This window comes from Lissotriton vulgaris, chromosome 8 (assembly GCF_964263255.1).
Source record: "Lissotriton vulgaris chromosome 8, aLisVul1.2, whole genome shotgun sequence".
NCBI lineage: Eukaryota > Metazoa > Chordata > Amphibia > Caudata > Salamandridae > Lissotriton > Lissotriton vulgaris.
In genome coordinates, this window is record NC_141696.1 from 1570243695 (window position 1) to 1570315783 (window position 72089).

The 72089-nt window shown below is 47.3% G+C and overlaps 1 protein-coding gene across 3 annotated transcripts; it reads left to right on the forward strand.

The window, feature by feature from the left end:
* The first annotated feature begins 5250 nt into the window (after positions 1–5250).
* Positions 5251–50478, forward strand: COX17 (cytochrome c oxidase copper chaperone COX17). Of its 3 annotated transcripts, none has more exons than XM_086935850.1 (4): positions 5251–5352; positions 21450–21591; positions 42901–43017; positions 49914–50478. In XM_086935850.1, exons 2-3 carry the CDS (start codon positions 21473–21475, stop codon positions 42983–42985), a joined length of 204 nt encoding a protein of 67 aa, XP_086791976.1. In that variant the 5' UTR covers positions 5251–5352; positions 21450–21472; the 3' UTR covers positions 42986–43017; positions 49914–50478. The 3 variants fall into 3 exon arrangements, with proteins under 3 accessions (XP_086791976.1, XP_086791977.1, XP_086791978.1); XM_086935851.1 differs by having other exon boundaries at positions 5283–5341; XM_086935852.1 differs by lacking the exon at positions 5251–5352 and adding an exon at positions 5531–5667.
* Positions 50479–72089: the final 21611 nt, after the last annotated feature.

Here is a 72089-nt window from a genome sequence, read left to right on the forward strand (position 1 = left end):
GTGGCAATTATCTTTTCAAACTTTGGTATTACTTCTGAGGCTGCTGTTGACGACACGATCTCGACTTCCGGGTAGCGAGAGAAATCGTCCACCACGACGAGCATGTACTTGCCCCCAGGGAGACTGGCAAAGTCTGCACTCACTCGCACCCACGGGGAAGTGGGACCTTCTTCAGTTACCACTGGCGCCGGAGGGTTTGGGAGGCTTGTCGCGAGACACACTGGGCACCTCTGGATCACCTCTTCAACTGCTCTGTCGAGCCCAGGGAACCACACCTTGCTCCGGAGCCTGTTTTTGGATTTGACGATCCCCTGGTGTGACCAGTGTGCTAGTAAGGCAGCTTGTTGGGTTAGGCTGCTGGGTAGCACCAGGCGGGGGCCTCTCAGGAGGCAGCCTTCGGTTGAGACTGACAGTTCGTGCCGGACTTGGTACAGTATTTACAACAAGGGGTGGTGAGGGACAGAGTCTCTGAATTAAACAGAATACTCTCACCCAGTCAAGAGATCAGGGCTAGATCCAACACCGTTTTTTAGCTCACTGCACCATCCCAGTTTCAGAACCTGGCTGTATGCAAATTAGTCTGTTCCTGTCCCAGTGCATGATGGGAACAGGGCAAACCAAACTACAAAAGCCAATTCTTACACTGGGAAGGAAACAAGCTACCGGGGACCGGTTTCTGGCATTTCACTTGGTACAGGGCTTTCAGGGTGGCTTGGGAGTCTGAGGTGCGAAAGGATGCTGGGCTCTGGAGTGCCTTCCAGTCTCCGGACTCTATGGCATGGATTGCGATTTGGAGGCAGTCATCGTCCTTAGTGGCCCATGATACTTCTTCCAGAGACATGGGACGTGGTTTTGACCGTTCGACGATAAGTCGGACGTACTCTTCTGTGGCAGCTGCTTCGGCTGCTTCCGCGTCGGTGACTGGACGGGCGTGTCTTGACAGATAGTCTGCAGGATTACGTGTGCCGGGGCGGTATTCCACTGTGAATTGGAACTCTTGCAGCTGCAGCACCCATTTTTCAATCCTCGGGGCGGGCGAGAGGAGGAGCCTTGGAAGAGTGGTATGAGGGGCTTATGATCGGTTATTACTGAAAAAGGGTGTCCATAGAGGTAAATGTGGAAGTGGCGGCACCCCCACAGAATAGCGATGGCCTCCCGCTCAATTTGGGAGTAGCGTTGTTCGGTGGGTGTGAGAGTGCGGCTGGCGTACGCCACGGATGCCCATTCCCCGCATGGTTGTCTTTGAGACAGGACGGCTCCCAGGCCAGTGGGACTGGCATCGACCAGTAGCTGTGACTCGTTTGGTGGGTTGAAGTATGCCAGTGTAGTGTCAGCTGACAGGGCTGCTTTCGTGTTCACGAAGGACTCCTGTTGCTCCGGGCCCCACACCCAGGTGGCATTTGACTTTGTGAGGTCGCGAAGTGGTCCAGTTAAGTCTGACAGATCTTTTATGAAACGCCCGCAGTATGTCACCATGCCCAAGAAACTGCGGACTGCTGTTATAGAGGTGGGTGCTGGCCCGTTGTGGATGTCTTTCACCTTTTCAGGGTCTGGGCCTACTCCTTGATCGGAGAACCTGTATCCGAAGAAGCTTATATCTTTGCGCAGAAACTCGCACTTGTCCTTGTGGAGAGTTAGCCCTTTCTCCTTTAGGCGGGTGAATACTGCTTGGAGGCGCTTGATGTGTTCTTCCAGAGTCGGGGCATGCACTAGGATATCATCGCTCACGTTTAGTACTCCGTCGAGGCCTTGGAGGACGTTGTGGATGATATTTTGAAACACCTCGGCGGCGCTTGAGATGCCGAAGTTGAGCCTCGTGTATCTCCACAGGCCGGCGTGTGTGGAGAAGGTCGTGATCGGACGTGAGTCTGGGTGAAGCGGGATCTGATGGTATCCTGATCTCAGGTCCATTTTGGAGAACCACTTGGACCCTGCGAGTTCCCCGATGATGTCGTCGATGGTTGGCGTCAGATGACGTTCTCTTTTAATGGCCAGGTTGGGGAGACGCATATCCACACATATTCTCACTGCTTCGGGTTGCTTCGGCTTCTTGGCCACGATAATGGGGGATACCCACGGGGTGGGTCCAGTCACCCGTTCGATGATTCCGGCTTGTTCTAACATCCTCAGCTCGGTTTCCACTTTGGGCCGGAGGTGAAATGCAATCCGCCTGTGCCGGAGGGCTACCGGGGCCACTGAACGGTCAATGTGGAGTCGGACGGGGGGCCCTCGTAGGCATCCGATCCCTTCGAACAGCGAGGAGTGTTCTGCGACCAGATGATCTAGGCCTTGAGCTTGCACAGTCAGGGCAAAGTGGATGAGTCCGAGTTCTCGTGCGGTCTTGCAACCTAGGAGGAACCCTGAACCTTCTTGAGAGACGTAGATCTTAGTCTGCAGCTGTGTGGAATTGTGAGACACAGTTGTTCGGAAAACTCCGCACAGGCGCAAAGGGCGTTGGGTCCCGTAAGCGAACACTTGCACTCTGGTAGGGTGAAGCGTGGGAGCGTCTTCCAGGCACTGGTACACGCTGGCGACCATGAGATTTATCGTCGCACCAGTGTCGATGAGGGCTCTGGCGGTTTGGCCAAGGACGGTGCACATGGGTTCGTTTGACGACGTGGCAGCTAAGGTGTTGAGCATGCGCACCACGTGGACTGACGCGGTGTCTTCCTCGTCGTCGTCCATGTCGCTGCTGTTTGACGTGTTCGGCAGTGGCGCCACTTGTCGCGCCTTCCTGGGTGGGCCGCTTTGTTTCTTCCGCTGCGATGATAAACAGACGCTCGCAAAGGGGTTGGCCTTCCCGCACGCGCTGCAGATTTTACCTTGTGCTGGGCAGGCGCCTTTGTGTGGGGTGGCACCTCCGCACCAAATGCAGGTCCGATCGCGGGCGGGCTAGGGCTGATGCAGCTGGTCTTTCCTCTGAGGTCTCGTCCGGTCGTCTGGACGTCGTGACTTGACCGCGCACACCGGCTCGGTCTTGACCTTGACTGCTGGATTTGGCTCCATGTGGGCTGCCCGAGCCCTGGAGAGTTCTTTAGAGCGTCCTAAAGCGAGGATGTCGCGCATGGGCATGGCATCCGTTTCTAGCACCCTCTCTCGCAGCTTCAGGGAGGCACACCCCTGAAAGAATTGGGCGCGAATTTCGTCCTCCGCGTCCGTGTGCGTGCACGTGCTGGCCAGCTTCTTGAGACGTGCGTAGAACACATCCACCGACTCTTCGGGGAGCTGACGAGCCTGTCGGAGTAGGAAACGCTCGTAATCCGCGCAAGTGAAGGGCTCGAAGTACCTGGTGATGGCGTCTCGCAGGGTGGCGTATGTGTGTGGCGGGTCGCCTTCTGTGATGTCCTTGGAGATGTTGTGGATAGCCTCTCCTCCCAGGTGCAAAAGCATTGCACGGCGGCGCGCCACCGCGATGTCCGCCGCAATGAAGTAGTTTTCAAGCTGTTCCACCCACTTCCTCCATCGAGTAGCCTGCGAGGGCGGTGTGCCCGTGATGGAAAAAGGCTCCAGGGGCGGCACGTTTGCCATGGAGACAGAAGCAAACCCAGGCGGGACACTTGCGACGTGCTGGCAGGCAGAGGTGGGTCTTCTGAGCTCCCCCACGCACAGTGGGGCGATGCAGGCACTTCTGAGGCCCAGGCAGGCTCTGTCCCGCTGGAAGCGTGGTGATCGGCAGCGCTAGCGGGCTGGGGACACGCGAGATGCGTGAGGGAAGGCCGCCGGGTGCCCACTGCGCATGCGCGTCACTGCCGGTGCGTCACGCGGGCCTGGCGGCGACCGGAGGGGCGGACGCGGGAACGAGGCACAGGTAGGGCACAGGGACAGCAGGATGGAGCGGGCGGGCAGCGGCCCATACTTGCAGCAGGCTCACCAGACTCCGCAGGCGCGGCGGCAGCTGGGCGGGTCGATGGTCCGATGGAGGCCGCGTGGAAGCGCCGGAAGGTAGCGTGGGCAGCTACCGGCAAGCAGGTCTTCGCCTGGACCGAGGTGGAGCAGGACTTCGTGTCGCTGGGACGGAGGCGGGCCAGGTGAGGTTCGGCGGCGCCGAAGAGGCGGCAGGCAGCTCCGGAAGGCGGGGAAGCGTACCACGAGCAGGGTGGCACGGCGCAGGGCTGCGGGGCAGCCGTGAGTGACCGGCAGGGTCACAGTGCAGCAGGGCACACGGTGGGCAGGCAAATAGACCACCGTCGTCGCCAATGTAGTGTCCTGGTCTAGGCCTACAAGATAGGGACACGGGACACATGCGTTACTGTTGGTGGCTAGTAGCTTACTGACCACGCCCAGGGCCCTGGGCTCTTTATTAACATTGTAGCGTGTCCACGCTTGCGTCTGGGCTCTACCACAGCCCTTTCACGCTTGAGGGGGAAACAATCAAAAACAGTGGGAGGGGGCGTGTGCTGCAGTGGTACACCCCACCGGCAGCAACACTACAGAGGTGGTATTGCTTTTGGCACCTGTTGAGGAGATGAGGCCTGCCCTTCCATTTCTGGTACCTTGCAGCAGTTTTAAGATAATCTTACATTTTCTCGTTATTCAAATGGGTGTCATTTCTGAAATGGAAATATTTCCCTTATCCCTGTCGCTTGATATTTGTTTGCAAGAAAGTGCCACTCATAATCGTTGAATGTCACTCATAATAACATTCAAATTCTGAAAATGTCACACATAGCAACCTAAAAGCTTGGCAGCTATGTATCCTCCTATTTTATTATTCAAAACCTGAGCCTTTTCAGTTGTTGGAATGTCTGGTCAGTGCCTCTTGTTGGTGCTTAATGTATTTTTCCCGGCTTATAGGGGTGAACTCAGCCCAAAGGGGGTGGAACGCTTTATAAGGGGCAATTCATGCTATATTCAATATTGTAGGACGGGGAGATGAAGTGATTTGCCCAGAATCACAGGACGCTTGAGCCGACGCCGAGACTCGAACCTGGATCCCAAGTTTCAAGGTGGACAGTTCTGGCCGCCATGACAGCTCCTCTCCCTTAGTCTCAACAACGTTGTCTTTTCCCAGGTAACACGCCCTCGGTGGTTTGTAGCTATAGATTACAGATGATGAGTTAGTAGTATATATTTTTGGCCTCGAACATATGTTTCCTTCTTTACACATCCGTGTTCCCCTTCCCTCGGGGACGGGTTCGCACCGCTCCAAGATGGCCGCCGCCTCTCCCAGGCTCTCCCGTTCTGACGTTAGAACGTGTAGGGTTGTTGTCCTAAACAGACTACAGTTCCCGACATGCTCTGCCACCTAAAGGCAGCATTGCGCATGCGCGCGGTGTTTTCTGGCCAGGAGTTGCACAAGGGCACACGTGAGAGGTCAGCGGAAGAGGAGCCGGGATCGGAGGTCTGTGACAGGTAGGGGCAGAGAGGGCGTTCTTGGCGGCAGAGAGTGGTGCTGGGAATGCGGTGGGGGCACCGGGCACCAGACAGGGGCTGTCATCATCCAGGGGCCGACGGGAGGGCCGATAAGAGCGGTTACGAGGGATCGAAGGCTTTAAATACTCGGGAGAGCCCCCCCCCCCAACCCTCCGCTCCCCCCCCCCCCCCCAGATCACCTGTGAGCGGTGCTGTGGGGGGATTATCTCCGGCGCAGGGCAGTCCCAGTGCCCTCATGTGCATGGCAGCCCGGGGGCATTAATGGCCGATAGTGGCCCGGGCAGCTTGTGACAGGTAAAGGGGTCCCAGAGCCGTCCGGGGGTGTACGCGCGTCACTGCCTGGTCATTAATGGGCACCCTGTATCTTAGATTCCATGTGCATGGCAGATTGAGGGCATCCCATGACTGGTGGTATTGGCACATCTGTGCTATAGCATCTCTGCAGCTGGCATTGCAAGGGGCATGGCCTCACCGAAGGTCACCCATGCCATTCGTTGTAAATACCAACATTGAAAAGGACATTCATGACTGATAGAAAATGTATGTTTTACCTTAGACTGTGTATAATAGCCAGTGTGGGGTATTTAATGGCAGGACCCCAGAGCCATCTACAGCACGTTCCAACACTGTCAAACGACCTGTAGGAATGCCTGGTAATAATAGAACCAGCCAGGGCTTTCAGTGGGATGAAAAAGCTGGGAGGGTCTCTCAAAGGGGTGTTGCCAATGTAATTAAGGGCGTGGCTTAAATACTTATAAACAAAAATTCTGTGCTTAGCATAGTGTGCCGCTCGACTTGTATTTTGCTGTTTCTGTCATTGCATCCAGAAATAATACAACACGTAACATCATACCTACAACAAATCAGGACTATTGGCTTAGTCAATGGTTGTTAGTTGCATAAGAGAAATAAGCAGCAACTATGGTTGTATATAACATTGAAAAAGCTTCCACTTAAAGCCCTGGTGATACCAGAACAATGTTGCTGCTCCTGAGGTTCAAAAAGAGAAGGAAAATCCAGAGAGAAAATGACTCTTTAAAGGATTTCCCTTCCCCTTCAACGCTCACCTGGCATGACGTCATGCCGTAACTTCTCCACTAGTGAGCAGTGTGAGCACACACATGGATGTGCCTGCTGTCACTGCAGTCTGGAACAAAATGGACCGCCTGTGGCAGGGCACGAAACAGAGCCCGATAGAGACCCGTTTTGAATCGCCCTTTAAAAACTGCCGGTGCTCAGCACCGGTGAGTCCTGGCCCACTTTGAGCCGGGGAACCAGTATATCATAGATGACTTACTACAAATGTTGACATGTTTAATGCCAAATAGCAGGAGGATCACTGTGCCAATGACTGTGTGCCAGGCAGCTATTCGACCTAATGGTAATTAATGCACTGGAGTTATAATCTGGTCTCTAATTGTGTGAACATTGGCAAATATTATACTTTACAGACGCAACTTCATATTTTCAAATATGAGAGCACCTTCAAATATGTGAGTTCAGCATGTCTGCTGTGCAGAACGCTCTTTTGTTTGTTCTATCAGACAACACGTTTGTTCCATGTATGATAATAATCTAGCCCACACACAGGGTACATATGACCCCTGACTTGCCTCTTTGTAACCTAATAACATTGGCATGGGTACCAGGGGGGTGGGTAGGGATGTTTCTCCATTAGTTTAAAAACTCCCTTTTAATATATTACTAAAGCATGATATGGTAGTTCACTGCCATTAACAGACAACACATGTTCTATTGAGATGGGCACAGACTTTCCCACTAACATGCAGTTTTACTGATATAACCATACAGCGTACAAACAATAATGTGGAGATTGGGTTGCTGCTAAAATATAATTCGCACTTCACGAAGTAAAGTGTTCAGCACACCTTCTCTTTGCCAAGTACCCAGACTGAGCCAGTAGCGCCTAGAAACATCTCTCCCTAGTGCAATATGACTTGCCCTATGGAGTGGGCGAGTGGATTTCTCGAGGCCTGCCCAGCCGAAGCATGGAAGAGAACGAGCCTAGCCGGTTCCATGCTTAAGGAGTGCAAACTTAGTCCTGGCCTCAAGTCTAGCAGGGAGCTTTTGAAAGGTGTGCCAAACATCAGAAGCAGTACTGTACGTTCCCCAAGAAAACATGAGATGGGAGAGGGCACACAGCAGGGAGCTCAGAAGGGAGACCATACAACACACCAGGGGAAAAAGAGGGGCACTCACCAGTCTATCGTTGTAGATCTAGTACTGCACGCACTGCAGCTCCAAGCCCAGGAGCGGATGGCCCACACCCTAACCACCACTGTATCCGTGCAGAGTTGTGTGGCATTGCCAGGCAAAGCAATCACAACACAGGCCCCACACGTTTGGTCGCCACTGACCAGTAGACCAAATACAAACATAGCACTGCACAGCCCTGAACAAGCTGAGCAGGCAGACTGGATGGCGCTTTTGCCAGTAAGGGGCGATAGGATGGAGAACATTTCATAAACCTCAAACCCAACAGGTAGAAGCGTGGGAAACCCAACCCCAGCCCACACTCCTGGAATGAACAAGCATTAGCAAAGCAAGTAGGTCTCGTCAATACCCAGTGCTATTGGCGTTGTGAAAGTCAATGTCTTTTAGCCAGTTTGAATACCATCACTGCTGCTGTTCAGCATGGCTGAAAGTCATACGAAAAAAAGCGCTCTGGTGCCACCAGCATTGGCTGCGTCATCACAGTACTATTCCATAGCGCTACTTTTTAAATGGAGAGTAGTTGTAAAGCGTAGAATAACTACCTGTGCATAAACTGCTAAGTCACAAACCAGTCTGGGGCAAAACAAAGATAGCACAAGCAACTGGGTGGTCATGAATGTCGAAGAATGAGCTAATGTACCTTTGAGAGAGAAGTTACAGCTGGCACTCTGGGGAAAAACAGGTGGGAAATAGTGTTTTGTTTCTGTAGGTAAATGAGAAGTAATTCAGCCGGTCACATCTCTTGCAGACAGAACAGGTACAACCCCTGCGGGAGCAGTGCACCTCTCATACCCTTTGTACTATCCATTTATAAAAATGCAGTCCCTGTAAGGAAATTCCGTACGCTCTTTGTCGTTGAGATGCAGTCCAGCAGAGAATACATGATACTGTCCAGTATAAAGCACTGCAGCCCTGCAGAGACTGGTTAGTGCTACAATGGCCATTGAACTATGGTTAGGAAAGATGGCACACTACTGTCTCATTTATTGAATTATATCTCGAAACAGGAATTGATATGGCTTAAGACAAATGGCTACAAACCTGCAGAGAGGTTCTTTTGCTGTGTGTATAAAAAAAAAGATAACTCAGTTTCTGCTTAATAGGGTACTTTTCTACTTAGAAGCATCAGCATGTCAGATTTTACTTTTGCACTTTTGTTTTGTTTAATACTTTGCTTTTTGTTTAGCGGATGGAGAGGTGTGCTTGTTGCATTTCTCTACCAATTGTTTTTTTTTTTAGGTCTTGCCTGGTGAAAGCAGCGCATGCGCTGCCCTCGCCATGGAGAGGACCTTTTGGAATCAATTCTCCCCAACGCTTGCATGCACACGTCTGCATAGACAAAGATGGCTGCTCTCGCCATCTGTCCAATGCAGACAGCATGCACGTGTCCGTAGGGACTGGTGACAGTCCGATGCCATCTTGTCTAATAAGCGCGTTCACCACGCTGTCCCGCTCACTTCCCCCCGCCCCTCGCACGTTCACCACGCTGCCACGCTCACTCCCCCGCCTCCACCCACCCACTCCCACCGCGACGATCTTCGCCTTCCACAACAGGGAAGTTTAATTAGTGTGTTCAGTGTTTGGGGGGAGGAAGGTGTAGATGGTGTGCGGGGGGAGGAGGGTGTAGATGGTGTGCTAATTTGGAAGGGCTCCAACAACTTTTTTTTTTTTTTTTTTTTTTTTAATCTCACTGTGCCGCCATTGCCAAAGCCCCTGTCCCGGCTGCGCATGTTGTCCTGCTTGTTTAATTAATGCTGTCTCCATCCATTCTGCGAAAGCTGTCTTCGGGGGCTGTCGCGCCCCTCTCTCCTCCCCTTTGCAGGCTGATCCTATGAGTGCAGTAAAGCCTGGGGCTAAGGCTGCCACTCATCTCGCCCGAGCTGTGGGGAACCTGACTGGAGCGGGGCTGACATTTTTAGAGTCCCCGCCTCCTCCTTATCCATAATTGTGGGTACGTGGACAGGTCTTCCCAGCGCACTGGCAGGCTCAGTGCAGCCACTATTCCTCTCCACACCAGGCTAAGGACGCTGCTGGCCACCATGGGCCCCATGCTCCTCGTCTTGCTGTTGGCCGGTGAGAGCGGCGCTCAGTACGAGCGCTACACTTTCAGGAGCTTCCCGCGGGATGAGCTGATGCCGGTGGACTTGCTGCGCAAAGGGAGGGCGCGGCCTCTTGGGGCTTCAAATCTTCATTTTGCCAACTCTTTCAAGTGCGGTTATAATCCAGCACAAGGAATACCCTTTACATGGGCACATAGTGCCTTGTTCTGCGCTGCCCTTGCTCACTTTGCCACTGGATTCAAGCAAGCCGGGCTGAAGACGGCTGGAATGCCAGAAACCGGTCCTCGGAAGCTTGTTTCCGGTCCAGGGAAGGCATGGCTTGGCAGTTCGGGCTGGACTGTTCCCATGAGGCACAGGGTCAGACTGATTTGCATATAGCCATGTCTGAACTGGGGTGGTTGAGTGGGCTAAAGAACGGTGATGGATTAAACCCAGATCTTTTGACTGGGTGTGAGTGTTTGATTGGTTCAGATGCTCCGTCCATTACCACCCCCTTTTGTACCGTTGTTCTGCACTGCAGCGCTTTACACAGAGGGACGCCAGTTGGGTGAGTCTTGGGTGCAGCTCTGCAGACACCAGCGGTTTATGAGCAAAGACCCCAGACCGGACTTTGAGACAAAAGCTAGCGCCTCCCTGATGCAGGCGCTAACACGGAGGGCGTTTTATTTATGTAAACCTTCCACACGGGGCACACGCGCTGCCCTGCACTGCCCACATACAACGTGTGACGTTTCAAGAGTGGTCTAGACAAATGGTTTTGTAACGTAAGGGATGTTTCCAGAATAGTTCCTATGTCCATGGTGCAAAGGTGCTGCGAGGCACGAGGCCAGCCCTATAGTGCACCAGCACAAGGGTTGGAGGACGGGGCTATGCTGCCAGCGGCCTCAGAAATAATAAATACACATGAGCGTTTGTGCGCGGAGGCGTTTGTGGAGATCAAGAGGACTGAGGCACTGAGAGCACACAGGGTGACCTCTCACCAGACGTCCCGGACAGTACCGCTTTCAGAGGACTGTTCTTTATTCTTATATTTCCCCTGTTCAAGAAGTAACGCCTGTAAAGCAGACCATATCGCCAATATACATTGTACGTTTGCAGTCGCTCATGCATACTACAGGTGGTCGAGCCGCTGAAAGCTAGAGTCAGGCTGAATCCTGGCTCTGGTTCAGCTCGAGGTCCCGTTGGAACCTTGAGCCCATAACGAGCAAAGAGTTCATCTGCTTTCTGCGTGCCATCCTCTGCCCTCGTACACAAGAGATAAAAGCAAAGCATCAACAGTTGAGGTGAAAAGGAGAGAACTGGATACCTACTTAATGGATGATTTGTGCCAAGTGAAATCAGAAAACATGGATTATTTGCGGCTTCCCCGTTTAACCAAATAGTGTGAATGTAGACAAATATTATATTTTACTGATCCTCCTTTTTCTTCACTATCGCATATGAAAGCACCTTCAAACACTTGAGTTCAGAATTCCAAGTGTACAAAAAACTATTGTTTGATTTAATAGGCTATAATGTTGTTTTGTCTATAACATACTGGGCCTCATACAGGGTTCACATGACTACTTTCTTGTTTATTTAAGTAACAGCACCGCAGCTCTTTGCATGGTAACAGCACCGCAGCAATTTGCATGGTAGCACTGTCTTCAATTAGCGTTTGGGTGTAAACTGATGGTATATCATGGTTGAAAAACACGGCGTAAATTACTTCACAACAGAAGTGTATCCAATATACGACTTTTTTTTTTTCAAAACCAAATCTATGTGCCAGCAAGTAGAACAGGTCTTTGGGGTAAACCATTAAAATGTAATAGGTCCCGCCTTTCATTAAGTTAAAGCCATTTGCTTTGCTATACAATACCATTAGCAAAGCAAATGGCTTTAACTTAAAGACAAGACCTATTGCATTTTCAATGCTTGTTTTTTTTTGCTGGGCATATTTCAGTACTGTCCTGAAGCCCAATTTATTTGCATGTGTCTGCTGCCACCAGATGGCAGTGCAGCTCTTTACTGTAAATGACTTGTACTGAAAGTGTATTGACTGCTGCAAATCTTTCCACAGAGAGCCCTCAGCTGGTAAAGACCGGGAGAATTCTGGCTTCTCAGCTGCTGAGATGACTTTTTAGGTCGAGCCTAGAGTCAGCGCGCATGTGCTGCTCTGCGAGACTTGACGTACTGGAGTATGGATTAGAAGCCCTGTCCATATTTGTCATTGGCTTGTGCCGTTGTCCTTCGTAAATACAGTCTTCTGATTGGTTAATAGGCTTGTTAATTCCACCTTCGTACCGCCTTTGGCATTTCGGGCTGGACTGTTCCCATGAGGCACAGGGTCAGACTGATTTGTATAAGTCTGAACTGGGGTGGCGGAGTGAGCTAAAGAATGGTGATGGAATAAACCAAGATCATTTGACTGGGGGTGAGTGTTTGATTTGCTCAAACGCTCTGTCCATCATCCCCTTTTGTATTGCTTTGTTCGCCCTAAGTTGGCAGGGTATGCTCAGACGTGAGTCCCTTGTTCACTTTGCCACTGGATTCAAGCAAGCCGGGCTGAGGACGACTGCAATGCCAGAAACCGGTCCCAGGATGCTTGTTTCCGGTCCAGGGAAGACATTTATTTATTTATTTATTATTTATTTATTTATTTAGGCGATTTGTTAAGCGCTCAACTACCCGTGGGTGTCTCGGCGCTGAGTGAGAGAACTAGCTCATGAGGAGTTTATTGCTTGAACAGCCAGGTTTTTATCTGTCTGCGAAAGGAGAGCAGAGAAGTGGAGGTTTTGATGTAGGATGGTAGACTATTCCAAAGTTTAGTGGTGGTCACTAGGAAGGATCTGTCTCCCCAGGAAACTTTCTTAGTCCTCTGGACTTGAAGTAGTCCAGCGGTTGATGATCGTAGGGATCTGGTGGGTTCGTAAGGACAAAAGGAGTCTTTCAAATACGCTGGTCCTTGATCATGAATTGCCTTATATGCAATGCAGAGAGCCTTGAACTTGGCTCTTTTCTTCACTGGCAACCAGTGGAGCTCCCGGAGTGTTCCGGAGATAGAGGCGTACTTGGGACATCCAGTAATCAATCTGGCCGCCGCATTCTGCACCAATTGCAATTTCTTTAAGACACCTTCTTGAGCATTGACTAGCAGGCCATTGCAGTAGTCAATGCGGGCCATGATAAGTGCGCTGATCAGAGTTTTTCTTAAATTCATTGGAAGGTAAGGTAGAAGTTTTTTTGTCATTCTCAGAGTGTAGAATGAGGAAGATACTACCGTGTTGACGTGAGACATGAAGGTGAGTTTGGTGTCCAGTATAACTCCCAGATTCCTGGCCTTGGTTACAGGGGGGTGGGAGGTCCCAAGGCGACAGGCCACCATGTGGGAGACCAGGCAGGGGAAAGATTTCCGAACAACATTACCTCCGTTTTATCGGAATTCAATTTCAAGCAGTTTTGTGTCATCCAGTTACTTATTGCCAGCATTCCCAGATTGAAGTTGGAGGCCACTTCGTCTCCGTTTTTGTTTATGGCTAGGACAATCTGGGTGACGTCGGCATAGGATGTAACCGCCAGGTGATGGATTTTTATGGTCCTCGCCAAGTCCGACACGGCTTTGGCAGTTCGGGCTGGACTGTTCCCATGAGGCACAGGGTCAGACGGATTTGCATATGGTCATGTCTGAACTGGGGTGGTGGAGTGAGCTAAAGAACGGTGATGGATTAAACCCAGATCATTTGACTGGGGGTGAGTGTTTGATTTGCTCAAACGCTCCATCCATCATCCCCTTTTGTATCGCATATTTGTCATTGGCTTGTGCCGTTGTCCTTTGTAAATACAATCTTCTGATTGGTTAATAGGCTTGTTAATTCCACCTTCGTACTGCCTTGTCTTAATTTGGAACCTCCCTGTGCAACTGGCCTCTTTACTTCAGTTGTTATACAGTATGTTTTATTTAGTCTTCTAAGCACTATTTTCATTATTGAGTTTCTCCTACTTTGGCCACGATGACGTGCTTTGCTTACATTCAGTGCGCCATGTGCGCTTTTCACTTTTGAAGCAGCCGGGACAATGGCGGCCGCTTGTTTGCAGTGCCATAGTTCTTGCATTTAAATGCGAGACCTATGGCATTGCAAATATTTTTTGCAAACTCTGCTGGTGTATTGTCAGGAATATTCTCTGTTGGATGCGGCTTTTCGTAATAGCGCGATGATAGATGCCGGGGGAAAAGCCCTTGGCGTGTGTGGCGTTCAGCACCCTGTTGCTGGAGTCCAAGGTGTGTGAATGTCTTTGAAACAGTAACCTTGGCTGAAAGACGGTCAAATTAATCTCGTGATTCCCTGTTGTACCGCTGCTTAGCTCTCTTGCTCAAGTTACCCGTGGGGTCATATCATGTAGAGTTGAGTGTTCTGGCATGGCACTGCTGTGTGCCTGCATGTTTGGAACTGCCCTTTCTAAAGCGCTTACAGTTAACTTGGAGTTGTTCCGAGTAAAACGTCTGACCTGCCAACTCGGAGATAAATCTCAATGTTTGAGAGGAGCTGGGGCACAAAAGACCAGGTCTGGAAAGGGCAGCACCCTGAGTCCATTACATTTACATGGGGTGGGTCCATGGGGGGTAGGTCTCAGTGCTGAGCATTCAGCCCTCACCCCCACCCCCCCAAACAAAGATTTTGAGTCAGCCACTAATATACCATTACTCTGGGGACAGCCATTCTTTGGTTGTTTCTGTCTAGCATCATCAATAAGCATTTCAAACCCCAAATGCTAGCGAACCTCTTTAAAAGGAAAAAAAGATCTGGCTTTGCCAGTGCTTGTTTCTCCAATATCTGTTGCACACAGTCAAATCCTCTGATTCTAACACTATCCAAACTAGTCGAACGACCCTCCAGATTTAGCAAGGCTCCAGATGAAGCTTGACGAGACTCTTGTAGGAAAGTACCATGGCCAATAGGTCAGAAGAGTGGGATAGCAGCCAGACTGAGCTGTCTGGAAACCCCTCCTTTAGAAAAGTCAAATGCATTTATTCTATTGGGTTTATGGTTCCACATGTATTGATTTTGTATGGGCCTGCATATTGTGTCAAGTTATAATCTAGAGCACAGTAACAGACATCATTCTTTCTTGCACCAACACATATAGACTGCAGTCTAGCCATAGGCTGCCTCGTCGAGAGCGGAGAGCCAGATTTCATCTCTGTCTCGATGAACTGCCCTCGAATATGATCAGGTTCTTACGTATTTCGTTCTGAGAGGCGGGTGTAAGCCTATTACCTGCAGCCGCCTGTCATATGGCATCACACCGCGTCTCTGAAGCTCACACTGTACATTGCCGCTTATTACCACATCCCAGGGGCCAGGCTGCAGAAATGCAACATACGAAAGCCTTCCTTCTGAGCGTTTTCTGACGCAATGTTCCGATCTCTCTGAAATATTTCCATAATACATCCAGGGTATTATTCTGCACTATATTAAAACTTATGAAAGCCTGTCTGATGACAACATTCTGCCCTTTGACTTTCACAGATACAGTTATTCCTCTGGGATCCTGGATGTTGATAAAATGAATTGACGAATAATTTATTTGCGCACGGCTAATGTTCAGGCAAGTTGTAGTGAAATTTTCAATATTGTGGGTACCCCTGGGGTGGCGCCTTCCATCCACGGCGTCGGTCAATATGATAATAGCACCTCTTACAAAGGGTGTGTGTCCCTGCCCAGGGGGACACACCCTTTGTAGGAGGTGCTATTCTCATAAAAATGAATTGAGCCAGTGAGAGACAATGGCCTTTGGAGAGTCGTGCACACAGTGTTATCATTGTATCAGTCTCTGATAGAAAGGCATCCTTTTGACGGGTGCTGCGTGAAGGGCCGGAGTGAGGACCCGAAAGAAGTCCAGGCAAAAATGCCCAAACCGGCCCTATTCCTTTATATCTTTGCACAATCTCGCTTTGCTTCTATCCATTTTCTCTCTTCTTCTCTTCATTCTCTCTATTTTCCCACTGTGATTGCTTTCTCTCCACCAACTCCTCCCTCTTCCATTCTGTCTCGCTCTCTCTCCCTGGGCTTTCAAAGCCGGCTTCCAGGAAATTCCCGCCCACCGAGGAAACGTCAGGTGGAATAAAAGGCTTGCTGGCCTGGTTGTGTGCCACAACATTCACACTGAGTACCAGCATTCACACCGGTATTGGGTTGAGACCAGAGTTGGTGCAAATAGTTGAAGGCATCATTTGAAGTTTGATGGATCGACAGCATCGCAGGAAATCGGCCACGTATCCCCCTCACAAAACATGGCTGTTCACCCAACCCTGATCCGTAACATAGCCTTGTTAGACCTCCTTAGTACCGCCTTATCTTTATTTGTATCCCCCCATGAGGACTGGCCCTTTTACTTGGCTGGTTACACGGTGTGCGTTATAAGTAGGTGAGCACTATGTTATTTATTTCTAACTAATGGAGACTATGTTGGCTGCTTTTTGTTGTATTTGGTGCCACATTTGTAAAAAATTACTTTTAATAAGAATGCGCCATCTGCTTCAGGGACACCGCACTTTCTTATACCTTTTTAAAAAAATATAAACTCTGCGTGCTGAGCGCAGCGCCCGCTTTAGGGACACGGCTGAAGCTTATAATTGGTAAGCTATGGGCTAATAATTGCAAACAGCATGTCTCAAAGAGACCGCGCATGCGCTGTCTAGCCGAGACCTACAAAGATGAAAGCAGGAGGACACACAGGGGGCCCACATCCATCCTGCAACCTTGTGGTGGGAGGGGACATTGACAGCCATCAAGGAAGGATTATGCCAGCATCCATAGAATCGGCCACAACCCCAGGCCCAGTCCCAGCTGGGGGGCATGTAAGGGAAGGAACACTACTGAAGCCATCCTTAAACAGCCACAAACAAGCAGGAGGGAGGCCCAGGAGTAAAGCAGGCCAGCGCTAACCTGGCCACAAGCCCAGCAGAGGCGCAGGAAGCCAGCGACAACTGGGAACACATTCTACAATAAAAGGAAATGGCGTGTAGAGAAAGCCCAAAGGATCCCACAATGCAGGCAGGATGTGCCATCCAGAAACAGGATGACACGCGGACAGCTTCCCAAAGAAACAAACAGAGCAGTGGGATTCAGGTTTGAGGTGGTTCTTTATAGGCACCCTTGCAGGGGGGGAGTTTGGCACTTTTAGCCATAGGTAGGCAGCAGAATACCGGTCTCCAAGGTATGGACACACCATATGATGTAAGACCTGGAACCAGGAAGTGGTGAGGTCATGACTGCCAGTGCAAGGGCGCGGCTTCAAACAGGGCTTCATTTCATGCTGTCGATTTCTTTAAATGTCTTCCCTGAACCCTGGTTCTTATACCATGTCTTGTCTGTTCTAGGTTTCTGCTTTGCAAGGTTTTTTGCCACTCTTTGCAAATGTTGGAAACTTTGAATAGTTTGCAAAGTTTTTCGCTTGGGGGCATCTGTGTGAAAGTTGTGACTTCAGCCCCAGTTTGAGTTGCACTACTCATTCCCTATTATAACGGATATTTTTGCATAAAACAGTAGATGTACATGGCTCTTATAAAACAAAAATCCCACAAAAGTGAAGGTGCATAAGCAAAGCTCTAAAGCAACACTGAGAGAACTTCACGAAGGACACAAATCTTGGAAGTTGTCGCCTTTGACCACGTGGTTAAAAAAATAACCTGCTACAATTTGAAACAGTAAGGTGCAAGAAACCAGTCCAGCCATGGATGACAGGGATGCATGTCTAATATTGTGAGTAGACCATAGGATGTTAAGTGTGTATCCTCGTGCGTCACCGAAGGCGTGCAAACCTACCATTCCCCCCCTATCATGGAGCCAGGCCTGCTGGGACTGCCCCCTTCTCTGGGGCATCAGCAGACACATGTCACAGGCCCTTGAACCTGCCGCAGAATCCCAAATACAGGCCTGGTAATGGCCCGTGACGTGTGAGCTGCTGCAGGGTGAGCTGTCCTTCCCTTTTAGGGGTGCAGAGGGTTTCAGACCCTTGACGTGCAGTGGCTTCACCCGGAGGTGTCGAGGGACCGACTGCCCAGTGTGGGGGGAGTGAGAGATAAGGGGGAGGGGGGTGGGGGGGAGCAGGGTTGTGCTCATGGAATCCCTAAGAGAGCCCAGTGGCGATGCTGCTGCCCCCCCCCTCCCCCAGATAAAATAGCAAACAGGAGTTTGCAAAGCCAGTGGGTCTGGCCCTAAAGTGCTAATGCGAGAAACTGCATGTGTGCATGCACGTGTCTTCATGTAGGGTCACATTAAAGACAGATATGTTGTTTTTCTAAGGAGCTCGATTTTGTGACTGTGTGTATGTAAACGTATGTGTGTACATGATGTTTGGCTTCCACATGATCCCTGATTTTAAACATTAAAATCTGCTCCAGTGAACAGAAAAACAAACAAGCAAGCATTGGTACACCCAACGGTTCTGGCTGTAATTTTCAACACTCTTAACACAAGCAATCACCAATGCTGTTTACATGTGTTGCATGCACAAATGCTGTTTATCACATTAAATCCTACTCCATTGTCTTTGCCAGCGCCGAGGTGATAAAAAAAAAAAAAAAAAATGATTGATTTCAATAGGAAATGTGCCTACGAGCCGCAGAAGTGAATGTGGCACAGTGTGATGATAGTCTTTACTTAAAAAATTTAAGATACACCGTCACGACTTCCAGTGGAAGTACTTACTGGAAGGCGGAGTGGTATACAAACAGCCGGTAGCATGAAGTGAGTTGTTAATACTCAGCTGGGCGGACCCCCGCCCACTCCATTTATATTTGGGTGGCTTTATAATAATACTTCTTGTAGACAGCTGCGTTCTCAAGGAAGACCTAAAAAGGATTGTATTCTGTGTACACAAAGTTTGTATAACCTAAACCTTTACTGTGTGGTGGTTGAGTGTATTTATGGCATTTATAATGCTCCCTCCTGCTTTGCAATGCAGCACTCCATAGGAGGTGGAATGATAAACCAGCCAGCAGCATGAGGCGAGAGAGTAAGGCTACTCTGCCTGGTGCTTATTGCCTTTGCTAGTGCTTGTTTGTAATCATGTATATGAACCTGTTGCTCTAACCTGGAGGGTATCTTCCTGTTATCGGGGCAGTTCTAAATGTAGCCTTCAAGGCGGCCTGACAGGCCTTGAGAATGAGGAATGGCCCTCGTGGCTATGAATAGCCCCATGGCCTTCCTTGCCATGACTCCTGGTGGGCACGCGGGCGGTGGTCGGACGGATCCAGTTAGAGGTGGTGGACTCGCTCTACACTTGCAGGAAACACCCTCAAGGTTTCGCAAGCAAGCCTCGAACGCTTCGCAAGTGGCGCATGGATACTGCAGCTGCTGCTCCATACATTGAAATACATCTATGTGATCCATACAACACATTTGTCTCCTCCACCTTAAGAATCACTTAAATGAATAAAGACTTTTGAGTGTCTGAAACATTGTTGAATTTGATATGTTTTTCATACTTTCTGTTCTAAACCTATTTAACTCCCCTTTAACTAATTTTTCTTAACACACATTCACCTCCCTCCAGCCCCCCAAGTGGGACCGGTTTGACAAAGCTGGGAGAAACTATTGAAAACCAAAAATAAAATGATGCTTTCTGACAACCCGAAAGCAATACGCTGCCTTTACAGGGGGTACAGGTGGGAGAGCGTGCCCCATACCTTACACTGCCTTAGGCTATGGGGCAGGAAGACTCCCCGAGCAGCATTCTTGCTGTTAAGCATATTGGGCAGAGGATCTACCCTTATGTTGTGGCCAAAAAATGTGGACAGAGGCGGTGGGCACAGCCACAGCCACGGCCAGCAAGTATCATGGTGATGGATTCTGGGTGCGCAGCGTGCCTGAAGGCTATGTCCTGTATCCCTTTCCACCCGTCATTAAGGTTTATAGACGTTATATGTGAATTCATAAAAAACAATTTCATGGAATACCATTACTGAGAAACCATTTCAGCTAAACTGTTCAATGGAAATTTTCAAAATGAATGGCATTTACCATTTCAAAGAAACCAATCAATAGAATGTCTTTTTTGGGTCGAAATTGCTTTTACATGCTGGTTGTTAAGGTGTTAATACAATGGTTGCAGCTCTTGCTTCGAGAAACCGTGTTTGTCAGAGGTATTTATTTCAATGCTTTACTTCAGGGGACATAATTCAAATGTATATATTTTGCATGGTCAAGCAATTTCTTTGGATGCTTGTATTTTTCTGACTTGTCAGCACCTCTAAACATAGTCCACCTCTTTGCCCTCCCCACCCCTAAACATCAGTCCCGGCCTTTTAAAAACCTCTCACCACACCGAAACTGCACCCTTTTCTAAACACTAAAATTCCTTTACACCCCCAAACACCACCCTTCCCAGAAACCTCACTCCACCTAAATTACATCCATCACTGAGCCTTGAAAGCCTTTTCTACCCCTACACTCCACCCACTCCTGAACCGTAAAATCTGTCACTACTCCCAAACTCCACCCATTCCTGAACCCCACACTCCTTTCTATGCCTAAACTCCATCAATCGCAACCCCTTAGCCTTTTCGGTGCTCATGGGCGCAGTGCTCCGGTGCTCATGACGAGCTGAGCTCATCATGACCGTTAGAACGCTCGCACGATGAGATATTCCCCTGCTGTGCTGAGCGTTCCATGGGAACGGGTGTGGCCGTGACGAGCTGAACTCCTCATGAGCACCTGAGCGCCGTGCCTCATGACGATCTGAGCTCGTCATGGGCATGGGGGCGCTGTGCATGCCCCCCTACACAGCGGGGGGGAATTACCCCCACTGCGAAGGGGTTTAAATGCCTCCCCATACCATACCCACACTCCATCCATCCCTGAACCCTCAAAGACCACACATCCATAACCTCTAAAAAACCCTCACCTCCCATAAACTCTAACCATCCCCCAAACCTAAAAAAATATTTTCTACTTCTAAACTCCACAAATCCCTGAATCCTTACAACCATTCACCACCCTGAACTCCACCCACTCATGAACCCTGAAAACGTATCACCCATAACCTCTACCCATCACCGAAATCTAAAAACTCTTACTAAACCCTAGACTCTGGTCATCCCTGAACCCTAAAAACCCCTCCTCACCTCAACAATCCACCCATTCCTGAACCTTAAAAATATCTCACCTCCCCTAAATTTCTCTCAGCCGTAAACACTAAAAGGCCCTCACCACTCCAAACGTCCACCCATTTCAGATAACTAAAATACCCTTTTTATGCCATAACTCTTATGCCGTAACTCCACCCATTTTTAACCCCTAATGCCCCTGACCACCCCTAAACATAATTACCCATCCCTGAACCCAAAAACCCCTCATTTTTCCTAAAATCCACCAAAGTGTAATGTACTTTTGTTCTTTTCCGGACAATTCTTTCCTTTAAAATGTTTCCATTCATTTTCGATGTATTTTGTATTCCCTTGAAAGAGTCTCTCCGCAAAAGTTGGTTTTCCATTATTTAGTTTCCTCCAATCTGTTTTCGCGGTTTTTATTTCTCCATTAGTTCACATATATCATAATGAACACAGGGCCTCGTCCTACACTCCTTACCTTGTGTACACAGCCGCAGCCAATGTCATGAATGTTTTGGAAGCTGGGCTACTCCTCACAGGATCTGGGGTAAAAATAGGCAATAAACAATAAATAAATAATTATACGTTGTCAAAGCTGCGATGCCTGTTCAGTACCGTCTCCGTGTAATAATGAGTCGCGATTCTTCTGACTGCCACATGCTCATCCGCCTCCTTTACCTCTACAGCTCATCCTTTGTAGCGCCTGAAGATGTCTGCAATGGCTGCAGCGAGCTGTGACTCTACAGCAGCGACCCCCGAGACAGCCGAGAAGAAGCCCCTGAAGGCCTGCTGCGCCTGTCCGGAGACCAAGAAAGTCCGGGACGCCTGGTAGGTGTACCTGCATCCGCTCAGAGCCCCTACGTTTGAACAAAGTGTCACAACTGCATAGTTGGGGCCAGAAAACTGAGGCCACTGGATTTTCCAAAATATGTCTCATTCTAGACAGAAACTACTACTTTAGTTCTTATGCAACTACTGCTCGGGAATCACCCAACAGTACATAATGAAAGAACAAGTGAAAAGGTTAGCACATTGTAACTAAATCAACAAGCATTTGCAATGCAATAGGTCTCGCATGTATGTGAGTTTGAGCTATTGGCATTGTAAATGACAATGGTTTTTAGGTCGAGCTGATGTGGCATTCATGCGAAGCATGAATGCATCAGCTCGACAACTTATGTTGCCCGTATTTAGGAAAGTGGACAACTACCAGACGCGCGCTTTGACGAGGTCGGATTTCACCTCGGGAGCGAGCGTCTGATAGCTGCGCATGCGCGGTGCAAAGCCCTTGCTCACACACAGACACAGGCATCCCCCACCCCTCTGCATGCACGCACGCACGTACACACACACACTGGTGCGCGCATGCACACGCAGGCATACGGCACACATACAGGCACACATACAGGCACACTATCCCCTACCTCGAATTCTCTCTCAATCACACACAGTCACGCATGCGCACACACATTCCCTCGCGCACACACGCACACACGCGCGCACACACTCCCCCCCCCCCCCGGCATACACACAGGCACGCATGCACTTCACATCAGCCCTGGGCCCCACTCACCGACTGCGCTCTTCCGGCGGGGCTACTCACGGCGCGGCGCGTCTCCTCCTCTAAATCGGGGCTCCCTCAGGTCAGAGGAGCCCCGCAACAGGCGCCACACTCTTCCTTCTCCCCGGCCCCCTCCTGGGGACCCGGGCTACCCCGGACGGCAGGGCGCTCCATGCGCCGGCAGCTCGCGGACATCGGGAGGCGGGACTTCCGGTCGGCCCCGAGCGGATTGGCCGGCCGGGCAAGAGCTTCCGGGTCGCCGCGGGCAGCGCGGCGGCCCCTATAATATTTTTGTTTTGTTGCTGGCTTGTTTCTGTCTGTCTGTTGCACTGGCCTGCTAAAGACAGATTTGTTTTATTTACTTATTCTCATGTTTTGTCTGGTGATAAACAATTGTGACAACATTCGTGATCCATGTTCTGTATAAACGCTTGTTTAAAGCCTGCCGTGTTTGCCTCTGCTGGTCGCTGGAGCCGTGCGTGTGTGGGCTGGTCTGATGGAAACTGAGAGTGTGGGAGAGGCGGAGGCAGAGGTGGGCTCGAGTGAAGTTTTGCAAGATCAGCTTTCAGCGGCGCCGGCACACGGAGCTCGCTTCTCCAGGCTCGGACTGCCCCTGTGACTTGGATTTTGCCCACCAGGACCGTCCGAGGGAAGGCGGTGAGGACTCGCACAGCACGGCCGAAGCCGGGGGCATGGGGGCAACACGGGGCTGGCTGATCCCCGCTCTAGACACGCTGTGGCTGGCGGGGGCCACTCAGGAGCTGCCCTCACGCCTCAGCTTCCAGTACGGTAAGCTGGCTGCTCTCTGCCAGTGTTTGTATTAATGAGCGGGTTGAGGGAAGGTTAGGGGTAGCACTATGAGAAGTAGTGACGTCCGAAGCCGGGGTGCTATCCCACGAGGCCTTTCATGCACTTACCTTCTGTACACACCGTTTTCCCTCCTGTTCCTCGTCCGAATCCATTATTAGCCTGTCCGTTGTGTACAGTTGTCTGTGTTCGGCACTGTATAGTTGGTTTTACTACTACTGATTTGAGGGAATAGTTCTACTGGGTAATGTACCAGGTGCGTCACTGGGAGACCTGCTCTCATCCTGGCATCCCCCAGTGAATGCTGTGTTAGTTTTTCCCAGCTCCTAGTGTGCCATGAGGATGGCCTCGCAGCGCTGTTGGGAGTGTTCCGGTGCATCACACCCTGGTCTGGAGGGTGCGATCACAGCTAAAGTCTGATTCCGGGTTGTGTAACTTGAAGCATCAGTGATGGAGGCGTGGTCCACGTGCAGTGTCCTGTCTTCATGAATCGGTCACGCGTGTGCTGTAGCAGGCAGCAGCATTTCATGTGTGTGATCCAGGCGCTAGTTGAAGCGTGGTGTCCTGTTGAGGATGTACGCTAGCTATTCACCATGCTAACTCCCGGGTGTATTATGGCTGTTGACCTTTAGTGTATTATTGTGATATTGGGGTGTGTTATTCTGTTGTGGTATGCTGATTACTTCATCTGCCTGCCTCTCGGCTCTTCCATGCACGTAATCAGGGGCTCTGAGTTCTGTAGCTACCATGAATTCAATATTTGCATAATAATAACTACGTATGGGATCTGAAAGTCCCTCTTTTACTGTAGGCTGCTTATTTATCTGTTTTCCCTTTCACATGAGTACTCTGGTGTATACTTTCTGCCCTTGTGCCCCCCTGCCTTCTCTCACTGCCGCTTACTCGACGGTCTCTAGGGGAGGGACTGCCTGAATGAACTCTGCCTTCCTGGTAAACACTCGCTGCATTTTAAACGCCGTCCTTGCCAGCCCGGAGGCTTCTGTATGCTCACAGCCCCAGGGGAGGCGGCCCCCGCTTCTAGTCACTCCCACATCTAAGGGGAAATATTTGGCCACAGGCGCTGTTACCGTGCCAGGCGGAGGGCTGCAGCGAGCCCTTTAACCATGGGATTCAATGCGTAACTAAACTAGGCCCTGCCACTATCCAAGGCGAGCACCCATGGTTTGTGACTAGAAGAAAAACGTACTTAGATGGACACTCTAAGCACATGCCCTCACGCGATCACCTAACAAATACAGACGGACACCAGCTAACTCCATGCCACCTGGACAACTCTTGGGGTTTCCACCTACAAACAATTGTAATGTCGAACTTCGGTGCAGTTTGATTAATTGAAGTGGATTCGGACTACAACTCCCAGAAGGCACTTTGTTGTTGATGCAAGATCTGCTCTGTGGTATCTGTGAGATGGATGGAGCAAATGTAAATGTAGAATACCATAGAACTAACTTAACTCCATTTCTGTGCCAGTCTTAGAGACACATACACCCCCTGCCGGCCACCCATTGCAAAACCCAGCTGAATGCACAGCAGCAAACCTTAGATCCTGGGACAGCTTGATGCCTGCATAAGATCCTTCCTCCAACTTCTTGTCAAATCTCGGTCCCACACTTGCTGAACAAATGCATAGCTAACCAGGTGCCAAATCACCTAACCATTGCAACCTCACCTCTGTGGCACCCAATATGTTGGTATCTCCTCCCTCAAGGAGTGAAAGGATTGGGTGTAGGTGACCAGCAGATGTGGCATGTCCCGCTACTACACCTAGAAATCCATTGAACGTTAATGGTAGAGCTGGATAATGTTTAATACCTCTTCAAAAGTGTCTGCCGGGTGGCAGCCTCTACTAGGAAGAAAGTGCATCCCTTGTGAGGGTGGCTCTGTGTGTGTGTGTGGTATGTGTGTGTGTGTGCGTGTCTGTGTGTGTGTGTCTGTGTGTGTGTGTGGCTCTGTGTGTGTGTGGGTGCAAATGCAATAGGTCTTGTTTATTGTGTTGTAGGCTAATTTGTAGCTCTTTACTACACGTACTCCCGTTCACCCCTAACTCACTTCCTCCCTTCCCTGGCCTGGCCCTTCCACTCTACGTTGTGCGCTGGTGCTATTCACAGCCAAGCGTCGCTGTACACAAACGCTCTGCGGGTTTCAAGCCCCTGCCAACCAATAAATTACTTTATATAGCGCGCGTTCTGTTACTGCACAAGCACCCACCATAAGCCTAGCCACAGTGCTAACATGATAATCTTCTATCACAACATTACCGCACTAGGTAGCATCCTACAATTTTTAATAGGCTTTTACGCTTTTAATTTTGCCGTTAGCAAAATACTTTTACCCTACTTACTTTCCACGGTCCGCACACATGCCTCCCAGCACTTGTTTTTTTTTTGTTTTTTTTTTAAACCTTTATTTATAGAAGCACATTACACAGCGTCTGCCTACAACCCCGCAGGGCCGGCCGCTATGACATATACGGGAGGATAAAGAAGAAGTTAGGAGACAGTACGCCGTTAAAGCAATCAATTGAGCATACATTGCCATGTGGAACATAACACCATTTCTAATAGGATAAAAAAGGTTTAATTTTATGATTTTGTCGAGAAAAACAACAACACACAAACACATGGTATCATACTGGCAAGGGTCGTAGGAGGGGGGGAAAGGGGGGCTGAAACAGATAAATAAAGGAACGAATCTGGAGAGGGGGGGCGAGCATGAAGGGGAAAAAACAAAAGGTAATCCAGGGAAACAGGAAACGGAACGTCAACATGGGGAAGAGGGGAGAGGATCCTCATAGTCAAGTGGAGGGGAGCAAATATCTCCGCGGTACGAATTCCACTGAGCCCAGATCCTGGACCATTTCCTGGGACGCCCACGTGCCTCGTATACAGTTTTTTCTCGGAACATGCACCAGTCCATGTTCTCCTTCCAGGCACTTAGCGATGGTGTTCTAGGGGAGCCCCAGAGCTGAGCTATATCTCTCTTCGCGACCATATTGCCCAAAGTGACCCAAAGCGTCTGAGCCGCATTGCAATCAGAAGGCTCCCACACATTAAGTAGGCAACGTCGCGCTTCGGGAAGGAGGGAGATTCCGGTGACACGACCCATAACATCATGTACTCTGGACCAAAAGGCCGAGACCAACGGGCATTCCCACAAAACATGGAGGAAGGTACCATCCATACCACACCCACGCCTGCACCGTCCATCCGTAACTAAACCCATTCGTACCAGACGCATTCCGGTCACATACACACGGTGGAGGATCTTCAGCTGGACAAAACGAAGCCGAGCCGGGATAGCCACCTCCTTAGGGGAAGACACAGCGGACTGCCAGTCCTCGTCGTCGAGTTCGAGCCCGTCGGCCGTCCAAGAAGCACGAAGCTTCTCCAGTTGGTCAGCCCTGTTGTTAATGAGCTTTTTATATATCAAGGAAATCGTGCTATCGGGGACATGGCCGTCCAAGACACGGTCCTCCAGGGGGGAGGACTGCGGAATATCGGTACCAGGGGGAAAGACGGAGGACAAGGCATGCCGAACCTGCAGATATCGAAAGTGCTCCCTGTCATCTAGCCGGTATTCCAATTTCAAAAGAGCGAAGGATTTAATCATGACTTTACATCTCACACACCTAAAATACCTCATCACAAATGACAGTATTACCAGATACTCTTTTCACAGAGTTACCATCGACCAAATAGCACTTGGGGAAATTGCAATTACTTTTATTTAAGTATTAATTATTTAAAAAAATTAAAAGCCATTGTTATTTGTAATATCACTACATCTAAGTCACGTAAATACCACACATATTGCATTACAAATGCTATAGGTGTCACATTTGCGAAAGTTAAAACTATTGGCATTGTAAATGACAAAGCTATTAATTTCACTATTTCCAAAACCAACACATAAATAAAAAATGTGTCATTTACAATACCAATAGTTTTAACTTTCCTAATGCGAGACCTATTGCATTGTAAATGCTTGTTATTTATGTTTTAAAAACCAAAACACCAATAAGTCCTTGTCAATTACAATGCCAATAGCTCAAACCTGCGTAAATGTGAGACCTATTACATTGCAAATGTTTGTTTAAATGGTACAAAAAGACATAAGAAAAATACTTACATTTCTACTGGACATGCCATACGCGCTAACCAAAACCTTTAGATGTCCACTCTTCTGCAAAAGAGAATACACAGTGCTTCCTGACTGTTACCTTTGCTTTTAGTTTTCCTCTCATTTGTTGAGGTATGTCTCTATCACATACCAAGCAAGGCCTGCCTTTCCCTTCCTTTTTATGCATTGGAAAAGAAAATGCGCCGACATCTCTTGCGGGACAATTGTCTGCGCTGTATAAAACCCCTCGAATATATAGATAAATAAGAGGTTTCTGAATCAGATGGGTTGTCTCCATTCTCATAAGATAGGGTGACCAGGCGTCCCGGATTTGACGGTCCATGTTTTTCTAAACAACAACAAATGTCACTGGTCTATAAGTGGGCATGGGTATAAAGACAGTAAACTCAGTGATTACCCAGGCTGTGTTTGCAAAGAAAAGAAATGAAATTAATCTTATCAGCCCACCCAATGGCAGAGCTTCATCATCTGGGATTACTGAAGAGATGGTCCAGATTTTGGGCCACACACCTGATGGTATTGTGTTGCTCCAATCCAAAGGAACCACCAGTGATGGATCATGCCATAAAATATGAGTGTTTCTGTGGCGTGGATAGAACTTGCAGTGTTGAAAGATTGTGTAGGAGTGATCAAAAGGTGCAATATATGAGTTTCAGGAAGAGAATGGAAATCCAGAAAGAAAATGACTCTTTAAAGGATTTCCCTTCCCCCACAACGCTCACCTGGCATGACGTCATGCCGCAACTTCACCATTTGTGAGAAGTGAGCAGCGCACATCGATATGCTTGTTGTCTCGAAACGGGTCTCTATCGGACTGTTTTGTGCCCTGGCACTTTTTTCCGGACTGCAGTGACAGCAAACTGCTGTCACTGCAGTCCGGAAAAAAACGGACCTCCTGTGCCAGGGCACAAAACAGAGCCCGATAGAGACCCGTTTCGAGGCCCCCTTTAAAAAACTGCGGGTGCTCAGACCCCTTGAGAACCGGCCCACTTAAAGTCCTGTTCTTACTGTCTGTTTTATACTTCTCTGCTCAGGAGCACTGTCATTCTGTGTGCTCGCTTGACGTAAACTTATAGTCCTCCTTCCATTTTTGTTAAATGTCCCTTTTTTTGCTTTAAAATTTTGGTCACCCTACCATAAGAGATGTTTTTTCCTACTGTAATAATTATACCTTCTGTGGGGGCCAGGCCTTGAAACTTATTTTGAGTCACCACAGATCCAACCCAGCAAGAATGTGATGCAGTGAAGCACCTCGTTTTGTGACGGCCATTCTCATTGGCTTAGGTTGGATACTTGAGCTGGCTTCTAACGTATCAGCTTTCCAGTTGTACCACACCATCTAATTGTCAGGTTCAAGTATTCCCAGGGCTGGTATCTGATTTGGCTACTTTGGTAGCGTTCTAGTAAAAAGAGGTATTCTGTGGCTCCTTGTGCGTACTGCCCAATCCATGTTGCAAAAGCAGCCCCTATAAGAAGGGAGAGAGGAGTGATGTATCACATTCGATCTGATTTTCAGGCCTTGCTTCAGTGTTCCCCAATTTGTATGCATCTGCGACTACATTTCAGTCGACAGCAGTCGCTTCCTCTGGCCCCCTCTTTCCTTGTCTTTCTTTGGCATGTCTTTTCCTTATCATGGTGTGGGGCCATGCGCGTCAGCAGGTTCAGATGTATTTTACATTTGTGATATTAAGCGTGAACCCCTCCTCTTTTGGGGAAGATCTCACCATGGCGGGTTACAGCTGTTACTTTTGGATTGCTCCTTGTCTATTATCGCACTATCCGTCAGGCACTCTTTCGATGCCTGCAGTCCTTTGAAGCGCTTGTACTTTTTAAAATGTGCACTTTACCACTTTATCAGACTAAATCTTGAGAGCCATTCAAAGCTGCCTTTGCACAGAGTTTCATAGGTGTGCATAATGGTTTCTAAAGAGCTTTCACAGATGAACTGATACCCGTCCTAATCTCTGTGCTGTTTGTTCTCTAGATGAGATATTTTAAGAGTTTTATTCCAAACATCCTTGTGAGTTAAACACGGCACTCTCGACTCGGTGCGGATCGCGACAGGGAGTCACGGAAGCCCGCGCAGCCCACCCAAGACCTAAACATCATTCGTTAAACTAACCATAAGAATGGACAGTGGATATAGCACCAGAATATAGCACCAAACTCGTATCAACCAGACATGATAAGTCAAAGAAAATAAGTTCAGTGTGCCACTTAAGAAAAACGGTACCCTCTGTCCAGGGGCACCTCACGTAAAACGTGAATCCAAAATGTTTATCATCCAGTTTAGGGCACCACTCCAATCATCAACAATTAGTTCAAAGTTTCTCTGAGTCCAAATCCAAAATTAGGAGTCTTGATATTTTCTCAGTTCAGTTTTTTATTATTTTCTTATATTCAAAAGAACCATCAGCCAATGCGTTTCGTTCTGAACCACCCGAACTTCTTCAGGGCGTGTGCAATTGTAGAGAACACCAACAGTGAAAGCCACTGACAGGTGTAGGATCCTTCCAAAAAACGCAAAATAAATCCAATATACAATATCTGGATAACTCAGACTGGCTGTTATATTCGTCACACAATTGTTAGTAGCAGTTGTAGGTCGACAGATATTATAATTCAAAGACCTGATAATTTCAGCAGCATGCCTATTTATAAGATGTTCGTTAGTATCTTCTCAAATAATCTCGATGGGAATCCACCCCAGTCAATTCCAAGTATACAATGCCAGTCCAAATTGCAATGGAACAAAATGTGTACCTAAGCGTAATATCAAATAGGTATCCCTACGACTCGGCCAAATCCGCCACAGTCAGACTGAGATTATTTGAGAAGATACTAACGAACATCTTATAAATAGGCCTGCTGCTGAAATTATCAGGTCTTTGAATTATAATATCTGTCGACCTACAACTGCTACTAATAATTGTGTGACGAATATAACAGCCAGTCTGAGTTATCCAGATATTGTATATTGGATTTATTTTGCGTTTTTTGGAAGGATCCTACACCTGTCAGTGGCTTTCACTGTTGGTGTTCTCTACAATTGCACACGCCCTGAAGAAGTTCTGGTGGTTCAGAACGAAACGCGTTGGCTGATGGTTCTTTTGAATATAAGAAAATAATAAAAAACTGAACTGAGAAAATATCAAGACTCCTAATTTTGGATTTGGACTCAGAGAAACTTTGAACTAATTGTTGATGATTGGAGTGGTGCCCTAAACTGGGTGATAAACATCATTCGTTAAACTGAAGACCAATCTTGGCGCTCAGTCTGAATGCTCTGGCATTTAGGAGCGCAGCTGTGGTTAGCATTGTTATTTAAATTGAAAAACAATAGAGGTGCACAGTATAGATGCTCGGCCTCGGGGTGCACAGAAAGATAGCATCCGTCTGATATGACCTAAAGGGAATGAGTAGTGATAAGAAAATGTAAGATGCAAATAAGGACTGAGGATTGTTGCTCTGTATGGGCCTTACAATTGTCCCTAATGGACTGTTCGGTAATGTTCTTAAACACTGATATTTCTGCCTTTATTTGGGGTCTCAGCATTCCTCCCTGTGAGGGACTCGCTTTCAGTCTATTGGCAGTAACCAACACCAAACTTCCAATAATCCACCCGCATTCTCAAAACTCACCACTAGATGGCCGCAAAACACTCTTTCTTCTTACTATCCCGAAAGACTGAAGCCATTACTCAGTGTTAAAACAAGGTTGTGAGGCAGCTGGTTTTATACCGCTGTAAAAAACACTTTAATTCCCTGTCGAGATCTCCCCTCAAAATGAATTAATAAATCAGAGCGTGTTGCTGTTGTTAGATTATTAATACCAACACCCTTATTCTCAAACCCCTACAGGAAGTTTGTTCATCATTGTAAATTTGTAATATCTTCTTGTCCATTCCCCTCCCTTGATTGCTGTGTTGATGTTGTGTTATTGCCTCTATGGTTTCACTCTACCTCCCCTGTTTAATTTTGTAACGTTCTATTTTGTAACATTTTTCTCATGTAACGTAACTGGTACTATTGTGAAGCGCTCTGACACTTTCGTGTAAAGTCTGCGCTTTATAAAAATGCATAAAATAAATAAACTATTACCGTGGTGATACCTAAACAAGAACAGCCTGGAGGTCACCTCTTATGGATATCTCAACAATGAGATGGGAGGAAGACCTGAACCATTTTGTTAGTTGAGGAAACTGTTAAGAAAATGAGAACTTGTCACGCTCATATGACTACAGCGAGGGTGGTCCACGGAGCTCTTATGTCTATCTTCCCCCTCAAAAACATTATACATAGTATTGACGCAAAGAGAAAAGATGGTCTTGTGGACGAGGCGGGGCTTTAGTTCTGGTTGTTGGGGGGGGGGGGGGGGGAAGCAGACACGAGCGACAAAGCGAGATTAAGCAGCGACGGAGTGGGTGGGGGATTAAGCTAATGCCGGGCGCCCGGATTAAAGTGAAAGCGGGTGCCTGTGTTATTACCTCTTCGAAAGCCTTCTTCGCCACCAGAGTTACGTAGTGAGCCTCATCTCCACACCAGAACCCTCCAAAGCAAATTAGCAACCCATGCCTCCCATCCCTCCCCAACGTGGCCGACCTCCGACACCTTGACCCAGTATAAGAGGCGGGTCGACCATCCCCACTTCCGGTTTCTTTTGTTCTGCGCTGCAGACTCTCCAAGGATGTGTTTTTCAGATATGTGTGGGGCAAGGTGCTGCTCTAGCGGGTCCCACGGCCCTGAGGGTGAGGCCCTGCGCGAGCAGGCTCATTTTCTGGTCCCCCTCCCTCCCCCCCCCCATCCTCCTCGTGGCTGCCGACTGGTGGCATTGGAGTCCCCCTTACGCTGTTCTCTTCTTTGGCGGTCCTGTAGTAGCGGGCTGTGGCGGGATTGAACTCTGCTATTTTATTTAGCCCTGCACTAGCGAGCCCTGGCGGCTTGGGGCTCTTATCGTATAGTGCAGCCCTGCTCTCGCGGGCTCACCTCGGTTCGCTCGCGTCTCTGCTCCGGTGGAGATCGAGCATGCGGCGCTGTTTGCTGGTTTGCTCTGCATCCTGCCTACACGCCATCTTTCTCCGGGGTCGTGGGAAGCAGGACGCTCTCCCGTCCCTGCTGTTGGGCGCCCGGAGGTTCTTTGCGTCCTCCGGTCTTCCTTCCTGTCCTGCCTCCTAGGGGGGCGGTGTCGCACTTTCCGCTGCCTTTCGGCTCCCAGTGTACTAATGCTCTTTGCATTCCTGTCGATGTGCATGTTGCACGGCAGCTGTTTGATGGATGTTGTGCACTTTAAGGTGTGATTGGGATAGATTGCAAGTCATCTCCTTTGCCGGGGTTCCCACTTGGGCCTGCCTTCTGACTGATAATTGGGCAGGTGGCTGTGGTGACTCCTTGTGTATGACTGGGAATGCGCCTTTTGTGTACAGCATGCCACTTCCTTTCCTTTACCCCGGGAACGTTTTTATTCGGCACTGGCCATGTCCGATAGCGGGCTTGGTATTTTTTTATCTAGGATAGAACGCCTGAGGGTGAGGGGGGGCGGCCACTGTCTGTGTGTCTCAGTGGTAGAGCTCATGCTTGCATGCTTGCATGTATCAAGGACCCGGGTCCAATCCCAGGCCTCTTGTGCCATGTTTAAAAAAAAAAAAAAAAAGAAATTAAAAGAATTTGTCAACCTCTGTGGAGTTTTGGTCTCTATTCGTTGCTCGTTTGTGCTTTGGTGAGCAGGCCTTTGATGCATTTCGTTTTGCATGGCGGTTTGGACGCGGCGTCCCGTTACTTCCGCGATCTGCCTTTCTTGTTCCTACTCCTTCACAAGGTCTACTTTTGTACTTCAGACTGACTTTTGCTCTGCCTGCGCCACTTTGTTGCCCCGTACAGTGGATTCTCTGTGCAGTCTGAATCAGGGTCCCTGCTCCTTTTTAGGTCTCGCCTCTCCATGCGCATGCGCATTGAGCGGAGCGAGACTATAGGGGCTTAAACAGACTTTAACTAACTGGCGATTTGATGCTGTGCCTGTGCGATCTTAGGTCAATGCGCAAGCGCATTGACCTAAAATGCGCGTGCACAGAATCAAATCACCAGCCATCTGTTCCCCAGCAGCTCTTCCCGCTCCGCCCCACAAGCTTCCCCCAGCGTGCGCTCTGCCTCAGCCGCACTCCTCCCACACCTTTGAAGTGAAGCTTAGCTTTACCTCAAAGGCCCCTGCTGCTTCCTCATCACCGCTCTCCCCGCTCCGCCACCTGCTGCGGCCGTGTTGCATTTCTCCTCCCCCCTCCTCCCCACAGCAATGCCCTCCGTCTTGTTTCAAGCAATGTGTTTCCATGTTGTACCCGACCGACTCTACAAATTGGGCTCAAAGTGACCCTTCAAGGTATCAATTTTTTTCTGTTGTGCTTTTCTTTCAGTTTGCCAAAATGGACGATAAGCAATCCGACCCTCCGGGTTCCTAACCGGGCTACGCATCCAAGTTTTTAGAATAGTTCACAGTGGTTGTGGCCAAGTAGATGAATGAACAACTTGTCTAGCACCTCTGAGCCGTTCTTGGATTTGACTTTGCAATGTTAGTAAACTACGCTGGGGTAAAATGTCAACCAGTGATACCATTCAGTATGTGTCCGAGATCCCGCCTACGTTTAAGCGCTATACTTGCCCAACTTCGGTTTGATTAATCTTGTGACCGTTAACACCAGTCTGCTCTGCTAAGAACTTGCTGTGCTTTGACACAACTTGCTCATTCTTTACTCTTTTGTAGCGTGTTTTGTGACAGCGTTCTTGGGGATCGTACTCAGTAGCTGCTGTTTGCACGAAGATCTCTGCAGCGGAAACGCAACCCACTAATGCATCTTAATTGCTCTTAATAATGTGTAGCTTTCCTACGCTACAAGTGGTATTGTTTCACTTCCCTTTAATGCTATTCCCTACTAACTTGTTTTTTGTTTGCTTCCTGTCAAGATACACCCCCTTACGCTCCCTCCCAGACCTCTTACATGCCTCTCTCCCCTCCCATGTTGCTCTCTCCCGTCCATTTTCTTCTCTCCCATCCTACGCTGCTCTTTCTCTCTCAAGCTTGCACAGAATGGCGGTGGCGGTGGCTCCATTTCTGTCGGGTTTAATTCATGTGGGGCATGAGTACCTCTTTCTGTTTTCGCAGCTGAATTATCTTTTCATTTGTCTTTTCACATGTAGAGCGCACACCGCCACTGCTGAAACCCATTGCCACTGCAGACATACTCACTGGGATATCTGATGGCCACCACAGACGTGCCCCCGCCGTTCAGACATACCCACACTCCATCGGACTATTGGATTGCACAAAAAAACACTGTTTCTTCTAATCCACTGCAGCTGGTGATATCACTTTACCTCCCTACCTTCAGAAGCCTCAGATCCAGTGTCGGAGGTTTAGTTAGCCCTTTTCAACATCAAGCCATTGTCACCCCGCTAATTAAGAATACTTATGATTGTCCATTTCATCTCACTCTGAAGATTTCAGACCCAGTACAATCAAGTCCCTTGCACAAGGAGTGCATAGAAAATACTGATACTTTCCATTGAGAAAATTTAATATCCATCAGCTGCTTAAAGTATGCCATAGACTGCACAGCTTCAGAATTCTTAGTCTGTGTGGCTCCTACATTTCAGATTTTTCCTGGCCTTTAAATCCTCCCAAAAGAGCATAACCAAAGCACTTGGAACATAAAAAAGTTCAATAGGGGTGTTTGAAACTTTGGGAAAGTTACACTGAATTACATGAAACTTAACTCCGTCATTGAATGCGCTATTTTAGCATAAAGTGCAAATTTTGACAAGAGGGCACATTTCCCACTGAAAAAAAAAGCGCAAAAACCCAAGTGCCACAAGCAACAGCTGCTTGCGTTCTGACCGTTCACATTGGTGCAGGGAGCTCCGTGTCAAAGCTTGCCGCAAACGACATAGAATTCCATGACGTAATGATATAATTTTGGGAATCTCCTGTCACAAGCATAATGGGAAAAGCCTGAAACTACATGAATAACATTGCATTATTTAAATTTTGCCGGAGCATAGTTTTCATTGCAAGAGTGATAAATGTGTATAGAAGCTGCCACTCAGTTGAGGACAAGGTCTGGAAGCTGTGCGGGAGAGTAATACTGTGCAGGCCAGGGCTAAGCTATAGGCCGCTGTCTGGTTAATCTCCAGCCATCGCCATCTGTTCCCCCTCCCCAGCCGCCAGCACCTCCCCTCTAGTTCAAGTTCAGGAATTTATATACCGCGCTACTCACCCAGAGGGTCTCAAGGCGCTAGAGGGAGGGAGGTGAATTATTTATCGAAAAGCCAGGTTTTTAGTTGTTCTCTGAAGGAGAGGTGGTTCTGTGTAAGGCGGAGGTGAGTGGGGAGAGAGTTCCAGGTCTTGGCCGCTAAGTAGGAGAAGGATCTTCCTCCCATGGTGGATTTGTGGATGCGCGGAATTGCGTCGAGTGCCTGATTGGATGATCGTAGTTGGCGGGTGGGTGTGTATGATGCGTTGGAGTTTTTTCTGTAGTTTGGTAGTTGTTCCGGCGTAAAGGGTATTTCCGTAGTCCAGTCGGCTAGTGACCAGTGCGTGGGTGACTGTCTTTCTTGTTTCGGTGGGGATCCAACGGAAGATTTTTTTGAGCATGCGTAGGATGTTGAAGCTTGAAGATGAGACGGCGTTGACTTGTCTGGCCATCGAGGGGGAGGAATCCAGGATGAATCCCAGGTTACGTGCGTGATCTGTAGGTATGGGTGCTGTACCTAGGGCCGGTGGCCAGAATGAGTCGTCCCAGTTTGAGGGGGATGATCCTAGGATGAGAACTTCCGTTTTGTCTGAATTCAGTTTTAAACGGCTGTTCTTCATCCATTCGGCTACTTCTTTCATTCCTTCGTGTAGATTGGTTTTGGCGGTGTTTGGGTCCTTGGTAAGGGAGAGGGTCAGCTGGGTGTCGTCTGTGTAGGAAATGATGTTGAGGTTGTGTTGTCTTGCGAGGGGACTCATGTAGACGTTGAAGAGGGTGGGACTGAGTGATGATCCCTGTGGTACGCCGCAGATGACTTCGGTGGCCTCTGATTTGAATGGGGGAAGGCGGACTCTCCTGGGTTCTCCCGGTGAGGAACGAGACGATCCAATCCAGAGCTATTCCTTGTATTCCGACGTTGTTGAGGCGTTGTATGAGGGTGCTATGACAGACTGTGTCGAAGGCGGCGGAGAGGTCGAGTAAGATGAGGGCGACTGTCTCTCCGTTGTCCAGTAGGCTTCTGATGTTGTCTGTAGCTGCGATGAGGGCGGTTTCGGTGCTGTGTTTGGCTCGGAAGCCGGACTGTGAGGGGTCGAGGGAATTGTTGGATTCAAGGAAGGCGGCGAGCTGACTGTTGACGGCTTTCTCAATTACTTTGGCAGGGAATGGGAGGAGTGAGATGGGGCGGTAGTTCTTGAGTTCTGAGGGGTCTGCTGTGGGTTTCTTCAGAAGTGCGCTGAGTTCGGCATGTTTCCAGCTTTCCGGGAAGGTGGCGGAGTCGAAGGAGCAGTTGATGACATCGCGGATACGGGGTGCGATGATGGAGTCTGCTTTGTTGAAAATGTGGTGGGGACATTGGTTGGTAGGTGATCCAGAGTGGATGGAGTTCATCAGGCGGATGTTGTCTTCAGTAGTGATTGGGTTCCAGGCGCCAAGTTCATTAGAGTGCTGATTTGGTTCGGGGGTGGGTGGAGTGGACTGTTCTTCGAATTGGTTTTCAAAGCTGTTATGTATGTCGACGATTTTGTTGTGGAAGAAGGAGGATAGAGAGTCACAGAGGACTTGAGAGGGAGTGATGTCGTTGGAGCCAGCGGTGGGGTTGGTAAATTCTTCGACGATGTTGAATAATTCCTTACTGTTGTGGGCGTTGTTGTTGAGTCGATCCTTGAATGCCGATTTCTTGGTGGCTCAGATCAGTTGGTGGTGTTTGCGGGTGATGTTCTTGAGGGTGGACAGGTTGTCAGTGGTTGGGTTTTTTCTCCATTTTTTCTCGAAAGTCCGACATAGCTTCTTGGATTTCTTAATGTCATCGTTGAACCAGGGGGCCTTCTTGTTACCTTGTTTGGTCTGGTGGTTTTTCAAGGGTGCTAATTCGTCAGCGCTGTGGGTGATCCATAGTGTGAGTTTGGTGGCAGCATGGTTTGGGTCCGATGAAATGGCAGGGGGGTTTTGGTTAAGCGATGTGAGGAGTTGGTCGGAGGTGATTTTGTTCCCGTTTCTTCGAGGAATAAGTTGTGGGGGGGTTGTGGGTCATGGTCTTTTTGAAGCTGAAGTGAACGCAGCTGTGGTCCGTCCAATGTAGAGCTGTGGTATGATCGAATGAGATGAGTTTGCTGGAGGTGAAGATAGGGTTGAGCGTGTGTCCGGCAGGGTGGGTGGGGGTGTTAACAACAAGTTGTTTGAGCCCGAGATTAGCCATGTTGTCCAGAAGGGTGGTGGTGTTGCTTTCGTTTTTCTTTTCCAGGTGGAAGTTGAGGTCTCCCAGTAGAATGTAGTTCTCGGAGGGGAGGGCATGTGGGCTGATGAAGTCAGTGATGTCTTCGTTGAAATGTGTCCGCGTTCCTGGTGGTCTGTAGATGAGGGTGCCTCTAAGTGTGGTCCTGGGGTCGGTATGGATCTGGAAGTGAAGGTGTTCGGCGGTCGCGAGGTTATCGTCGGAGTTGGTCGTGATTCGGATGGTGTTCTTATGGCTATGCCTCCTCCTGTTTGGTTGGTTCGGTCATTTCGTATGATCTTGTAAGCGTCCGGGATGGCTATGGCGATGTCGGGGGCTGATGATGCGTTCATCCAGGTTTCTGTAAGGAAGGCGGCATCCGGCGATGTGGTGTCGGGTAGGTCCCAGAGTTCAGTAGGGTGTCTGTGGACTGAGCGGGTGTTCAGCAAGATGCATTTCAGGTGGTTAGAGTGGGAGCTGTTTGGAGTTCGTGGATTTGATCTGGGTCCTGATGCAGGTGAATTTGCAGGAGTGGCAGGCGAAGGGTCCGTGGGTGTGTCCAGGGACAGCCTTGCAGCATTGTGGTTTGCAACCGGGGTTGAGGGCAAGGAGGGAATCGGCGTCGTATGTTATGCGGGTGGAGAGGTTTTTGCGGGGACCAGGGGGTCTGGCGCTGGGCGCGGTCCAGGCGCGAACGGGCGTAGACGGGCTTACCTTTGGCGCACCTTCGGCGCGCAAGGGGCGCGACCGCTGCGCGCGGGGGCATCAGTCACATGTGGATAGTGGAGGGGGAGGGGCGAGGGAGGGTCAGCTGGGAGACGGGAGCGGGGTGGAGCTACGGGCTGAGAAGCACAGCAACAACAAAATGGCTGCACCAGTTTGAAAGCGAAACTGGGCAAGACTGGGCCACAATCAGAGGCACAATCGAGCAAAAATACTTGAAAATAAAACCATGATAACAGGACAATGCGTAGATTGAAATGAGCAGCACTACATATGCAAATTGCACAAAGCAGGCAGCGGCAGCAATGCGGGGGTGAAATAGTGCAATGAGAGGCAGCAGAGCGAGCGGAGCGCAGATGCGGTGGTCAGAGTCAGCTGGCAGGCGCTACGATACCGCAAATCTGCTTCAAAGCGCTCAGGTATTTCAGATCACCAAGTCTTGGGAGCGTGGGGAAGCGACCTCTTCTGAGCGAGTCAGGAGAGTCTCTCTCCCCGCACACAGCCTTATTCGCATTTCTCCTTCCCCTCCCCAGCCGCTACCACCTCCCCTCTCTCTCCCTGCACACAATTATCCCGCACGATGCTTCTACCTACATGCTAGTCGGTTGCTGCACATTTAATTAAACCATCAGGAATACATTTTGCCTACACACACAATCCCACACACACACAACCCCACACACACATCCCCCCACACACACAACCCCACTCATCCCCCACACACACACCCCACCCCGCCACACACACACACACCCCACACACACCCCACACACCCACACCCCCCACCCCCATACCCACCCACCATCAACATCACTATGCGCTGCCACAGCATCACTGAACGCCACAGCATCACTCGTCGCCACCACAACCACTGGCACTTCTTGGGTTGCCTTGTCCTACAGCTAAATTCGAACTGTTCTGAACTAGAGTCTCATAAATTTCACAATTTTGCAGTAAAACGATCAAAAAGGTACTAACTTAATTTCGACATCATTATTGAAGTGAAGTTTATCTTGGCTTCCTCAGTACTTCGTACATCTCTCTAGAGATGTGGCATAACGACCAGAGCTGTCATGTAAATACAAAACATGTTGCATTACAAATGCTATAGGTGTCACATTCACCAAAGTTATAACTATTGGCATTGTAAATGACAAAGCTATCAATTTTAGCTATTTTAAAAAACCAAACTTAAATAAAATATTTGTCATTTACAAGACCAATAGCTCCAACTTTTCTAATGCGAGACCCATTGCATTTCCAATGCTTGTTTATTTTCGGAGTGAGACTCCCTTCCCTCGTCCACTCTGCTGCAGGGCATTCAATGGGACAGTGACATCTCTTCGGTGGCGCAATCGGGTACTCTAAGGAGTGGGTATCTGCACTTCTATTTTCCCTTTACAGCGCTGGTCGCACACACTATGATTTTGTGAATCTCACTAATTTGGTTGTATACTTGTCCCAACATTGCATCATTCCCTGTTTCCTGAGTTTGGTTCCTCCCTGGTGGTTGTGGGGTGACTGTACTCGGGACAGGAGGCTGTTGGCTCCGGTCTATTCGTCCTGAGACTGATTCTGTTGCCCCGGGAGGGCTTTTGCTTCTGCTCCTGAGGGGGCTTGCCCTTTCATGGACAGGGTCTCGGCCGGGCCGCCCAGTTCTCCTCCGTCTCCCTGTCTCGGCGGGCTGGTTCTCTCCCTCGTCCTAGTCCTGCTTGCCTTCTGCTTCCGGCTGTCGGGGCTCCAGAAGGGGGCATCTGTTATCTTTCGCCCTGACCTGGGTGGTCTTGGTCTCGGATCCATTGGGGTCAGTGTGAGACAGCTCCCGGATGTTTTTCGACTCCCTCCCTCCGGGGGCTTTACTTCTCACCCCCCCTGCCTTCATCCACGCCTGCATAGGAGTCACAGTGGCAGGCATTCGGGATATTCTCGAGGAGGGGCCATTCCTTTGGTTATGGAGTAACTTTAGGGTCTTGGAGTTTCCTCCTTCCTGTTCTGGTGAATTCGGTTTCTGGGGACTTCCTTCTTGTGTTGATTTTATGGAGGGTGCATTTGTTTCTCCCGCATGTTTCCTCTCTGAGGTTCTCTTACAGGTGTTTCTTCCATTCCTGGTTCAGAGGAAGGCGATGGCTTCCTTGGCCCTGCAGGTTACCTACCTCGGTGTGCATTTCCTCCTTTCGTCAGTTTTGGGTATGGGAAATGCACTTCTGATTCCTTCTACTCCCCTTTGGTTTGTCTTCTGCCCCATGCGTCTTCATGATGGTGTTGACCTCCTTGGTCGGGATCATCCGCGGGGATACCTGGCTGTTACCTGTCTCTTCTTCCTCTTTGGAGGCTCTTCTAGGCCGGAGGGGGTGTCTAGGTCCTGGCCCATTAGAGGTTCCGAATCCACCACTAGTAGTCCCATCTGTTTCCTTACCCGGGACTTGGTGTTCATTGGTGTCTGTCCTGGTGCTGGGTCGGTGTTCCTCGCCTTTGTCTGTCTCCTGGGTCATTGTTCAAGGGGGTCTCTCTTGTGGATCTCTGTTGGGCCTCCGCCTGGTCCTCACCGCACATGTTCATGGTTCACTAACGGCTGGTGTTGGGTGATCCTTCTGCGGGGGATGGGACTTTGCTGATCGATTCTCTGGGCTCGTTCTTCCGACTCTTCTTCATCGCACCTTCGATGCTTCTTTTTGGTTGTTGTCCTCTAGTTTCATATTTTTAGGCTTCAGCCTTCTGTTTTGCATTATCCCGTTGTCTGTAGTTTCTTGTGAGTCTCTATGAAGCCGCTGGGCTTAGGTACATGCTCACTACGTAACTCTGGTGGCGCTGAAGACTTACGAGGAAGTAATGCCACGGTTACTTACCGGTAATCTTCATTACTCCAGGTATTTTCTTCCCGACCACATGAGTTCCCATTCCTCCCTCCTTGTTTGGCTGTCGGCTTTATGTGGTTCTTGGGACTTGGTAGTTCTACAGGAAGTGGGGTGGGTCGACTTCCCCCCTTTATACTGGGTCAAGGGTGACGGAAGTCGGCCATATTGGTAAGGGATGGGATGCTAATTTGCTTTGGAACGTTCTGGTGTGGACCTGAAGCTCACTATGTAACTCATGTGGCGAGGAAGACAATACTCAGAGTAATGATGAATGTTACCGGTAAGTAACTGGGGCATTAATGAAAGTAGTGCTCACAGGCTTAAGAAGGCGTAGCATGTAACAACCGAAGTAAAGGGGCCAGTCGCCATGGGAGGTTACAAATGAAGACAAGGCCGTACTAAGGAGGGACTAACAAGCCTCTTTACGAATCAGAAGCAAGCATTTATGAAGAACAAGGACCCAAGTCAATGACAATCATGGGCGGAGCTTCTATTTCATACTCCACTACAACAGGTCTCCCAGAGCAGCGCATGCGCGCTGCCTCTAGGCTCGACCTAAACATGGAACATCATTCTGAATCTCTGTGCTTAAATATAGATGGGTAAAACAAACTTCTTATCACTGATAATAAAAGGCATGTTTGTAATCCCACAGGGATCCCTATGACCATTGGCAGTTTGCAATCCTGCCGCTAGCCTTTCTTCTGAGTCACAAGTCTTCACTACGGTGCTGCTTGTTGTATAAAATTGTGTAATTCTATTATATGATCTTATATTGACTATAATTTAGATTCCAAACAAACTAAGTTGAGAATAAGGCGGGACTGTTGAATTACCACTTTCAGCGTTCACTGCCCTGGCGGACTGCTCGTGAAGATAGAAGTATCATTTTCTATGGGCAAGCGTAACATGCAAGAGTAATCCTCTTTGGAGCACATATAGAATCCAGCTGGTGATCCTCTCTACCTCTGCCGTAGGTTTTCTATAGATGATTTGTAAAGAAGATGGCAGTATTTGTAGTTGCTCACCAATTGATATGATGAAAACAGAAGGACTGCCTTTTTTATGAAAGTTAGCCGAGGGAAAGATTTGACGTATATCCAATCTCTCTTTTGGTAACTAGATGAACCACCGCGCTTGGCTCCCTGATTTTTGCCCGTTTTGAACTATCTTGTTTTCGCACCACACAAAACTGCTTCACTCAATATATTGTTCCTTGGTTCTTCCCTTAGATGACAAATCTTAAATGTATTATATTTGTCAATTCTCTTAGAAGCACAAGATTGTGGGGCGAGGAGATGGGATGGCTGGAAAAGCACATCAAGTGAATTTCAACTATTGTGAAATCACTTGGATTTCCCTCCATTTCTTGCAGCATGTTCTGCCAACTACAGAACCTTTGCATGCTGGCAGTTTACAAAGAAAACTGAGGCATGAAATATCAGAGCTGCACAACTTCAAACTGTGTCCAGTGCGAATCAAGGTGGTAACACCAGCTCTTAGCTCATATTGAAATGCGTTCTGTGCTGACGCTTCCACCTGCGTTGCTTCCATCCTCATGTTCTTCTCTTTGATTTGCAGCATCATCGAGAAAGGCGAGGAGAGCTGCCAGGCCCTGATCGAAGCGCACAAGGAGTGCATGAGGTCTCTGGGCTTCAAAATATGAGGGCGTCCAGGAGCAGGGGTGCTGTGTGTGTGGTAAGTATGCAGGCTGTGACTGCAGGAGGTTTCAAAATGAGGGTGTATGTGGGTATGGCATAGTATGGTATGGTATGCCGGCTGTGAGTGACTGAGAGATGTGCTTCAAAATAATATTGTGTGCGTGTGTTAAGTATACAGGTTATGAGTGACCGCAAGATGTGCTTTAAAATGAGATTGTGTTAATGTGTATGTGTGCGTTAAGTAGGGACCACTAATAACTGTGTATGTTCTAAAGGTGAAAGTGCAGATGTGCTGTTTGTATGATGCCTGAGCTTCAACACATGAAGTTGTTGATAACCAGCTGTTGATGGGCATTATAGGAGACACTTGTTGACTATAAGGCTGGAAAGCGGGGAGGTGCACACGTGGTGTATCTGTGGTAAGTGCAAAGTGCCATGTTGGGATGCAGCCTGTGTTTGCAAATGAGCACAAATGACCTTCTCTGAGTTCATGGACATCTGGAGATGTTGTTCATCGCAACGATGGCCGTGCGTTGTGTGTGGGGAGCGCAGATCTCTGGCGCAGAGAAGCCATGTGCTATGTTGCTTCCTAAGGTAGTTTCCTGGGGAGATGCATCGCACCCAGCTTAGATACGTGGGACTCGTTTCGTGGACCCACTTTGGCTCTTGGTCATTCCTGTTCTGCTGTCCAGTTCCAACGCCGCTGATGGTGTTGTCTGATATGGATTGTGACCTTTAGCCCTCGCCCCCCAATTAAATCAATGAATTCAATCTTTATTTCAGTTATGGTAAATAGTCACATACATTAATTGATATCACTGAAACACCTCGCCGTTTCATACATCTTTACATATTTGTTTTAGTGGAAACAAGGAAGAAAAACAATATGAGAACTATTTAAAACCTGAACAAAGTGCAATTTCACGTCATCTATTCTAAATCCCAGGTCCAGTGTACAAAGTGCAGTTTTTGTGGCCAGTGATGTAAGCTCGGCTTTGCCAGTTCCTTGCATCCACATCTCCTGCCGGTTACATGTGCCCATATTTTTTACCACTGGTTTGAGGCGATGTTTACTGGTCCTAGTGATAGAAAAGTCGTTCTTGTTCAATCCATGGTTTAGCAGAGATAGACACCATCTGCTCCTGGGCAGTTTCACTTTGGCTTTTCAATGCGGGGTGTAGTGTGAAGATCCACAGTTGATAAAGGATATTGGCCGAGTGACATCGAGTCCATTCTAGATTATTCCCAAGCGAGCCAGTTGGGTCTGAGCGCGCGTCCATTTGGGGGACTGATAATGTGGATTAACGTGAGCTTCGACTGCACTGCTTTGATGATTAATATAAAATACAATGATATGTTGGATCTGAAGCTGAACTTCAACCTGGGGACGTTCCATTGATCTTTTTCATGTGTATAACTGAGAGGAAATCTAAATCCAGATTGCGGTTATATATTTTGCGTAAGCAAAGGCATTATAATATGCAGAATGGAAGGTGGTTTGTGGCCTCCCAGTTGCCAACTGAAGAGAGCTTTGCTGCTTGGCACACTGGCGAGTTTTCCTGGACCTGAGGACTTGGGTTTTGGGTCTTCCATAACCTAATAGTCCTGAAAAGAGGCTGCTTTTGGATGATATAATAGAATTAAGAATGAACCCTTGGGTGTACGTAGTGTAAGCTGGGCTGAAGAAACCCCCTACCTAGAAGGCACCCTTTTAAAGGACGTTGTCCCTCCCCCAGTAGAGGTGGCACGCTTCATCATTAGGAACCTCCTCGTACCATGATGCCTGGTCATGATACGAGCTACAACCCCCCCACTGAGAGGGAGGAGCCCGGTGAGTTTATCTGGGGCAGGGTCATTGGGGGCTGGGGTACTAGAGTCGAGGAAAATCACCACCTTTTCAAAACATGACTTGAAAGTGCTGTATTTCAAAAGCATATGTAACTACAAAGCTACAAGGAGGAGGTAAGAGGGTTGGTTAAGTCTGTACAGTAGCGTAATGTTGCATTTATTCACTTGCATCGGTTCCTCTCTTCCTACTGTGACTTTAATGCATTCAGAATTCTTTATTGCACCACGGTGGGCAATGGGCAAAACCCTCTTTCACACTCACATACAAACACAAGCTTGCAAGCGCATGTTCATAGACATGCACTTGTGTATACGCACACACTCGCTCACATACATACACACAGTATTTGAGGCATTTCAGTTTTGTTTTTTTTTACACTTCACTCCTTTCCCACTGCCAGGGGCTGCAACTCCCCTCTTGTGCACAGCTGGAAGACAGCATGCCAAGTTACTATTGGCATTCAAAGGAAGAGGGAGATAAATATGTGCGTGCCTCAAGCAAATGGGTGAAGGAGCCATTGTGTGTGCTTTGGGTGAGCAGGGTAAGGAGGCAGAGAGGACCATAGATTGAGTTTTGGGCATTTAACAGAAGAAGCAGAGAGGGTTATTGGATGTGCGTTGAGCAAATGCAGGGTCCGTAAAGGAGGCATCACATGTTCTTTCTGGATGTAGGATAGGAGGCGATGGGAGCCGCAGAGGGGGCCTCAGAAGCTGAGAGTGGAATGGAGATGGTCATTGGATGTGTTTGTTTATACAGAAGACTAAGGCGGGCATTGTGCATACTTAGCAGGTCAGATATGGGAGGGCAGAGGGTCTTAAGATGTGCTTGACAGCCAATGGGGGCTGTGGAAGGTTCCACTGGGTGCGCTTGCGGTAACTGTGAAAAAGGAGCAAAGGAGCCACTGAGTGTACTTCAAGTGGCTGAGAGGATGGTGAAGAAGGGGGATGGGCAGGAGTGCCTCTGGGGGCCGGCTAAGGATAGCTGGATTAGAAATCTTTGGGGGTCAGGAGAGGTGGAGGGATGGGCAGGCTCTCCTAGTTCTCATCTGCCAGACGCTTTCCTTCAGGTGAAGGTAAATACCTGATAAATTCTGGTGCATGCAGACTTCAGTACAGAACTCAAAATTTCGAAGTTCGCCATGTTCTTGGGCATACTCCGAATATGCGGCATGCCGCACATTTGATAAGTGCCCCGCAGGGCTGGCCCTGGGTATGGGCGAGCTGGGCCCAGGGTGCAATATTCTGAGAGGTGCAGCATGGAGCTACCTGACCATGTTCTGCAAACAGCTGCCCCTTCATCCCACTTGGTCTCAATTGGTTCCCACTAAAGACTTTGTAATCAGCCCTTAATGTACCTCAGCATAATACTTAGCACCCCATCAATCCCCTGCCCTCCCCCATCTGCCACATACCTCCTGCAGTCACACCGCAATGACCCCCTGCACAGGGCGCTGTCCCAGTCAATTCTGATGCTGGAGTTTAATTCAAATCCTTAGCCAAGTTCTGGTTCCCACAGGGATTGGAATTCTGATTAAACACCACCCCAATATCCATTAAATTTCAATACATGCAGTAGTATGGAAAGCATCAAACATTCATGTTATTCCTAATTTCCCATTGATGAACTTGTAGTAAGAGTAGTTATCGTATCCATTACAGGCTCTCCCATAATGAGGGTCAGAAGATATTATCAAAATATAGAAATGAATGTCTATTCTGGTTAAAACCGAGTTAATGGTCGCCCGTGTAAACCTACACATTATTCTGCAACCATCATTAAAAAATGCCATTGATAATATGATATGATAAAAGCATACCTTGACACAGAGTTCAAAGCACCTTCCAATGGAAAGCATATTGAAGTCAGAATTGCTGAAACGTTTTCCGAGCTCTGAACTGAGCACCAGGCTCTTTACGGCTGCTTGAGTACGGCGCTACTCCTTTTCTGTGCATGGTCGGATGACGGTGATTAATGATGTGCCGACTAAAAGTTGTGTGAACTGATAATGTGTGCTAGACCCTTAATTGTAACAGGATTTTATGCGTGGAATGATCTTAAAAAGGCATATGAAGGATAGCTGTGCACTTTGCCTCTACAAACCAGAGTGTTTTGCTAACTTACAGGTTGTTGAAGCATGGCTTCCGGAAGAGAGGGTCTGATTGCTGAAAGCACATTGAAGCAGAAAACATTTTGAAGTGAAAAGCAACTGGATGCTAACTAATCAATCAAGGTTTTATAAAGCGCACTACTCACCTGTGAGGGTCTCAAGGTGCTGGGGGGTGGGGTGGGTTGCAGCTCCGCTTCAGTCGAAGAGCCGGGTCTTGAGGTTCTTCCTGAAGGTGTGCAGGGTGGGGGAGCGTCTGATGTTGACTGAGAGCTTGTTAAAGGCTTTGGCTGCAACGTAGGAGAAGGCTCTTCTGCCTGCTCCGTTTCTACGGACGCGTGGGGTTTCTACGAGGGCGAGGGCGAGGTCAGCAGAGCGGAGTTTCCTTTTGGGTACGTGGAAGGAGACTCTTTTGTTGAGATATTTGGATCAGAGGTTGTGAAGGGGTTTGTAGTCGTGGGTGAGTAATTTGAAGGTTACTCTCTTCTTGACAGGGAGCAAATGGAGGTTTCGTAGGTGTTGGGTCATGTGTTTGTGCCGTGGAATGCCGAGGACGAGTCTGGCCACGGAGTTCTGGATGATTTGGAGTTTCTGCAGGAGAGTTCTGTTGATTCCGGCATAGAGGGCGTTGCCGTAGTCCAGTCTGCTTGTTCTGAGTGTGTGGGTAACGGTCTTTCTGCATTCAAGGGGCGGATCCATTTGAAAGTCTTGCGGAGGATGCGAAGGCAGTTGAAGCTGGTGGAAGCAATGGAATTGATCTTGCGGGTCATGGTGAGGGAGGAGTCTAGGATTATGCTGAGGTTGCGTGCGTGGTCTGAAGGGGTGGGTGGGCTCCTGAGGGCAGAGGGCCACCAGGTGCTGTCCCAAGTGGTGGTGGAGGGTCCGAGGACGAGGACCTCTTGTCTTATCCGAGTTTATCTTGAGGCAGCTGTTGTTCATCCAGACTGCAACGTCCTTCATTCCTTCCTGGAAGCACAGTCTAGTGTCTTAGGGGTTCTTCTTGAGAGAGAGGATGAGCTGGGTGTCGTCGGCCTATGATGCAATGCTGAGTCCGTGCTGTCTGACGATGGCGGCGAGGGGGGCCATGTAGATGTTGAAGAGTGTAGGGCTGAGCTAGGATCCTTGGGGTAATCCGCAGTTGGTCTCTGTGGGCTCGTGGAGGAAGGGTGGGAGTCTGACCCTCTGGGTTCTGCTGGAGAGAAAGGATCGGATCCAGTTTAGGGTGGTTCCTTAATGTGCAACAGCAGACTTTAAAGGGTCCTTTGCTTCCTGCCAGTCCCAGGAAAGCAACCTCACAGAGGCTCTTGAGAAACACAAAAGAGGGCCACTGGAGCAGGGATGTCATCACGCGTATGTTCCAGCGGCCCTCTTTTGTTTTACTGAGCGCCTCGGGGAGCCCGGCTGCTACAAATGTGGTTTGGTAAAAAAGGTCCGCGGGCCGCATAGGAAGGTCTACTGGGCCGCTGGCGGTCCGCGGAGCGTACTTTGGGTACCACGGCTCTAGAGGCACATTAGACCCTTAACTCAAAAGTGTGTTAGCATAATGGGGCCTTTTCACAACCTGCAGTTTGTAGTACATTTGGTAGTACCACAATAGCACTACTAAATAACTACTAAACGCAATTCACAAACCTACAAGTGCACGTCTCCACCTCTCCTAACTTTTCTTTGGTAGGATACTACCACAAGTTTACTACTCAGTAGTAAATGAGGGAGTAACCAGGGTTAGTGTTTTAAAAAATGAGGTATACCTGCTACAAAATAGGTGGGGTTAAGGAGGTTGGCATCTTGCTATTCACAAACTTAGATTCTAAAGCTCCTACAGAGAAAAAAAGATGCAAAATAGTAGTAAATGTACTCCAGCTCACAGCTGTAGTAAGTCCAGTACCACACATGGCCAACCACCGCTATTGCAGCACCCTCTCCTAGATATCAATGGAGGTTATTTTATTTTTTAGAGTTTTATATAGCACAAACTCGACCCCAACATATTGGGTATCAGAGCGCTTTACATGAGCTCCAGTTGTGTTACAGTTAGACACATTTATTTTTGTTGGGCACTGGGAGATTATGTGACTTGCCTATAATCAAAGGATGTGGAGCATCCCTCCAGAGACTGGAACCCAGTTCCCCAGCTCGAGGTCGACCGGTCTAGCCGTTATGCCACATCCTCTCCCTAAATAGAAAGAAAGCTCCCTGCCCAACCTGGCTATATGTTTTGATTTTAAGAAACAACTTTCTGCACAACCCAAAATGACATTTTGACAAAAGTGCTACAAACCCTTTTTTATTTGCCCTTACTCAAAGTATACTGTTGGTTGGCTGGTCTCCCAATATGTTCCAATATCCTAGACTTAAACGGGTAGAAACCCCCACCATGGGCCTTCTTGGACACCCTGGTTTTGACCCAATGGTCAGTGTTCTTCCCCAACTCCAAAGGAAAGGCTAACCCTAAATCTCAATGAGGGGTGATGCCCCGAAACCGGTCCCAGGATTCTTGTTTACAGTCCAGGGAGGACCTGCCTTGGCAGTTTGGGCTGGGCTGTTCCCATTGGGCGCACGGTCAAGACTGGTTTGCATATGGCTGGGTCCAAACTGGGGTGGCATGGTGATCAAAAGACCGATGGATTTAACCCAGATATATTTACTGTGGGTGAATGTTTGATTTACTCTACATTCCATCCATCTGTGTGTCTTTTGCGAAACCAGACCAACAGCAGGCAGGGGAAGACTTCCTCGAACAGTGGTAAAGTGATGCTTGTATTCTGTGCATTCTTATACTGTAGCTCTGAGTACGCCTGTCTTTACATCGAGCGTATATGTTGCCTCAATCATTGTCCCACTTTCTACATTCGTTACAAATGCACTGACCTGCTAAGAGATTGCCAGTACAAAGCCTTTCTGATTTTCTTTGAATAATGTTTGTGAATGTAATTATGTGATTCCGTGTCTAACCCTCTTCTTTTTTTTTTTTGCACAGGGTTTGCTGATGGACGGATGTTTTTACAGGAGCTGCTCAAACCTTTAACTTATTTCTGTGCACTTCAGGAGGCAGCAATGCTGGGTGGCTGCTTTTTCATCACCCGAGCCTTGTCGATTGGCAGATGGAGTCTATTTTTCTTTTAATAAAATGTTTAAAGAACAACGATGGCCTATTATATTTATTTTATTTGCTTCTTATTTTACATTATTCTGTGAAGTTTATGAACGTTCTACCGACAGGCGTTAACGACGACAGATCACCGATAGCCACTCATTGCAATATTAATTAATGAATTAACCAAAAGATATTGCTGTACATTCAGGTTTTATTCACTTTAATTGAACAAACTCTCTGGTCTCCATAGACTACAGTGGCAGAAGCGCACATCAGCCATGAAGCCTGTTCTGCCTTATGTGGCACTCTCTGTAATGGATACCGTTGTTTACCACTGATGCCTCAAGGGTCTGTGTATCAGTGCACTCTGACTGTAAAACCACATTATACCCTTTGAACTTCTAATCTTCTGCAATAAAAATAAATACCAACTGAAAAGTGGAAAGTCGTTCATGGTCTGCTCCTCATTTCAACATTTTTGATTCATTCACATTTTTCTTGCACAAAAGACTGCTGTCCTTGGGCAGTAGCCGGCGCTCTTATGTTCTACATGTTTTGGAACGGGTAGTTCATCAGCAGAGTACAAAGAGGACTTCTTTGGGCTGGGTGCAAGGTCAAAATCTTCTGTACGGCCCAATGCATTTCAATGGAGACTGGGGGTACTCAAAGCCACACTGCTTGCAGGTAGGTAGATCGGTTGCAGGGGCCTGGCTTTGGTGGTTAGAAAGCATGGGGGCACAAAGCAGCACCAAACATACATCACCAGCAGCACGGTGCGGCAGGGTGCAAGTTCAGCGTCTGGCACCCAATGCTTTCCAGTGGAGACTTTGCTTTCAACAAACAGGCTTCTGGCTTCGAACCAGAGGTTGCAGGAGGTAGACCAACGAAATCAGAGGTAAGTAGACATGTTGTTGTATTTCTATCTAGGACCCTAATTCGATATTCCCGATTCATGCCCTTATGTGGTTATAACTAATAGTACCCTTATAAAGGCATAGGAATCTCATCCATATTTAGTAATAGCCCATGCAGTCCAAAACACGGCAAGGCTACTCCCATAGACTCCTAGAAAGCACAACGCGTTCTTTAAACAAACCAAGCCTCCAGCAGCCCGGGAAAACCCCCTGCTTTTGTTTTGATTTGCACAAGAACTCCTAGAGTCCAGAAAGAACTTTTAGTTCTCGGTGACGTCTTATGTACAACCTTACGTCAAACCCGGCACCTTTCAGGTATAAATATACCAACGTTGCCTTAAGCAAACACACGGTGGTTGGGAGCAGAGCGACGTTCTACTTGCCCGGGAGCCCAGCTGTTATGAGAGCTGAAGGAAACCGCTCCTCCCCTTGACGCGCTGAGAGAGACGCTGTCTTTTTCTCCAGCCGAGAAAATCCAGCTCCGGTGTTCCCAAGTCACTGTCGCGGGTTGCTGGGAGATCGAGTCCTGAGAAGCGAGATACAAGACCTCCTTCATTCTATAACCAAGGTACGAAGCTGATTAAAACCTTAGAGAGAATTCTTGATTCCGATACTTGGCAAAACCTAACCTAACTTAAAAATGGCAACTTACTCCTTCCCACGTATTAGGCTTAGGTCAGGTACACCGGGGCAGGCGTATTTAGAAGCACCAGTTGAGTTCGTTAGTCTATGTTTTTATGTATGTATATATTTTATCCATTTTAAAGTATCCTATGGCTAAGAAACCATATCAATGCTTTTACAGTATTATTTCATAATACTACTTTTACTGTACGCACTTTACTTTACGGTAAGTATTGCAATTGTGGCAATTAATTTCTCTTGCATGAGAAAGAAGACTGCTCAATAAAATAACACCTTTTATTGAAAAAACGCCTGTCTCTCTATTTCTCTGCACTCTGGTGGAACTAAGCATGCACGATTGACTGAGTGAAATAGTTGTCTATTTTCACACGACTCTGGAGATATACTCTTTATTCTGGGGGAGCAGAGTTGTCATGTTTATGCGGTTGTCAGAAACTAATCCCTTGTCTAAATCAGGACCGTTAACCCTTTCCTGAACATTCGAGAACGTTTCTAGTGACCTCTGAGCTAGCTGGCAAAACTAATTAAGTCTAACATAGTCAGTAGAGACCTAGATGACCTCAGTCCTACGTCTACACTGCTGTTTCTGTTATTCCAATGCGCAGAGCCTATTGGGAATATAGGAACTACACTACATTGCGCCCAACGTAGAGCAAGGCGATAAAACTAACGCAAGACACTAGAGTAACTCAGTCTTGCTTTTCATACAGACCCCTTTCTCCCGTAAAAACTCCAATAGACGTCTGGAGTGGGTGAAAGGTTAATATCCGCCGGAACTTAGTAGGATGAGAATCCTATGTATTAGTTCTTGGTTTAGTCAACGTTGAAGGATGCAGTGTTCCAAAATATTGTGCACCTAATCTTTGTTTCCTTGAAACTTGATCTGCAAAAAAACTTTGTCAGTAAAATGGGAGAAAGTGAAGACGAAAGGGAGCAAGCTAGAATAGCAGCTCAACTCATAGCGGATGCCACAACCGTCCAAGAAAATGACCTAAATGCTATACTCATTCCGGTCAACATAAGAAGAACTATAACTCTTAAACTTATAGAAAATGGACTATCACCCAGAGGTGGTTAGGTCATATTCGTGATAGAGGCACATGAGTATCGGCAGACAGAGGTATTCTACACATGGATACATTTTCCAGCAGCACACGCCGTGACTAAAGATTTCCACTATTACAAAATAGAGGAACCTCCGGATATATACTCCCTTCAAGGATGTTGAAATCCCACCAACTTACCAAGAGCACCTGCTCTGGTTTAAAGGCGCCCTAAAACATCAAAATCACATCACCAGGCACGGTCCACTAGGTAGACCAGGAGCCACATGGCCGGTTCTAGCCAGCTACACAACACACCCAGACATTGAAACAATGTCAAGCGAAGAACTCCTAGTTAAACTAAAAGAATTAACAAAGGCATATAGAGAATTAGTTCAATTGGCAAGGGACATATAGAGTACCTCCAGAAATTGAAGGAAACCGATATAACAGACCAACCATTTGAACTTGCCAGAATCATAGAAAAATCCTATGAAGAGCTAGGAAGAGATAGTTTGGGTGGGACACTGGGAAAACCCCAACTAACTGACAATCCTGAAAAAACATTTATTAAAAATAATTTAAATACTCCAAAAAAGGGTTGGGAGGGTAATAAACAATCCACTCCCAAGGAAAAAAGTTCCAGTCCAGAGGAAGGTCTCCTCAACGGAGAGAAAGATCTCCTGGCCGAGGAGGCAAGTCTCCCCAAAGGGAACCCTCTGAGAAAAGATACAGCCTTAGAGATAGGGATAAATTGAGAAAACCTGATAGATAGCAGTGCACGCCTGAGATCTCCGGGTTCACCTGCTTTGGCAGACAGAGACATGTGACACTCTGTTAGGCGTAGAAAAGCAGATTTATTAGCTGCAGCTAAGCACAGTGGTCCTGTAAGTACACCAGCGGGTAGGTTATCCGGAGACTGCCACTTCATTCCGTGGCTCACAATCTCTTATAGTGCATAAGTCTACAATGCCAACTCCCAAAACATACAAAACTGACAAATAGGAATAGTTTGAAAACAAGCTATCGAATGTCTAAAACACACCCTCCATTCAGACCCTGTGTGCTCTCCTCCCCACACGTTAATCAACACTAGTGTCCGTAATTCAATTTGCAAGTGGTAGAACATGTTGAATGCTTCAAAGGAAAGTCTATGTAACAGGAGAACACACGAAGAGAATAGCGAAGGCCAATTAAACAAGATAAAGTCAAGAAGAATGGTGGGACCCAAACGATGGAGTAAGACATGGATTAATCAGTCTAGACATGGATTTACAAAACTCGGGAGAACCTGACATCGGTTTCATAAACATGGGCAGGAGTTACTCTTTAACAGGAAGGACACGAAGCAGCTGAAAAGGCAAAAACATCGCGTTCACCACGTCCGCCGTGCTGCCTGAGTGAGGCAACATATAAATGGCGGCTAAGCACAAAATGGCGGCCAGATACGAAGCTAAGTCGAAAACCACGTAACCTCAGACACTCCTTTTGCCATACTCAGGCAAAGCACAAAAGACTCTTGTTATTCTGAGTCGATATCGATGGTCATGAGGTCATTGAGGTGTTGCTGCAACATCATTCTAATGTTCTCTGTTTCCTGTGTAACTGGCTTAGAAACACACACAGTGGCACAGAGTCCGCAAATAGCTGGACCGCACTGTAAACAAAGACAACAAGAAAAGATGATCGCTAGAATCGCTCCAAGGAAAGTTAACACTTTCCATCCCCATGTGCACAGTAGTCCCCAAAACCATCCCATCACAGACCAATCTCCAGTGTTTTGATGAATGGACTCGGAGATGACATGTAGCTTAGAAATGGCTTGGTATACCGGAGGGGCATTATCCGGAACGTAAACGCAGCAATTAGACCCAATCAGTTTACAGATTCCGCCTCTATCTGCCAGGACAATGTCTGGAAACATTCGGTTCTGCAAAGTCATGAGGCGATCCGCCTGAAGTTCAGCTGTCAAATTATTCAATGCTCCAGAAGTTATATTTATGGTAGCATCGACCACACGAACTAGACGTCTGATGTTTCTACTATTTGCCATTGGACCCCAAAAAGGAAGAAATCCTTTCAGAAAATCTCCTCCCTCTTGTCCGGCTGTGTCTTCCGCATCAATAACTCCTCTACCAAATCTCTTTCTATGGTGATCTGCAGGAGCAGTATATGTCGGAGGAAGAAGAAAAGCTATATAACATGTTCCCGAGAAATGTGTGGGAAGCCATGTATAAGCTTTGTCGTGACAGATAAAGTATGTACCTTGAGATGCCACTAAAGGTGAAGGAGTCAAGGGTGTATAGACATATATGTGGGAACAATTACTCCTCTTGCTTAATTTTGGTATTCTGACCATTTATTTGTAAACACAAGTTACCTCTCTGGGGTAAAACCCAAATTGGTGCAAATTTCTTCTGTTTAACCTTGTCAGTAAGACTAGTGACATACCGAGTCACGTTCCATCCATCGTATGCTCTCTTTTCATCTTTGGGAATTTTAATAATATCAGCAATGTTTGCCATAGTCACTATTCCCTTTATCAAAGAGCTATGACTGAAATCCACTCCACCATTATTGGACCCACCAGGAGGATATCGGAGTAGGTTCTGGTATGCATTAGAAAACATAGCCAGATAAGCCCAAGCAGAACCTTCATACGTAAATGGAAGGACTAAATACGGCATTCCTCTCTCTCTGTTATGTGGTATGAGCCCACAAACCCAACAATCAGTAGTATTCACTACCAACTGATGTTGATGTAACAATTGGATAAATGAATTGTTAAAATATTCCATTCTTATCTGCTCATGGTCTGGGAGTGCGTAAAATTTGTGTGGAGAAATAGTAGTAGAGGAAATCAAAGAAGTAGAAGTAGGAACAGGTGTCCGCTGCATACTGTATACGATCCATCCTACACATGCTAATAAACTGCATAATCATACTGAAATACATAATGCTATACCACAACGACTGAGTAATAATTTCTTATAATGATTTCTTTTCATTACTGTAACATCATTCTCTTTTCCTGCGCTATCCATTACTCTAAAGGCGTTGCTTACTTAATCACTTGGCTGTGGTTGTTAGCCGTCCTATGACACTGCAAGTCCTGTTGACCTAGTCACTATTCAGGTCACAGCCTAAGACTCCTGCCGTGACCCTGCAACTTGATGGATAATGGAAAAGGAATCTTTCACTTTTTTTAACACAAAACAAAATTATAAAGCACAGAGTTTAATTGTTTTTAGGCAATCTTTCTCTCAGGTTGTATCGTGTCTTGCCAGGTATCTTCTGGTCCTTGAATAAAGTCTCTGGATCCGATGTGTTCAGTGGTAGGTGTGGAGGTACAGCTTTCTGCAAAACGTCGTCGTCCTCTTTCTCAGAACTAGTCCAATCCAGGCGTGCACTGCTGAACGGTATGAACCTGGGTACCTTTTCAATGGTACCCGCTTACAGTGCACGCCGTGGATCCAGTTTTGTTTTCCAACTACCTTCACTGCTGTACGGGTAACCAGTAGGACTTGTCTCTGCGGCCCCCAACGAGGTTCCAGATTCTTTTTCCTCTGGAAGTTTTTCAGACACACCCAGTCACCAGGTTGGATGGTGTGTCCTGGATCTAAGGAGGCCTCCGGCAAAGCGTTTTGGACCTGTTGACAAATAACACGCAATTTATTGGTGAGATCGTGCAAATAGTCAACCAACAATGGATACGGAATATCTGAGTACTTTTTGGGGCGAGGGACTCCCCAGACATTAGCTGGGCGTCTAAAAACAATCTTGTATGGACTAAGCCCCAAACGAGAATGGACAGTCGTTCTTGTTGAGAGAAGTGCCAAAGGCAAGGCATCAGGCCAGGAAAGGCCTGTGCTAGTCTGAATCTTTGCTAACTTTAGTTTGAGAGTGCCATTGTAACATTCTACCAAACCCGCTGACTGAGGATTGTTTGCCACATGGAATTTCTGTATAATACCAAGACCCACACACACTTTCTGCATAATCTGACCTACAAATTCACTCCCATTGTCACTCCAGACAATGCGCGGCAAACCAAACCTCGGGAAAAATTCCTTCAGAAGGACTTTGGCAGTAGACAAAGCAGTATTGTCCTTTAGGGGGTAGGCCTCTATCCATCTGGAAAAGGCGCAAACCACCACCAGGACATACTTAAGATTATTGAAACGTTCCATATGGATGTCATCTATTTACAGTACCTCAAAAGGATACGTAGGGGGAGCAAAATGACCTGCTGGAGTTGGAGTTCCCTTTCCTGGATTATGCATCATGCAAACAATGCAATGCTTTTCTACATTTTCTGCACATTTAGGAATATTTTTGTTCTGCCATACTGGAGCTAGGAGTTTACATATACTTCTTGCATTAATATGGGCTGGTCCATGAGCCATAGTGACCACAGGTAATACATACGCATCTGGTAACAACCATCGCTGATGCTCTGACAATTCCGTCCAACATCCCATCGTATCCAACATTCCCGTACTTTCTTTCCACTTACTCAATTCTTTCTCAGTTGCCTCCTTCTGAATCATTTTCACACTTTCTACTGTGTCTTCACACATACCAGCATCTGGGACCCAACTTGCCGGTCCTGCAACATACATGCGACTCAACATTTTGTGCCGCTTCCCTCGCTATTTCATCCGCAAATGCATTTCCTCGACCCACGTCATCAGTAACCTTTTTATGCGCACTACACTTCACAATCGCTATTTGAGTGGGCAAAGCAAGTGATTCAAGAAGGTCAGTCACCAACTGACCATGCTGTATTTTAGTGCTGTGGGAGGTAAAGAATCCTCTTTCTCTCCACAAACGGCCAAAGCTATGGGCAACGCCAAACGCGTATTGACTATCTGTGTAAACAGTCACTCTCTTTCCTTTTGCCAACACACATGCTCTCGTCAATGCAATCAACTCTGCAGCTTGCGCTGAATTCTGTGAAATCTGTGCAGTTTCCACTTTCGTATGTAAAGTGGTAACAGTATAAGCTGCTGTCGTCTCGCCATTAGAAAGCTTGAAGCAAGACCCATCTACCCCCAGGATCCCATCCGGATCCGTAAGTGATCTTGTACACTTTTTTCATCCAAAATAGGCAACAATGTTGCTGGATTCAGAACATTACTTCTCCTGATATGTATGTGACTAGCTAAAAGCGTCAACTCATATCCAGACAAACGGGCACTCGTTAAGTGCTGGGTTTTTGTTCTGTTCAAGAGAGTATCTACTACGGCACCATAACATTAAGAGTATGATCCAACACCAATCCAGCAGATTGACGAATAGAAATCACTGCTGCCGCTGTTGCAATAAGACAACTGGGTAATGCTTTAGCAACTGGATCTAATGTAGATGAGAAATAGGCACATGGCCTTTGTTTCCCTCCAAATTGCTGTGTGAGGACTGATAATGCACAACCTTCTCTTTCATGAACATAGAGTGTAAAAGGTTTACTGTAATCTGGAGTACCCAACACAGGAGCCGAACACAAAGCAGTTCGTAAATCAGAAAAACTCTTGACATTCATCAGTCCAAGAAAAAGGTTGGGGCGTATCTTTCAGAGTGAGTGCCAACAAGGGTTTAGCTAGTAAGGAAAAGTTCGGAATCCACGGTCTACAATAAGAGGTAATGTCTAAGAAAGCATGCACCTCTCTTTGTGTAGATGATACAGACATTTGCGCAATTGCTTCAATACATTCTGGGGTCAATCGCTTTCCGTCCTTCGACAAGAGATGACCTAAATAGGTAACCTCTTGTCGGCAATATTGTAACTTAGAAAGCGATGCTTTGTGGTGTAGGTCAGACAAATGTCGCAAAAGTGACAGTCGCATTATTACAGACATCTTCCGAATCGGCAGCCACTAACAAATCATCCACATATTGGATAAGAGTAGCACCTGATGGCAAAGAAAGTGTCAAGCTCAGACTTCAAAGCTTGACTATAGATGGAGGGACTCTCACAATAGCCTTGAGGTGCACGCTTAAATCGAAAACTTCGGCCTCCAAGAGAGAAACCAAAGAGATCCCTACTATCCTCAGCAATGGGAATGCTAAAGCAAGCATTTTTGAGATCAATAACCGAAAACCAAGCTGCAGAAACAGGAATCATAGTAGGCAAAGCAGTAATATCTGGAACCACAGGAAACTGAGGAACAACAATTTTGTTGACCTCTCAGAGGTCTATCACAAAACGATACACAGGTGGCTGAGAAGAATCAGTACGCTTTAGAACAGGCAGAACAGGACTGTTACAAACATTTCCTCTGGTTTCCTCGACCACACCCTTCTGAACCAAGTCATGAACAATAGCCAACAGAGCTCTCTCACCATCGTTAGAGATTTTATATTGTGGAATATGTGGTAACTTAACATCAGGCTTCACAGTAATCACATAAGGTGGAATTTGAAGCAAACCAACATAATTCGGACCCGTAGCCCAAAGCATAGCAGGAAGCGAACGCAGTTCGAGTGGCAGTTGGTCTTTAGATACGTACATTGGAGAAGTCAACTTGGCACCTAAAGTAAGATGTACACCAGAAGTTGAGCAATACAATGTGGCATGCAGACGTTTCAATAAATCCAAACCCAATAAATTCTCTCCTCAACCCGTTGTCAAAAGAAGTGGAGCTTCTAAATCGTACGGACCAATGGAAATAGGTAAAGGACAAGAAACAGGGTTGCGAACTGGGGCGCCAGAGAATCCTACAGAAACATTTGTTAAGCCAGACAAAGTTGCCCCGGGGTGTTTGGAAAGCATATCAGAACTTCTCATTGCACCAGTATCCAAAAGAAATGGTTCTGTAACACCCAATGCTACAACATTAACATAAGGTCCATCCTGATCCACTGGAACTGATACGACTCCCTTACTCTTTCTATGGCTGTCCTAGCAAGTGTGGAAATCAGTATTCTCACCATCTGTGCAATAATAGTCATTGTAATATTGTGCAGACTGAGAATTCCGCTGGTCAAAATAATTTGTTGAGTCCTGTGGCGGAGAGGGACGTCGTTCCTGAGATGACGCACCACGCCCTCTACCTCTGGATACTGACCGAAAATCTCCACGACCCCGTTGTTGTGATCCGCCATAACGCTGCAACAGAATCTGACAACTATTCTTAAATTGACCTTCCTCTTTACAATAGGCGCATTGATTAGGACCCAACGGAAATCGCGGAGCTGAAGATACAGGTTTTTGCAACAGTTTCTGAAACTGTGGGGGCTGTTGAAATTGTGGTTGAGTAGAACGAGGAGGATAAGCCTGTTGTAGAAGGACCTTCGTTTTTAGTTCTTTAGTTTTCTTCTCCGCTTTTCCCTTATCTTCTTTATCCCTATTCTCATAATATTGAGCAGTAGCTAATATCTGGGCCGTTGAAGAAACAGCCCATGCACTCGCAGATTGTTTCAATTTATGCGATAATTCTGGAAGTAAATTAAAAACTAATTTATCTACAAATAATCGCTGTTTACCTTCAGTACTCATATCTTGACCACTATGGTCGATGAAAGTCTCTTCGAAACGAGGAAAGAAATTGGAGACGCTTTCATCAACCTTTTGTTTGCACGCTGCTAACTTATCCCAGTTAACGCGTACAGCAGGCATCATTGTTTTCATAAGATCTATTATTTTACCGGGCAACTCCGTAATCCGATCATCCAGTTTGGCACTGCCTACTTGTGCTGCATCTGCGGCCGCAATATCAGCCCAACTACCACCTAAAGCTTGATCATGGTCTTGTCTACGAATTTTAGCCCATAGAGCTTGTGGGACTACATTTCCCATCAATAAATCAATATCTGCCAAATTCATAATACATGCGTTAACAGTTTGAGACAATTCTTTAGAATACCCAGCAGGATTCTTACGAGGGTCCGGTAAGGACTGCTCAAGTGCCAACACTTCTGATCTTTTCCAAGGATCATGTACACATATACGCTGAAAATGAGCGGGGACAGCTGGATTAGCACCTGCTTGAGGAACTGCCTTGCTCCATATTGGAGGAACTTCACGCATAGGATGTTGTGCCATTTTACGATGAACCGCAGGATCAGGCTCAAGAGAATCTTGAGAGAAGAAGGAAGATCGGAAAGTAACAAGCTTCAGAACAGCAGGCTCTACATCAGGACCCACAATAAGTCCCTTAACAAATTGATCCCGTATTTCGAACAAATCCTGAGGAGGTGAATCCAAATCCATCTTTTCCCTTCCTCTGATAAGAGTGTTGCACATAATATTAAAGACATACCTCTGCGTAGGCGCATTACATTGCAGAAAGGTGTCTAAAATATCACGCACACTATACTGTAGACTACTCATGATCCAATTATAAGCAAGAGAATCCAACTTAGTCCGTTCTTCCAAAACTGGAAGCTGACTACGAGATTGTCTTTGAGACGAAGCAGGAGAAATGAAAAGAGGCCCAAGAAAAGGTGACAGAAGACTAGAAACAGTTTCAACTAAACGTTTTCGAACTGTTGGGGAATATGATGCTAGAACAGGAGACAACGTAGTCTGTAAAACAGGAGAAGAACCAGTAGCACATGAAGGCAAAGGAGACTGAGGCACAGGAGTTTGGGGTACCGGAGTCCGTGACAAAGGGGGTGGAGGTGGAATCACAGGAAGGGGCAACTGTGCAGGAACCGGAACAGCTGGATTAACAACAGGTTGTAATGGAGGTGCATTAGCACTTAACACATAAGGTGGAGGTAACATCAAGAGATGAGACACAAAAGGATCCTCATCAGAACCCTTACTCTTTGAGGCAACAGGTAACACAGGATAACATCTATCTATTGCCATGCGATGGTGTCTTTCCGAAACCTCAACCACCTGATCAGCTTCGTCATTTTTAAACTGTTGGGCAGCCTGTAAAATTGTCATATCCTGCTCTTTCTTATCTTTCTTCATTTGCTTAATTTCTTTCTGTTTGGCCTCCTTATGCCCGAGGCGGAAAGAGTCAAACATTGCCGTCCGGGCTTTTCTCTTAAATAAAATCGTTTCCAAATTATCTAATATAGCAGGCTCAAAGGTACCATTTTGTGGCTACCGTAAAACACCATCTTTTTTAGTGTATCGAATCCATGTTTCATTAAAAATAATAGGACCTAAACCATGTTTTGAATAGAGCTCATAAGTGGGAGTACCAACCGGAGGAATCGGACAAGAATCCTCTAGCCGGGAATCCCTAATACAACCAAAACAACAACATTTCTTAAACTTACTAAATCCAGGCATTTCGTAACGAACTGGACTACTTACAAACCTCAAGGGATTTTAGACAATATAGTCACAGCACAAACGTACTTACCCCTTGGCTTCGGTTAGTGCACTAATCGAATAACTAAAACCAAAAACAAAAAGTGGGCGCTACCCACGAATACTTAACTAAATGTTTTCTCACGCCAACAGATGTCCGTCTAACGTCTCGCGATACTAATCATCACCAGGGGCCAAAGCAGGGCGACAGTCAGGGCAGCAGTCATCAGCACACATGGGGAAGAAGTAGCCGCACTTCAAAAGACCTTCGGTCCACTTCGACATACAGGGGTCGCTCACGTGGCTCGCGAAATCCTCTGGAATATTCTTGCGAAGCTCCTCACGACCTTCGGGCAAAACTACTACCACTGAAGTCGCCCACACGTTGCGCTGCCAATTGGAGAACCTGACCTTATGGGCCAGGCGGCACAGGGCACGCCTGAGATCTCGTGGTTCACATGCTTTGGCAGACAGAGACACGTGACACTCTGTTAGGCGTAGAAAAGCAGATTAGCTGCAGCTAAGCACAGTGGTCCTGTAAGTACACCAGCGGGTAGGTTATCAGGAGACTGCCACTTCATTCCGTGGCTCACAATCTCTTATAGTGCATAAGTTTACAATGCCGACTCCCAAAACATGCAAAACTGACAAATAGGAATAGTTTTAAAACAAGCTATCGAATGTCTAAAACACACCCTCCTTTCAGACCCTGTGTGCTCTCCTCCCCACAAGTTAATCAACACTAGTGTCCGTAATTCAATTTGCAGGTGGTAGAACATGTTGAATGCTTCAAAGGACAGTCTAAGTAACAGGAGAACACATGAAGAGAATAGCGAAGAACAGTTAAATAAGATAAAGTCAAGAAGAATGGTGGGACCCAAACAGTGGAGTAAGACATGGATTAATCAGTCTAGACATGGATTTACAAAACTCGGGAGACCCTGACATCGGTTTCATAAACATGGGCAGGAGTTACTCTTTAACAGGAAGGACACGAAGCAGCTGAAAAGGCAAAAACATCGCGTTCACCACGTCCGCCGTGCTACCTGAGTGAGGCAACATAAAATGGCAGCTAAGCACAAAATGGAGGCCAGATACAAAGCGAAGTCAAAAAGCACGTAACCTCAGGTAGCAAGTATTAAAATTAAACATGCCGAGGATTCTGAGGACACAACTGAAAAACGGAGAGTGGGCCCAGACAATGCTAGACAGCGCAGCAGCAGTGACAATAGCTCGCAAGGTCCTGATGAATCTTCTGGAGACAGTAGACACGAATGAATACATTCAGGTGGAAACTGCAGACACACGAGTTAGTGTGCCCCATAAACTATATGAAATACCATTACGTATAAAGGGAGGTTAAACTAGGAAAATAAAAGGTCTCTTTTGGGAGAAACTTTCTAAAGGCTATAACATCCTGTTAGCTGAAAAAGACTGGCCACCAGAGTTTGTCAGGAAGTGCCCTCATGGCGAAGAAATGATTATGCCTGCCTTCTCAAACCATATTCCGATTCATAAAAAATACACATTTGCAAGAAAATGAGCAGTGGCCCAAGCCCCTACATTATACAAAAATCATGTAGGATGGGATGAGAACTCTCCTCCCCACAAAATCCAGTTAAAAAGTCGACCCACTGCACAAAGGCAGTACCCAGTTAAACAAGAAGCTAAAAAGCAAGTCAGGGAAATTTTAGATCAACTTGAATATCAAGGGGTGATTGAAACATGCACCTCACAAATGAACAATCCTGTCTCCAAGCCAGACGATTCATATCGCCTAGTTTTGGACTACAGACATTTAAACTCGTGTTGCAAAACCTTTGCAGTACAAAACTCTCACAGTGCAGCACTAATGAATAACATCGTGCGCAAAAAATATAAAAAGACATTAGATATCTCTAATGGATTCTTCTGTCAAAACATTGCACCTGAAAGAAGGTATTTGACCGCTTTCTCAATAATGGGGTCGCAAAAACAATTTTGCTGACTCCCACAGGGATTCAAGAATAGCCCAGGATTATTCTCAGCAAGGGTAACAGAATTACTACAACTGTACGATGATGAGGCATTATCATATGTCGATGACATCTATCTTACAGGCGATGACCTGGAGACTCACTTAAAAAGAGTGAACACCATAATACTTGGGTTCGCATCAGAGGGTTACAAATTCAACTTTAAAAAGTCAAGAATTGCCCATCTAACAGTCCTATTTTTAGGATATGAATTATCAAGTGAAGGCAAAAGCCTAGCAGACAACTTCCTAGAGAAATGTGCAGTACTCCAAGCACCAAAGACGCTGAAAAATTTACAATCAATACTAGGCTTCTTGAAATTCGGTAGAACATACATTCTAAATTACGCAGCAAGGGTTAAACCTCTCTATGAATTAATAAGACCTGATTTCAAACCAATAAATTGGACTCAGAAACACACAGAAATATTAAGATCATTACAAACAGACATGTTAGCTAAAACAAAATTGCAAACCCGCGAAAACGTACGCAACCTTGTAATCCGAGTCATCCCAGGAAGATGCGGATTCACATACCTGACCTCTAATGAGGAAGAAACTGTACCTATAGCTTACAAATCACATTTGTACACGCAAGCTGAAATTAAATTCAGTTCTACAGAAAAAATTCTGACAGCGGTTCAAACTGCTGTAGCAAAAGAAAGAGCCCTAGCCCAAGGTAAGAGAATAACTGTTTATACAGCAGAATCTGCCCTTGAGGCATTAACAAGTCCACGCAATCTGAATACAGTGGCATTAGATCCAAAATGGATACAATGGGAAAATTATCTTGCTACAGAAGACGTGAAATACTATTTTGACCCGAAATTGAAAAAACTAGACGATCTAGAATATGAACAACAATATCCTCTGCCAATCGAGATTCTGCCTCTTGAACAATATACCTGCGTAATCTATATGGACAGATTTGCACAACACTACGATGTAGATAAAAAAATCCTACAATGCAGCGTGCGCGATTGTCAAAGGTCGCTGGGGTTCTGGTAAATTCAGACCAATGATTACAAAAACTGAATCACTCAGAAACTGTTCAGCTGGACGAGCTGAAATAAGATCTTTAAAGATGGCGCTTGAAAATGCCGATCGCGAATTCCCCACACTAATAGTGTGCGATTCGCATTACTGCGTCAAGTCATACAACAGTGGCATGCAGACATGGTGCAAAAACGGTTACAAAGATGACACAGGTGCCACAATAAAGCATAAAACGCTTTGGGAACAAGTAGTTCTTTTAAAGAAAGAACTACAAAAGACTCACGTTATACATACACTGAGTCATCAACGTGACGGCGTTCACGTTGCAGGGAATTCATTGGCTAACACAGCTACAGTGGAAGCGGTTCAACTGGCTTCTGTAGCCACAAAAAAGCGTTCAGAAAAACACATAGATGGAGCATAGTGGAGAAGTGTGGCTCACTGGTTAGAAGTGGCAGACCCTAAAGCAGAGGTCGGCCCGGGACCAAGGTTCAATTCCCGACGCGGCAGGGACTTGGGTCAATGTCTGCGGACTCGATAATTCTCGCCTAGGTGCCTACGCTAACCATGGGTCCCACTCTGCAACTCTGGGCAATAGCTTGCTTAATCTCCACAACGGCCCCAGCAGCGCCGGGGATGCCTGGCTTTACCTTGGGGGTGCCCTCTCACAGGGAAAGCCAGGACGGGTTCCCCAGCGGTATACAGCGCCAGGACGCCACGTAACGGGGCAACAGTGCGCTTTACAAGTATACATGCATTACATTACATTACATGGAGAAACCATGCTGGCAGTAAAAGCCTCATTAAAAGGCGATTATGCAGCATTACCTCTCACCTATCCACTCAGTAATACATACATAATTGATGCAAACTCCGTTCCTTTTGCTCAAATCCCTGGAGTGGGGGATAGATTAATTCCAAACACGAACCAGAGAGTTTTCTTGATTGAAGACTCACACATGGGACCGGGTACGAGGCACCAACAGATCTTGAAATCTCTAATAGAATTACAATCAGAATACTGGTGGCCGGGGATAAGCTTGCAGATTTACAAATTCGCAATGGATTGTCCAGACTGCAACAGAGATCGCAGTTGTGAACCGGACCAGACTATTGCCAGGACACCTTTATTAGAAAGCATTAGGCGATCTATGATGCAGAAATCCAACCGGAGAAATGCGTCCCCATAATTATTAAGACAAAATTAACTTAAAAATGTAGACCACCAGCGCTCGGCTGACGCCAGAACTGTTATAAAAGATTTGCAAGTCTTTATCGGCACATACGCAATTGGCATGCTACATTCTGACCAGGGTCCTGCGTTTAGGTCTCGGACTTACAAAGAGGCCATGACCAGCATGGGCATTGCATTGCGGTACCCTTCTCCCTTCCATCCTGAGGGAAATGCGGTAGTGGAAAGAAAAAACCGTGACATAAAGCAATCTATAACGGCGAGGGTATTAGGTTCGGGTGATGGGTGGGTCAAAGATTTAATAAGTGTCCAACGTAGCCTTAATAACATGCCAAGAAATTCTCTAGGAGGTATCAGTCCGTACAAACTTTTGTTTGGTACTAGAATGATTAGCCAGGATCTGGATTGTCAAACTTCAGTGGTAGAAGAAAAAACCTTTGATATTAAAGATCGTTTGGCTGTTGAATGAAACAAGAAAGAGTCTAACATAAAGTTTAAGCCAACAACCACTGAAGAACCACCTGTCCCAGCAAGACCTGTCTGGATTCCGAAGATTGGGGATCTGGAGAAAAGATCACGGTGAAGAAGGAAGTTGGGCCTTCTTACAGAAAAGCAGTACCTGTCTTAGCTGTCAGAGGAACAAGATCAGTAGTACTACCGCCACTTGCTGGTAAAAAGGAAAACAGAATTGTTTCAATCGATCTGGTGAAACCACAAACATGTGGCTGATAATAAATAGCAGGCCCCGTGGACTACCAAGAAATAGCAGAAGACCAAACTTTGCTACAATCCAAGAGGTTCAAACTGAGAGACTTATCACATTCGATAAACCTGCAGTAAATAAAAAGGACTATGCAACAAAGCCATGGAACTTGTGCCTCTTGAAACCCAAATTGCAACAATTCATAATGATACACCAATCTACAACGATGTAGCATCAGAATGTACAAATGTAACAAAAGAAAATGCAAAGATCAATGGAAATCCGGAAGCAATCCCACCAATTGACAGAACTGCATCTGATTATTTTTTCAACTTTGATGACTTTTCCGATGATCCAAGTGAACATGGAGACAAGCCAGCAACAAAACCTTTTAAAGAAAAAATGACCAAGCTTTTTCACCAACTAAAAGAAACATATCTGATTTCACCATGGATTGAATTTTTGACAGTGCTAGGTGTACTTTTTCTCCTGCTTTGGCTCATCATGGTTTTGTGCTTGGGTAGATTCATTGATGGAAAATATAGTACAATGGACACAGCAAGTCAGAACATCAACTTGGTCCTAAAGTCTCTCAGATCCTCTCACATCAAGAAAAGAGAACTATCATCAGTGAACATCACAGCCAATCCAATACCTGGTGGTAAAGCATGGGACAGAACTGACTATGATATTTATGGCCCGATTGAGCTCTTGAAGTATCCACACCAGTTTAAGGTTTGCTTAAGTGACTTTGGGATACCAAGTTCTTTTTCTGATGATTGGGACTTTGAAAATATTAATAATATGATGTCAGATTTAGTAATGTCAGCTAAATTCACAGAACATGATTATGTACAGGGTTCAACAAATTATGAAGAAATATACTGTTACAATCACTATGGTCATCACTGTTTGCATAAATCTGCACAACCTAGAAATGTTTTTAATTACAATCAATGGGAACATTGTCCAACTCTGCCAAAAGGCAGCTTGAAGACATTCTATGAGAAATTTCCATACTTCTCAGGGTTTAACAATAGTGATCCAGAATTGTTTTATTTTAAAATGTTAAACAAAACAGGAATGAAAACAATGTTGACATACTAAATTGATTTATTCTGAAAATTTTTGACAAAATGTCTGGGCTTCTGTCCCCATACTTGCATTTAATTTGAGGAACACGCACCGCTATTTGGCGGGTCCGGGTCCCGGGGCTGGATTCCTGTGGGCGCCATCTTAGTTTGGGTGAGTGTGATCTTTAGCGGGCGCCATCTTGGAGCGTCCCGACGCTCGAGTTGCTCAGTGAGACGCCTATTTAAAGTCGTCCTCTCCCGCGCAGCGGGAACGCGCAGTGGGACGCCGTCGCTTAGCCGGAGTCGTGCCAGAGTCCTGCCCGTCTCCGCTCGTCCGCGTCGAGGTAGCGGGTGCGGGCTATGGACTCTGGCATCCAGCCATCATACCACCATGTGTAATACAGCGACGTTCAGGTACAATCGCGCCGATCTCTTTTCCATTAGAGACGGTCTTTTGGCGTGTAGTCATGAGCCGTTACTTCCTCTTTCGGGACCTTATGATTGTGTCTGTGGCAGTTTTTCTTTGGCTTCCCCCATTGGGGTGCGCTCTATTGAAAGGACTGCCCGAAGTACGCATATGGACTGCACTGAGTGAGTACTCAGTATATGGAGCTTGAATGTTAGATCTTTGGTCAAGCACCATCAGTCCCTCTGGGACATGATAGATAAGGACTCTCCTGACATCATTTTTCTCACCGAGACCTGGTTACAGGACGCCGACACTGCCATAATAAATCTGGATTTTCCTTCCACCTATACGGTGTTTACTTTGAACCGCACGTCTAGGGGAGGTGGCATAGCCATGGCGACAAAATCCTGCTTTCCGGTTGATTGGAAAGCTCTTGATCTACCAATGTGCGAGAGCGCTTCTTTTAAGGTTACTGTCAGTCATCAATTCACTCTTAGCGGCTTGCTTATTTATCGCCCACCAGGGAACGACACTGTCTTCAAGGCCGCCCTTGCTGATGTGGTTAGCTCGCTAGCCCCTAGATGTGCTAACTTTAACATCGTAGGTGATCTCAATATACATCTTGATCAGACGTCATCTTTACCCATCAGCTCCTTGTTAGCGGACCTTGAAGCCATGCAATTGAACCAACTAGTTACCTCCCCCACCCACATAGGAGGTCACATACTTGATCCCTTCTTCACCACCTTGGTTCGGGCTAGGACATCTGACCCGATGGTGGTAGGATGGACTGACCATCTGTTGGTTAAAGTGTCATGCCCCTTAGATGACCCACAATTTAAACCTGTAGACAGACTGATCCTTAAAAGAAATTGGCGTAAGCTCAAACTGGAGGAGTTTGTCAAGATCTTGGAGGCGCAGCCCCTGGGCAATTTGCCGAATGTAGAACAGGGATACGAACAGTTTTGTAACTGGGTCCTTACTGCCCTCGATTCTCTCATTCCCACGCGCTGGTCGAAATGTCACGCCAAAACGCGCAGCCCATGGTATAATGAGACCCTTGCCGAGCTCAAGAGAACATGCCGGCAAGCTGAGAGGGCTTGGAGGAAATCCTTTGACCCCACGTTAAAATCGCTGTATTTTGCCCTGCTTAAGACCTACCACAGAGCTATCTGCCAAACCCGGGCCGCATATTATGCCTCTGAGTTTTCCAACAGCCCTAACCCATCTAAATTAATCTTTAAGGTGCTCAAAGATCTGATGGGGAAACGGGCCACCTCGCTAGAAATCTGCACGGACTCTCACTGTGAAAGTCTGGCATCCTTTTTCGTGGAGAAGGTGCAGGCAATCTACCGAGGATTTATGCCATCTGTACCCGGGGCTGAACCTAGTGACGTGAAGGCTTCAGTTTCCGAAACTCTGTCCTCCTTGCCTGCCATGTCTGTCGAGGTTTTTGACACTCTGAGCCTCAAAATTAAATCTGACTCTCCCTTAGATCCGCTGAAGCTGGAGCTTATTACACTTCTCCCGCCCCTCTGCCGTGAGCCCATATTGGACTTTATTAATCTTTCGCTCAGTGAGGGCGTGGTTCCTTCCTCCTGGAAGCAAGCAGTGGTCAGCCCCATTCTGAAGAAGCCCAACCTTGACCCCCTGCTTCCTGAGAATTACCGGCCCATCTCCCTCCTGCCCTGGACCGCCAAGGTCACTGAGGCACACGTGAACTCCATCTTGGCTGCCCACCTCTCTCGTAATAATATTCTGGACGAGAGTCAGAATGGTTTTCGCGCACAACACAGCACTGAAACTGCTCTGCTCTTTATGACCGAGCACTTGCGTTCAGTGCTGGATACGGGGCAGACAGCGGCGCTCCTCTTGTTAGACCTGAGCGCCGCGTTTGATACGGTGTCTCATGACATTTTGATGCGGCGTCTGGAGGAAGTGGGTATTGAGGGGAAGGCTCTTCAATGGTTCCGCTCCTTCCTCTCGGACCGGTTTTTCAAAGTGGTCATTCCACCTGGTCAGTCCTCTTTCCATCCTTTGGGACTGGGAGTCCCTCAGGGCTCTGCGTTGAGCCCCACTTTGTTCAACTTATATGTGAAACCGCTGGCTGCTGTCGTCAGACAATGTGGCTTAACCATGACATCATATGCCGACGACACGCAGCTGGCGGTGACACTCTGTGGGGACCCTGAGGTGACTGCGCCCAGATTCCGTGCAGGACTTATAGCTGTGGCGAACTGGATGCGTAGTAATTGCTTACAGCTAAATGCCAAGAAAACCGAGGTCCTGATTCTAGGGAAGCAGGCGGAACTTTGGGGAGATCAGTGGTGGCCTCCTGAGTTGGGGGTGTCCCCCATCCCAGCGGCCGAAGTTAAGAACTTGGGGGTCTGGCTGGATCCTAACCTCTCTTTTACCAGCCACACAAAGAAGATTGCAGCTACCTGCTATGGTATTCTGCGAGGACTGAGACCAGTCCTCAAATTCTTCGACCCTCCTACTCGGCAACTGGTGGTCCAAGCCTCCATCCTCTCTCGGCTGGACTACGGGAGTGCACTGCTGCTTGGAGTAAATCAGGCTGAGGCCACTAGGCTGCAGAGGGTGCAGAATGCCGCTGCGCGGGCCATTGTTGGCCTCCCGAGACGTTGTTCGGTCTCTGCAGTCCTGACCTCCCTTCACTGGCTGCCGGTCAGACAGAGAATCAAATTTAAGGCTCTCTGTCTGACATTTAAGATCCTGAAACTCTCCTCTCCTCCTGCCCTTGCGGGCCTTGTCTCTCCCTAAGTCCCCACGCGGTCTCTCAGGTCGGAATCTCTGCATCTGGCGATTAAGCCTAGGTTCAGACTGAGTAGGATGGGAGGGCGCTCCTTCCGTGTGTTGGCGGCTGGATTATGGAACTCCCTCCCTGTCCATATTCGTGCCCTAAATAGCCTGACTCTCTTCAGACGCGCTATAAAAACCCACCTGTTTGCCTCCGCTGATTGATTCCCTCTCTTTCCAGCACTGATCTGTTGTGTTGTGGTACTTGATCAGGCGCCAGGACGCCCCTTCGCTGGGGCAGCTGTGCGCCGAATAAAAGTTATTAACATAACATAACATAACATTTGGTTTTGAGTTCTGGAAAAATAACATTGAAACAAAAACCATCTGGGGAACAAAAGACTGGCAGGTACAAGGTCTAGAATCATTATTTATTTTATTTATTACGTTTATATAGCGCGACAGCTACCCGTAAGGGTTTCCCGGCGCTGAAAGACAATTGCAGCAAAAATACAATCCCAGGAGAATTATTGGACAAAAAGTCAGGTCCTCACGGCTCTACAGAAACGAATGTGGCAGTTCTCCATCCGCAGAACCAAGGGAAGCGAGTTCCAAAGTTTGGGTCCCAAGGTTGCGAATGAGCTGCCGCCCATTCCCGAGAGTCTGAACTTAGGAATACAGAATAAGTGTTGGGAAGAAGAGCGAAGTGAACGGGCAGGGATATAAGGTGTAACGATGGACTGAAGATAAGAAGGGGCAACTCCAATCTTGATCTTGTGCATAAAGCACAGTGCCTTGAATTTTACCCGGTTGTCAAGGCTGAGCTAGTGAAGCTCCCTCAGTCGCTCGGTAATGTGATCAGTGCAGGCGTTTCACCTCGGTCCAAAAACAATTATTCAGAGCCTGCATGATCCCAGAACAAATTATGTTCCTGAATGATACCATTCAACAAACTACTTGTCTTGGCCTAGCTAAGATAAAAGACTTAAACAAACCGTCTATTCCGAAGCCCATACCTAATAGTAATAGCACTACGGATGTG

Excerpts from the sequence above, each read along its gene's own strand:
- COX17 (XM_086935850.1), top strand. The coding sequence starts at position 21,473 with ATGTCTGCAATGGCTGCAGCGAGCTGTGACTCTACAGCAGCGACCCCC. Across the intron at positions 21,592-42,900 it reads AAGAAAGTCCGGGACGCCTG|CATCATCGAGAAAGGCGAGG; the intron begins GTAGGTGTACCT and ends TTTGATTTGCAG.